This window comes from Centruroides sculpturatus, unplaced genomic scaffold, assembly GCF_000671375.1.
Source record: "Centruroides sculpturatus isolate CEXI.00-Female unplaced genomic scaffold, Cexi_2.0 scaffold675, whole genome shotgun sequence".
In the NCBI taxonomy this organism is placed as follows: Eukaryota; Metazoa; Arthropoda; class Arachnida; order Scorpiones; family Buthidae; genus Centruroides; species Centruroides sculpturatus.
The window spans coordinates 390,063-457,585 of record NW_019384955.1 but is presented as its reverse complement, the minus strand read 5'-3'; the positions used below and the strand labels follow the sequence as shown (position 1 = coordinate 457,585).

General features: G+C 29.9%; 4 protein-coding genes and 1 pseudogene across 4 annotated transcripts; 3 read left to right on the top strand and 2 right to left on the bottom strand.

Moving 5' to 3' along the window:
• Positions 1-10,997: 10,997 nt before the first annotated feature.
• LOC111632348 lies at positions 10,998-12,692 on the top strand. The gene is made up of 4 exons (XM_023376758.1): positions 10,998-11,390; positions 11,462-11,530; positions 11,601-11,687; positions 11,768-12,692. The coding sequence occupies exons 1-4, from the start codon at positions 10,998-11,000 to the stop codon at positions 11,894-11,896; spliced, it is 678 nt and encodes a 225-aa protein (XP_023232526.1). The 3' UTR covers positions 11,897-12,692.
• A 1,201-nt stretch (positions 12,693-13,893) lies between these two features.
• On the bottom strand, positions 13,894-15,183 carry LOC111632356 (annotated as a pseudogene).
• Positions 15,184-18,121: 2,938 nt separating this feature from the next.
• On the top strand, positions 18,122-20,231 carry LOC111632366 (dnaJ homolog subfamily C member 21-like). The gene has a single exon (XM_023376780.1). The coding sequence runs from the start codon at positions 18,355-18,357 to the stop codon at positions 19,918-19,920; it is 1,566 nt and encodes a 521-aa protein (XP_023232548.1). The 5' UTR covers positions 18,122-18,354; the 3' UTR covers positions 19,921-20,231.
• A 6,397-nt stretch (positions 20,232-26,628) lies between these two features.
• Positions 26,629-28,449, bottom strand: LOC111632355 (elongation factor Tu, mitochondrial-like). Its single transcript, XM_023376770.1, has one exon. The coding sequence runs from the start codon at positions 28,412-28,414 to the stop codon at positions 27,083-27,085; it is 1,332 nt and encodes a 443-aa protein (XP_023232538.1). The 5' UTR covers positions 28,415-28,449; the 3' UTR covers positions 26,629-27,082.
• Positions 28,450-29,403: 954 nt separating this feature from the next.
• On the top strand, positions 29,404-50,604 carry LOC111632365. Its single transcript, XM_023376778.1, has 12 exons — positions 29,404-29,783; positions 34,472-34,634; positions 39,990-40,135; positions 40,203-40,325; positions 40,542-40,762; positions 40,849-41,689; positions 44,223-44,369; positions 44,496-44,665; positions 44,757-44,951; positions 45,089-45,470; positions 50,098-50,199; positions 50,329-50,604. Exons 1-12 carry the CDS (start codon positions 29,772-29,774, stop codon positions 50,512-50,514), a joined length of 2,688 nt encoding a protein of 895 aa, XP_023232546.1. The 5' UTR covers positions 29,404-29,771; the 3' UTR covers positions 50,515-50,604.
• The last annotated feature ends 16,919 nt before the right edge of the window (positions 50,605-67,523 follow it).

Here is a 67,523-nt window from a genome sequence, read left to right as displayed (position 1 = left end):
CTCTATGCCAAATTTTATATTAATGAAATCCATTTTCTTGATTTCCATTTGGATCATCATAAAATGTTTGCCATGCGCAGAAAATCTTTCCCTCCTCCTTAAAATTGAGGCATTCCCACTCAATCTGACTTAGTAAATATCCAGAGCTTCCAGTGCTTTAGCATACTCTGCCTGAATGATGTGTCCAATAAAACTGGCACATTCCAAGTTTGGTTTCACTCCTGTTTCGGAAGCATATATAGCAGAGCAATAGTCTATTTCTTCTTTTTTATGTTATATTTGTGTTCTGCAATTCATTTAGTCAGTGATCTGTTTATTAAATCCTAAAGCTGGAACTATCTTATAAACATGAAAATTTACATCTTTCAAGCAATTTCCAGCATTCACTGTTTAAAAAATAAAGGTTTTCAGCTATATTCAGTGGCCTGCATCAGGTTAAGCAGCTACTATATCAAACATATATAGTAGATTCAAAGTTTGGAATAACTAGGTTATTCCAAACTTTGAATCTGTATTATTGCTTAACTACTCTAGTTTCAGAGAGTCCATATGAATTGTTGTTCATATAATGTTAATAGCTGTCAATGTCTGGTCTTACTTTCCAGATAATAATGATGTCATTCAAATATATTGTATATAATATGATGTCCATGAGAAATATCAGTAAAGTAATTTCACACAGATCCCCTGATAACGGACTGCCCATTGGTACTCTTCTTTGCAGGTAATTGTTGTTATCAAATTGGAAGCACAAGAGGTAGCATAAGATATGTGCTAGCTCTAATATATGGTTGTGGTGGAGTGGATTGTTTACTCTGTTAAACACAACAAATCCCTTAAAGCACAGAAGTAAGGCAGTACTAAAATGGATAGATACAAAGGTTAAAAATTGAGGAGTGTAATATGTTCATCCTTACGTAACATGATGTTTTGTAGGCTCTCCACTAGCTTTTGTATCTTTAACCCTGAATTCATAGTTGTTCATCAGATGTTCCATTAATAGGTTGTGTATCATTTTATCCAACATGCATGTGGACAACCTGGCTTTATCAACAATTGGTCTTAGTAAGGTACAGTACCTGGTTTATGCATTTTCACAAATGCTGGTGTGGTAACCATCGCTCTGTCTAATTGCAATTTTTTACTTAGTATGTGCAAATTTTATGATGTAACTTGATCTTAGAGGTTGTCCATGTACTGTTTCCTAATCTGTTCACATTCTGTGTCTTTAATGTATTTGTTCATTTGTGCCTTGTATGTAGATTTTTCATTAATACCAATGCCTTGTTTTTGTCTGCTTTCAATACATTGATTTGATTCCTATCCAATTATTTTCTGCTCTATGATAAGTCTTGTCAGAATTGTATGTTGTAGTTTCATCTTTACATTTCTCATTCAAAATGCTACCTTTCACTTAAAGAACCCTTTGTGGTTTTCTGGCATACTTGATATCAGTCTTTCAATGTTCGGGAGCACATGCTCTGGTTTGAAGTTGGTAATCCATGATGTATATGTGCAGTAGTAGATTTCCAAACAGGTGCACGAGGTGCATGCCTGGGACCTCATAAATCAAGGGGGCCTCAAAATTCAGCTTTCAAAATTAAAAAAAATAAATAATTTAGCAGTATTCCCTAAATTAAATTGACAAATGACTAACACCAGCTATAACATGTTTTGCATTAGCAACCCTAGAGGTTATATTTTGAACCATATGCACTGAGTGTTCCACAGATAATGGTGTACAGATCACAAACTATTACACATATAAATGCATGAACATTCACACATTTATAAACTCATTCAAGAACCATTACAAATATGTTTGATGGAATAAAACTTTTAACAGAATAAAGCATCCTAGTATATATACTGATACTGTTTGACAGAAAATAACAGTGTAATTCAATTTTGTGTTTGGTGTTTTTGTGAGGTCAGCCGATTAGGGGTGAGGTGTTTTCGACAGCCGAGCGGTTCGTTCTGTCTTGTGGGCGCAGAATGACTCTTTGAGACAGGTTTACCATTTTTAACCCGTTTATTAAATATATAAATTTTCTTACAATGTCTTATAACGAGGCGTAATGCCTATTCAAAGGTGGGAAACGAATCCTTTCCAAAGATAAAAGTCCAAATGTCCAGATAGTCGTTTAGGTTCGTCCAGCGTAAGTGAAGCGGAGAGCGATGGCCCCGGGGCGCACAGCACAACTCTCATCGATGATCTCCAATGACTCGGANGGTTGTATCAAATATGAAAATTGAAACTTACTGGTACAACAATTATTAGGTTTCATTAGGTAAAAGAGTTAAAAACAAAAAAAAATCTAGTAATCCATGAATATAAAAAATAATTTATTTTTAAATTTTAATACTGATTTGTATTTCATAAAGTAGGTATAAAAAGGGTGCAAATATTCTTAAATGATTTTATTTTTAACAAAAATTAATAATAATATTCAAGACATAATAACAATTTACAGAAGCAATAAACCAGATTTCTTTATTCACTTTATCAATCAGTGCATTCCCAGAAAACCAAAAGATAAAATTAAATACTTGGAATAAAATTAATTATAATAAATGTTCAAAATGTCCATTATTTATCAAACAATAGTGAAATCTATTTAATAATTTACAAATAAATTTTTATTATTTGTAGATTACTAGATTTTTGAAATACAAATCAGTACTAAATTTAAAAATAAATTATTTTTTATATCCATGGATTACCAGATTTTTTTTGTTTTTAACACCTATTGAACCATTTTGTTTTTAACACCTATTGAACCTATAACTTAATAATTCTTGTGCCAATCAGTTTCAATTTTCATAATTAATACAATCTGAACATCAGTAACCTTTTAAATACAGCCAGGCAGTTGTAATTTTATTTTGGTTAATTTTCAATGTTATTTTCCTATATCTCGCTTTTTTGGACCAATCGGTATAGTGCCTACCAGAGTAAAAAACATGCGCATAGAATGCACACTGTAGGGTGTAGGAGTAGTGGAAATATTTAGAGAGGGCCTCAAAATTGAATTGCACCTTGGGCCTCTCAAGTGCTAAATCCACCACTGCATGCATGGATCACTTTCTGATTGTTTCCATCAATATAATATAATCCAAAAGAGAGATGGGCATTTCCCTAATATATTGGAATGACATTTGTTTCAGGCTTCCTTATTTGCTTTATCAGAATCCATTTTAATTTCTTAGTGTATTAGAAACCTATTCCTGCAGGATTGCTACTTTCTCATTGATATCGCATAACAGATCCAGATCTTTGGTAAATAGCTAAGCTTTCAACTCCCAAAACTGAGATACCATCCTGAGAAAAGCCTGAGAAAAGCCATCAGAAGATTGATGTACTTTAAAGTTAAAAACTTGATTAGATATCAAAATTCTTCAAGTTCCAAAATAGAGTAAAAGGTTTAAGAACTGAAGTAGACCAATAATTAGGTTGAAAACATTTGTCCATATGAAAAATTAAACTCCTGCTGGTGTTAAAATAAGGTTTTTGATGAGTTAATCAAACAATCCAGCTTGTAGAAGTATTTGGTAAATTTTTTCAGAATTTTTATTCTCTTTTATTTCATGTAGTGATAAATGGAGTCAAATATATCTCAATAGTTGCATTTATTTACCATACAGTAATTGATAGTGGTTCAAATGTTCTGAAATGGTTTTGCCAAAATATCCTGTCCATTATTATTATTACTTATTTTATTTGAAATTGACTAGTAATATAAGTTTTTGATAAATTTAAGTTTAGATTCTCAATGATAACATCTTAAATTAAATGAATATCTTTAATACTTTTTAATGCAGGGGTTCCCAACTTGTGTTCCACAGAACCCTAGGGTTCCACCAATAAAAATTTGGGATTCCAAATAAAATCTGTTCAGTCTACTGATGTATGAATGTGCCAATGCAAATTTGGGATATGAGGTATTCTAGTCTCAGAATGAGTCTTTGTATGACGATGCAAGAACTCAATCCGAGATAATACAAGTACTAATGTTATTTATAACTTTATTTACAGTGGGAACTAATTTATAGGTAATGGAACAAACCAAAATCATGGTATAATGTTTGACAAGGTAATGGAAACCATAAAAACAGTAAAACATACTCTAAAGCTATAAAATCATTTAAAAATTCATAGTCTTAAAAAGGACCCAATATATAAATGATGTGAGATTCATAATTTTATTAGTTAATTAATTAGCATGAGAAATATATCTAGTTTTCCCAAGTTGTTTAAAAAATGGAAGACACAGTGTCACTTTTTATGAAAAGAAGGGAAATCAACTTCTCTTCCCAAAAGTTTATTTCTTATCCTAAATCAAAACATCTGGTTATCCACCCTCTGCACGTCCCACACATCCCATTAGCAACCATAAATCCTTTAACACTATTGGTCAGAAATTACGATAAAAGGGGATTTTCCTGCCATTCGGGGCATTCATTCAAAGAATAGATTGCCATACGAGACGCAGTTGACATTAGTCTGAATATGTGACATAGAAGACGGCGGTCATCGTATAAGGACACTGCCATAGAAACCAGTCAACGATCCTGAAGAACCTGCCATAATTCATGTAATTTCTCATTTGTGCTCCCACATCAAGAGTCCAATTTCCTCATCCATCCTCCACCTCCAAGCTCCATCAAGAAACTACACATCGTTCTGAAGAAGATTACCTTCCAGATCTACGATCAGGATAGTAAGTTAATTTTACTGTAAACTCTCTCAGTTCAGCAGTATACTCTCAGTTTAGAGGTGTAACTCCAGTTAGATTATGTTAATTTGTATTTGGAATAATGTACCTCGTCAGTTTATTTTATCTTAGTAAATCTCTTATTGTTAAGTTAACTCATTAACTCCCCTTTGATTGTTTAAGTACAAACAATACACTCTGCTACATCTCAGACTTACTCGTAACTCTCCTCACTCATCAACAAGGAAGCCCTCTTTTTAATTTGGTAATTTCATAGCGATATAGGGTGCAAAATCTTTCCCTATCTGGTGTCGGTTCTGACGGTCAAATGAATCGAAAGATTCAGGCAATATATCTATTTTTTTGGCCATCCTTAGATGAGAGTGAGCTGGACTCAACGTCCCAACGATTAGAAGGTATAATACCTTCAACCATGATCTCACAATAAAAATACAATCGTTAAATTTGTTTAATTTACAATTTGAAAATTTCAAAACATTTCAAAACAACTTTTGAAATTTTCCAACATTTTTTATTAAGGCCAGGGCTGTGGAGTCGGAGTCGTGGAGTTTTGGTGTTTTGGCGTGTCGGAGTCGTGGAGTTTTGGTGTTCTGGAGTCGGAGTCGTCAAAAAATCCACCGACTCCCACTCCCTTTTTTACTTACCAACTTGTTATGTATATGAAACGGAGTCGGACGGTAAGGAAAAGTCGGAGTCGGTAGATTTTTACGCAACTCCATAGCCCTGATTAAGGCGAAAAGGGTTCTGTGATAAAAATAAGTTGGAAACCTCTGTGTTAATGTAAGCACAAATATGTATATATAATTTATAATTATATAAAATAAATAAACTACATATAAAGAAATTACATAACATTAATNAAATGCATTTTTATGCATTTACAGAGCCATTTTATCGTGAAAATATCGAACAAATTTTTTTTTTGTTCTGTAAATCTGTAAATGCATTTTTATGTATTTACAGAGTGAAATTAGTGTGGTAAACAATTTAGCTGGCAAAAGACACGAAAAATCGTCGATTCTTTCATATTTGAAGCAATCTGGAAATCGAAGCGGAATAGAATTTAACATTAGTAAATAATATAAAATAAATATTGAAAATTGTAACGAGATAATTATGGGTAATAGATATATTATATCTAAATAAATAGATGTTATATGTTTTTATCAAAGCAAGAATTGGCATTTAGAGGGCATATGGAATATATTCATGGGCGTAGCCAGAGTTTTGTTATGGGGGCCTAGTGGAGGCCAACCTGACACAAAACTGAATTATTTCAAATTATTGTTCATTATTGGGCACCGAGCAAGCCGTTCACCTTTTTTTTAGTATTCAAAACTTTTATTTTAGCTTTAGGTGTTTACAAATCGACTCAACACTTTTTCGGCTGTGATTTCCTGGGGGGGCACCAGGTTCCCTGGGAGGGGCCGTGCCCACCCAGGCTCCCCCCTCGCTACGCCCATGAATATATTGGATCTAATAACAGAGATAATTATAATGAACTTGCTTATTAAGTACGTCAGATAAATAATCTATTAAAAATACATTTAAAAAAATAATTAACTGATTGCCCCTGGATGTCGGCTTCTTATAGAAACACAGCTTCCCTATCATCAAATGTCACGGCACGCCCCTGCAACACACACACAACACATCCACGGAACTTTTTTCCGTTTTTTGACTTTTAGGATTCAGGGGATCTCAAAACGAACAGATTTGTAAAAAAAAATCAGAGGGTTAAATTTGACATGATTCCATCACTTTCCCTTGTCATATATATATAACAGCCGGAAGAGTAAAATGGCGATGAGAACTCTTCTACCACTGGTTGGACATCAGCTACATGGCGTGTTCCGGAGATGACATTGTGATGGCGGCATCTGGTAATTGTAAATTTTTTGTATTCCGTAAGATGTTCGATGAAGGCCTCTTGACAGGTAATAAGTGGGGTTGTCGATGAGTGTCGAATGGTATGAAGTAGCGCCATCTGTCAACAATCAGATTTTGTATATTGTAATTAATGACATCAATAAATAATGTAAGAATATTACTATTAATATTAATAATAACATAATACTAAATTAATACTCAGCTAGAACCAAGGTTCTAAATTTTAAAAACCTGAAGATGGCCTGTTGAGTAAGTTGAAAACGTTCGTTGTAATTAATAAATAGTTCTCAGTGAGATACGGTATAGTTGTGAAAGTTAAAAAACAACATAATAATAAAAGTAATCATAAATGCAGTAATAGATATTACAATGTGTTATGAAGTACTGCCATCTATTGAGAAAGAAAAACAATAAATGAAGCTACAAAAAACAGACTTTGCTTATTATATTAATAATCTATAAATATAACTGCGTATAGTCCAACAGTTTAAACAGTTCAGAGGAACCGTTCCGCCGGATCAGTTCCAACAGTTCTAGTTCATGAATCAGAACTAGATTTTCCACTCTACTGCTTATAACTTCTTGACGTCATAAACATAAGCCAATTACGGACCTAGCGGTCAAAGTGGCAGTCTGCCGCTCTGGGGGACTCGGGATCGAATTCGGACGGGTCGAAAAATTCTCAGTAATTTTTCAGAGGATGGTCCATCTGGATATGTCGGGCCCTGTTTCTCACCACCCGGCTGCCCCATTGTGGGCCTGGCCGAACCCATAATGATCTTTCTAAAAGAGGCCCTTATAGTGCCCACAGGGCAGAAAGAGTAAAAAGAAAAACACCAAAATGTAATAGAATGTCCTACATATAGAAACAGTTCTGCCAAGTTTCGAAATTTTTGGTTTATCTAGTACTGACAAGTGATATATAATGCAAAATGGATATTGGCACACACTCATAGAATTTTGTAAGAGAATTTTTTTTTTAATTTTTGTGCTCATGGAGTGGAGTCGAAAAATGCAAAAACAACCAAACTAAAAAACTCCAGGTCAAAATTTGACCGATCATCATACCGTGTTACATTCTGTAACCGCTGAGAAAGTAAAGTTATAATTGAATTATTTTTAATTCCATTTTAACATCTCTATCGTTGTATAGAATAGAAAAAGCGATCATTTGGTATAAATTTCGAAGTTAATATGATATTTCAAAGACGAAATTGGAAACTACAATAATTAGATATTGTTTACGTACAATACTTTGGAAACCTTCAAATATGTCATAATTCGAAACAAAATACGAGAAATACAAAGTAAAATTTGGTATTAATTTATTTCTTGTTCCCCCCTTGTCTGTAGGCTTTTTTGCAGTCATCGTTCGGCCAAACCTCCATGAAGCGACTGATTGGTAAGGGATGGGTTCAACATATTCGGGATAACCGCCCCCGGAAAATTTTTTAGATTTTTTTCTTTCCTTTTGGATTCGATACCGTGTTTCCAGGGCTGTAAGCTGACGCTTCAACCGTTCAGCCGTCCGAATGTTATAGTTTCTAGAAAGCTTCTTAAAAGCTCAAGAGCATTTTTGGCTTCTCTACATGTAGAAGAAGCGGAACATTTATTCTTGACAAGATTTACTTCTTCTTCGTGTTCAACACTTACATTATGTGCCTGATTCTTTACTTCAACAATGATGATATTTTTCAGATAAGTGTCAGGAGACAGCTAAGTCATTGTCAACGCTGACAAAATCTTCGACTCTTTTTCGTCATGCATTGTAATGAGATCGGCCAGTTATCGATATAGTGGACGGTTTCTGATAGAAATTCCAATTTATTCGAAAAATAATAAGTTTTCGTCGATCGTGTGGATGTCTAACTTTTCCTGCCATTTAGATAAAAACTCAGACATTATCCATGCTATCTTATTTGCTGTATTTCTAATAAGTATTGCAGAAACACCAAAGCTTTAATGATTTTTTAATTAATTAATAATGATGCAGTTTTTCATTACCTGTCCTGTCTCTTCCAAAAGACGAGTTAGGTCTAAACGTTTTTTTTTTGTTGGTTTTTATTTTGATATTTCTATCTACTTCGCAGTTAAAATGATCAATTTATTGATCAACTTGATCATTATCAGCAACGAAAATGTTAACGTGCGATTCAAACTTTACCATGAAATTTATACAGGATGAATGTTTATTTCTAAATATAGACAAGCTCATAAATTTAATATAACTCAGTAAATTGTTAGCCTAAATCGCGGCCGTATTAGTCACATTTATAAATCGTTAAATGCTTAAATTTTTAAAAACCTAAAAAGTTTTAAAATGGCAATTTTAAAGCACTAGAATTTGATTACTCAATTTACATTTAAGAATAAGATCGTTACCTTAGGTTCAAAACATCAATAAAAATTTTGATTTTTATTTCCTGTTAATAAGACGTAATTCTATATGGTGCCAATCTTCAATTTCGTGATAATATAGTCTAACTCCTTGAAAACGCTCAAGAAAGCACACGAAATAATACGTGAAATAAAATCCCTGGATCTTAAATTTCGAGTTAATGAAATGCGATCTCAAACCTACTTTGATAAATAAAAATAGAGACTGGATTGACTTGATGGGAGTTAATTCGGAACGATAATAAAATTCGAGTAAGAAACTTCGACTTATTGAAAATCTACTGTATAAATATAATTGTCTACTGTAATTATAATGTTTACCATATGTGAATAATCATCAATATTTATATATTAAACCGTTTTGTCTTTCTGTAAAAATAAAAAAGTAAAATTCAAAATAAACTTTAAAAAGTTCATACTTTATTCATCTTGAATAGAAATTAATAATATTATTATTTTACGGTCTTATTATTTATGACTTATTCAAAAGTCATTTCGATAATAAATGATTCACTACTTTCTAATTATTCAAGTTTATAGGTACAGTACATAGATGCATGCCTTGTTTTTATTTAATTCGAAAATTCAAATAGGAAAAATTTTTGTATTATAGAAAAGATACAAAAGAACGATAAATTATATAAAACAAACGAACAAAAGAAAAAAAAAATACAGTATACGAGAATGAAAGGACGAAGCACGAATTTCGACATCATTAGAAAGTAATATATCGTTGAAATAAAATAATTTTATCCAACGATACGTTTACGTAACGATGCAAATAATATCAAAGTACTTCGGAAAGTTATTTAGCCAACAAAATTATTGAATTTATAAATCATTAAATAAAATTTATCGAGAAATTTATTCGACTTTTATCGAATATAATGCGGATGTAGTAGACAATAGTATAATGTTTCAAAATATGTTAAGAGAAATACTCGAAATGTTCGATTTAAAATGATAGTAAATTCTTTAAATTTTCTTGAATCGAAAAATTCATTGTTTAAAATATTTTTAGCGATTAACTAAATAAAACTGACATTTTATTTATTGTGTAGAGAATATATCTATAAAAGTTAATCCTTAAAATTTCTGAGATTCCTATCAAATGTTTATTCAATTATAATACAGTATTTGAAATATATCGTTTGATAAATCTACATACATTGCATGTTTCGAAAACATTTGCAAACAGTAATCGGCAAAATATATTATTTGAACAGTGCAGAGCTTAATGTTTAATAATTTTAACGATTAGATAGAGTATGTTAAAGGAACAGTTTACATCTCTCATTGGAAATGAGAGGCTATTTTCGAACAATTAGAATTTATATAAATTCTAATTTTATAAAAGTACATATACGCTAATTTTTTAATTACCGCATACTCCTAATTACCGTTCTAAATTGAAGAAACTTGAAGAAAGAAGAGAAAATGGAAGAATCAAATTTATGCATTTATTGTTTGTATTTTCCTTCGTTTAGCATTTTAAAAACGGTAGGATTGAGAATTTTCGAACCTTGTAATCATAGACAGCAAAATCTAAAACTAAAATCATATTTATGTGTTTATTCTTACTTTCTCGAAGGCATTTATATTTTTCACGCCTTTCTTACCGCTAGTCAGTATATATTTGGAATTAACGAAACTTTTCTTTGCAGTTCGATTCAGAAATCTGTCGGAGATTTCGATTTACCGTTTATCACAATCTTATTTACACTTTTTCCGGCAGTATTATTTTTATTATGCCACGTTTTGAGATTTGTAAATGTATCCATTTCCTCTCTTTCTCTATCTGGCTATGAAGAAGAAAAGAAGAAATTGTTGCGATTTCAAAATTATTGTTTAGCTTTTGCTGGTGTTATTTGTTTTGGGGCGTTACTTATAGAAACGATATCATTGTCGATTACTCTTTCTAATATAATCGAAAAATATGACAGCTTTTCAAGAGCTTTAGTATGTACCGTGTTTATGAACACAGCAGCCATATTCGAAACATCTACGATAATTTTTGTTGTTCTGATTTTGGTTTTAGTTGGATTCTTGATGAGAGAAAGATTTGAACATTTATCTGCTGAACTTTATTTGGCTGAAGTCAATTTTCGTAAGGGTAATATAGATAATTTCATATGTAAACATACTGAATTATACGATTTTATAGGACACTTAAACGATAATTTTTCTATCGTATTTCTTGTGGCATATAGTGGAACTGTTGCTATATTTGCAACTTTCTTATATAATTTGGTATATAAAACTGTTTCTCCCATTTATTTAACTTTTTATGCTCTAATACTCTTAATATTCGTTGCCTCTTTCGGATTATGTTCCGTTGCCTTTCTAATTTCTAGAATTTTGGTTTCTGTAAGTTTTAGCTCTATATATTTTTTTTATTTTTAATCAACATGATTGACAGAAACAATTTTATTTTTTAGGCCTATGACTCGTTTCAAGAAATAAGAAAATTCAAGATAAATTCTTTCAACTTAGAAGATAAATTAAAGGTAATTACCGAATACAATAAATATTAAATTTAAAAATTTTAGTAATTAAGTAACTTTTTATCATTCTGAGGTTTTAGATTTCATGAAAAGATTTGAAAGCATCATCGGTTTTAGTTGTGAAGATTTCTTTATTATATCCAGAGAATTTCCCATTGAGGTAATTTAAATTATAATTTTAAATATTTCGTTTAAGTATGATTTATACATCAAATCATAATAGTAAAAATGTCTTTACAGCTATATAATGCATTGTATAATGCCTATAACGTTTTGTTGCAAATGAGAGATATCAACCAAGGTACTCAAGGATGTAAACCTTCATCAAATCATATTAGTGCCAATATGACGACAATAGCTCCAAATTAAATTAATACTACGGAGTTTCTTTGAATATAAATATAGAATATATATTTAAATGTTATGTATAAATGTAAAACAATCGAGAACAGGATGAAGAAATATTTTAAAAATTACTGTATATGGAGTTAATTACTGATAATGTACTGATACTGATAACTTTCCCGGCTGTTATATAGAGGAAAAGTATAAATAATAATAATAAATAATCAGCTGATATTATGTATTTGTTATATAGAAGCTTAAATCTAACAGTAAGTAAAAAAAGTTGCAAGTCATTCAATTATTCACCAGTGTAAATAATGTTATTTAAATTTTATTGTTTTTTAAAGATTTAACGAATACCTTTGTACATAATTTAGATGTGACAATGTCATAAAGTAACTTTTCATTGAGTAGATACATCTGATAATGGATTCAATCGAATTTTAAAATGAAGTTATTGGAAATAATGATGCAACAATTTAATTTTAAAATTATATTTCATCCCTAATATCATTAAACTAGTCTTTCACTTTTTCAATCTTGCAATTAGAAAATATGTTATATGTATATTTAGTGTATGTGTAAAATACTTTCATTTTGAATATTTATTGTATATGTATTGTATATTGTATTATATATGTATTGTCTACATAAACAGGAAAAAGACAGAAAAATTTTAACATATTTCTCGGAAACATATGCCGAAAAGTGTGGAGCACAAATTAAAAATAATTGTAATTTCGATCATTTCTAGTGAAAATAAAAAATGTAATGATTTTATACCCTTTTACTCCTCCTTTTGGAATCATAGTGTAATTTGAATAATTTGTAACCAATTCAAAATAATCAGTTATTCATTTTCCATCTTTAACCATTTTAAAAAGCTAATGAAAAAATTAGATAACTAAGGTTTCAATTATCTTAGAATTCTAAAATAATTGAATAAAATTCTCCAAAAACAACAGGCAGCATTTGCCTTGATACTCCCAGAATCTGTCTTGAGTAGCACCCATATTATCAAAATCCTGGATACGCCACTGTCTGGTATAAATATGTTTTCAAAATTAACTGAAAAATGTAATGTTTGTTTAATGTACTGTTCCTCATATTTCATTAGAAAGTCGCAAAAATTAAAGACTAGTTTTCTACCTATGAAATGAACACGGAGAAAAAATATCTTTCTTTGCGTCATCCAAATTCGTATTGTGATTTCACCATTCTTGATATATCAGATTAACTATATGATTCACTTCAATAAAAGTATTTTATAAGTATCTATTGCTTTAATAATTAGTTTATCAATAGTAATTTTATGTGTAATATATGTTTTAATAATTGTAATTTTTATTTTAAAATTTAATGCTAATAAATTTACATAAAGTATTAAGTCTGTGTTGTAGTTATTTTTTTCTAATTTATTTCATTATTAAAAAGATTTGAAGTGTTTTTAAAATTTAAATTTTACTCCAAAATTTTCATTTAGTTAGCAGATGTTACTTAATCACAAGTTTTATTAGCAGCTGTATTCAAATACACCTGCTAATAAAATTTTGTGATTAGTTTAGAATTAATAAATACTGTTGGCCTATATTGACTTTTTTATAATGTGAATTGATGCCTTAATGTTAGGTTTTAATATTGGGTATAACTTTAATTCTATCGGATTCTAATCTAATAACTAATATTCCAAAACTTTTAAAATTAATATTTGATATAATTATATATATATATATAATTACTAATTATATTACTAGTTATTTGATCATATTACGAAAAACTAATATGATCAAATAACTACAATCGATTGCATTTCCAGTCCGAAAAAATGTATTATTTATTATTATTGTATTCAGAGACTGGCCTCTTGCAGCGCATTACTCATTCCGTGCTATTTTTTGATAAAAACAAATTTATGCTACAGATCCATAGCTACAACTAAACGTTGGCGAATCCATTAACTAACCTAATACTATCAATTTTATTTTTACACGATTATAGAAATTTGTTAGTTGGTTTAGGCAACGCGACAGGCGGACTAGTGATTCCTCCCGGGAGGTCTATGGGAAAATTCTATTTAGGCGGCACAAACGCGAAGAAAACTCGAAAAACTCCACTTTGCCAGCCCGTTGGCGAGGCGCGAACCCACCAGTGGCTTTATCCACTCGGCCATTGGTAGGTGAAATTTGTTAGCACCGCGTTTCGAAGTCTATGAACAAAATTTTAATAATTCTAAACATAATATTGAAATTGCGAACTTTTTATATTACAGTTGTTCCAGATATACATTGGATAATATACATAGTTCTTTAACGAAATAAAAAATGAAAATAAGAAACATAATCCTTGTTTAACGTCAAAATAATAAGAACAAAAATAAAACTTTAAATGGCTACAGGGTTTTTAGAGAATATCATTTATACGTTACACAAAATATTTATGATTTTATTAATGTTTTATAATTCAATGACATGAAATTAAATGATGATAAATGCTTTCAACGTTCGAAATGTTATAAACTTAACATGAAATAGTCCGTACCGATCTCATACTAATCCAGAAGTCCGGCGTCCGATTTTACAGGAAAACGCGAATGCGATCCCGATCTTGAGCGAAATGTAGGAGAATACGTAGGCGAGGTTCGGGTTCGACTAGGTGAATAACTTCTCGATCTGGAACGGCCGTCATATTCTTCTCTTATCCTCACGTATGACACTTCCCCTTCGTGAGAACGAAATCGCGAATCGTCTAAGTTTTTCACAGCGTATTTCATGTCTTCGTATCTTTCGAATTCGACTACTCCAGTTCCGTCTTTGTACACGTCGGCGTAACAAACGTCTCCGGCTTCTCTCATATGATCCTTTAAATCCTGCCAACTACCGGTTGGAGGCAATCCCGACACTAACACGCTATACTGGGATCTTCTAGCGGGTGGTCCTCTTCCCCTTCCTCTTGAACCTTGACCTCCGTACCTACCGGTAGAACTTCCTCTTCTGGGACTTCCTCTGGGAAATTCCACTCTTAATCTATAACCGTCGTAATCGTATCCGTCTCTGGCTTGAACAGCATCTTCGGCGTCGCGAGGATCTTCGAATTCTATAAAAGCGAACGGGGGTCCTCTTCTGTTTTTCAAGTCGATATAAGAAATTTTACCAAATTTATAAAACAAGTCTTCGACATCGCTAATGCGTATATCCGGCGGTAGATTTCCTACGTAAATTCTGCACTCTTTATTTCTGTATGACATTCTTTTATAACTTTCACACGTGTTAATTTACACACGCCTCTTTAAAATGGCGACCGCTCCTCTTAACACTGCTACACTCTATCGGTAAATAACTTATAACGACGTAAATTTTTATAATTTCTTAATTTAAAATTTTATTATATTTATAAAGAAAAATTATACTTAAACGAATTTTATTTTTTAATCATATGTTTATGTACAAGTTAAACGTTAAAAAATTATTTATATCACGCGAAATTTTGAATTTTATATAAACATAATCGTCGTTCGTCGTTACTTTTTAAAATCGCTCGAAGCGCCAAATGCATTTCAATTGTCATAATCTAATTTATATTTTTTTCTTCGTAAGTATTTATCAATATTAAATTATGTTTGATAATTTATGTTTGTAAATTATTCCTCAAATATTATTAAATATATTTTTATTTATTTAAGATGACAAAATTTTAAATTACTCAACGCCGCTTTAATTACTCAATTAAACTTTTTTTAATTTACCACTTTGATTTCCGTTGAAATTATTTATACTGATTCATTTATTATTTTATTAAAAAAAACTGTTGAAATAATATCACGATTTCAGAAAAAAATACATCTTCAGTAGCTTATGGTAATTGATTTTTCATAGTTGAGGAAATGAACGCAAAAAATAAATAAAAATAGGTTAATATATACTGTACTTTGTTTCAGTATGAAAATGTTACTACTTTTATGTACAAACAATAATTTTTCAAGAGCTTACTTTCTTCAGGTCAAGTAAAGTTTTACCAGATCTGATAATTTTATATTTAATCTGGTGATTTGGCGAAAGCTTTCAATCCCGTGAGCATAAAATGGGTTATTATGCGTTACAGCCCATTAGTTCTTAGGTCCTCAAAACGATAGGCTGACGCCTCGGCAAAATAGTAATTTTCGAATTCTTATATTTATTGGTAATAAGTTGGTTTGGCTTATAACCATCCTATCACCAATAACTCGACAGATAGAAAAGCTAAGTTCGTCCAAAAGTAACTGGAATCGGACTTACCTAAAGAAACGATAATATATTGGATTGAAGATTAACTTAGGAATCACGAAAAAAATTAAGAGGATCAGTATACATCAAATTATTTCCAGTACTGCAGTATGGTAATAATTTGACTATTTGACGGCTGATTGAAGACTGGCATGGAGACTGCGTTTAAAATTTTATCTATATTTTATTTTTTGCAATTCTCATTCTTCGCTCCCTTTATTTCGTGTTTTGTTCTCGTCGTTTCATTCAGACTGGTTAGTCTATTTATTTAGTTATGTTACTTGGGCTAAAAAGTGGAAAATTGACTCATCTATCAGAAATTACATCGGGAAGTAGAATTAGAGCAACGATTCCCAACCGGGGATACGCGCTTGGTGGTTTAGGGGTACGCGAAAAAAATGAATAATGGCGGATGTACTACAGTATAAGAATATTGGGATTCTGCGTTGACGCCTTTGGCGACGTCATGGCACTCCATGCTTAGTTTTAAATAAAAATATGATTATATATTTTTTGTATTTTTCTATCTCTTTCCTCCAACATTTTTCTATTTAAAAAAAAATAAACCTTTATACATGCAATTGTATAGAGCTGTATAATTGACCTAGGCGCCACTGTTTGAAGAAGACGCAAAATAAAACTTAGAAAAATGACCTGCCCTGCCAAGGGATACGCAAGTCATAAAAGGTTGGGAATCGCTGAATTAGAGGAATCGAGATTATCGAACTTAATTAATTCGCAGAAGTTGCACATATTCTTGTAGGCTTATTTCGTTTGCAACTCATAATTTTATTTTGCATGGAATAGCCAATTAGATCTCTTGATTATTATGAAATAGATCGTTTTAAGTATGAAGCTTATTGAAAATAATTTTTGCAAAAATTTATCCCTAAATTCTTCTTTAATTTGGAATCATTAAGAACGAAAACAGATAGGACAGGACTAATCTTTTCTCGCTTTTGACATTGAACAAATTACAATCATTAATTTACTTATAACATTGTGGATGGATTTGGTCTGCAGTTTAATTGTCAATTTGAATTAGCAATAGAAAATAAAACCGATTAAAACATTGCGTTAACTATTTCGTAGTGACTCTGTGATGTTGACTTGAGAACAAAGCGTATTCCTGCCAGAGTAAGAGAAGCTATCATCTAATTTTTTTTTAACTCTTTCCGCCTTGTGGACACTAAGAGGGCCTCTTTTTGCAAGCCCATTATGGGTTCGGCCAGGCCCACAATGGGGCTGCCGGGTGGTGAAGGACGGGGCCCGACGTATCTGAACGGACCACCACCCGAAAAATTCCTGGGGATTTTTCCACCCGTTCGGATTCGAGCCCGGGTCCCCCAGAGCAGTAGGCTGCCACCTTGACCGCTCGGCCATCCGGCCGCATATTTAGGATTTAATTATTTCAGTCGAAGCGGTAGGCTGCCACCTTGACCGCTCGGCCATCCGGCCGCAGCTATCATCTAATGATATAAAATTACGATTTCACAAAAAAAAAAGAGAAGTTATTAATTTATTTAATGATAACTTCGACTTTCTATTTCTCAGCATGCTGTCTGACATTGTGATGTGAGAAGCTCGCCAGTATTAGTTAAAATTGACGGGATTATATGCCTTCTGTTGGAATTACATCTATACTTAATAGCAATTTTTTTTCTTTTTTTGAATAAAATACATTTTTTTTTTCAAAACTTTTAGAAATAATCGCTAAAGAATAAAGCAAGAATTTTTTAATATTTCGAATTTTTATTTACTTCTTAGTCGTAAAGATAACATTTTTTCCCTGTTTAATTTTTAATTAATTAATTCGCTTCTTTCAAAAATACGAAAATATTATTTTTAAACTGAATATTACGTTAGAGTCTTAAAAATAAATATTCTGTAATTTAAGTAATTTATTTAATATAGAACATAAAAATAATTAAAACTTAGCGTTGAAATTTATAAACCCACATACTGTACAGTACTACATTCTTAATCGACCTAATTTCTTTTTCGACCACTAGGTGGTATTAAAAAAATGAATGATTTCTTGGTATGGTTTTAAAGTGATTTTTGTGTTAAATGTTACGCAGATTATTGTTAAAAAATAATTTTTTCTTGACATAATATAAAAGTTTTGATGAACCATAAAGCAACATCAGTTTCTCTAAATTTGTCGATTGCACATTCGATATGAAATCAGCTACAAACTTCCTCAATTAGAAGTTATAAGATATGAAGTGTCACTACGAGGTATTGGGAGTTCCCATTAATGCTACTCCTGAAGAATTAAAGAAGGCTTATCGTAAATTAGCACTAGAATGGCATCCAGATAAGAATTTGCATCAATTGGAAGATGCTACAGCGCAGTTTAAACTAATACAACAAGCCTATGAAATTTTAAGTGATCCTCATGAAAGGGCCTGGTATGATCGACACAGAACTGAAATATTATGTGGTGGCGATTACCAAGATGAAAGCCTTAATGTTTTTCAATATTTTAATACTTCTTGTTTCAGTGGCTACGGAGATGATGATAGATCCTTTTATACTGTCTATAGAAATGTATTTGATAAGATAGCAGAGGAAGACAAAGTCTTTTCAGATGTGATTGATGCACCAACCTTTGGATGTTCTGATAGTTCGTATGAAGATGTTGTTCATACATTTTATGCTTATTGGCAAAGTTATTGCACTGCCAAACCATATAGTTGGGTAGATAAGTATGATATCAGGGAGGCACCCAATAGAAGAGTTTTACGTTTAATGGAGAAAGAAAATAAGAAACTTAGAGATCAAGCAAAAAAATCACGCAGTGAAGATGTTCGACAGTTAGTTGCTTTTGTTCGCAAGAGAGATAAACGAGTACAAGCGTATAAAAAGGTATTAGAAGAAAAAACTGCTGAAAATACAAAGAAGATGGAAGAACAACGGAGGAGGCAAATTCTCGAGAGGCAGAAAAATTTTGAAAATTTTAGAGAGACAGAATGGACATCAATGTCTAAACTAGAAGGAAGTTTACAAGAAATAGAAGCACAGTTAGATAAAGAATTTGGTAAAGAAGAAAATGAAGAGGAAGATCAAGATGATGATGATGATAATAGTGAGCCATTGGAAGATCTTTATTGTGTAGCATGTGATAAGTCATTTAGATCTGAAAAAGCTTTTAGTAATCATGAAAAATCTAAGAGACATAAAGAAAATGTAACATTATTAAAATTGGTCATGAGAGAAAATGAAGAAACATGTGAAGAGAGTAAAAATTTGGATTTAGCAGATGATACTGAAAATGATGAAAGTGACTTGTCAGATATCTTAAAAAAGCAAGAAAATGAGTCTAAAAAAAGGAAAAATAAAAGAAAAAGGAATAATTTAAAGCAAGATTCAGATAATTGGGAAATAGAAACAGAAGATAATACAGAAATTAATGTTGAGAATAAGACTGACATAATATGTGAAAGTGAAGTAAGTAATATTGAAATTAGTAAGAATTTAAAATCTGAAAGTGAAACACACACAGTTAATGTATGTGAAGAAAATAAATTAAAATCAGAAAGTACAAGTAATACATATAATAAATCAAAAGGAAAAAAGAATAAAGCAAACAAGGCACAAAACAAAGCTGCGTCACAATCTACATCAGAAAATATTTGTCAAAAATGCCATTCTGAATTTAGTTCAAGAAATAAGTTATTTGAACATCTAAAATCTACAGGACATTCTATGTATGTTCCAGCTAATAAAAATGAAAATCGTGAAACTTTACAGCAAAAATCATGTAATAAAAAGAAATTACGATAAAAAACATTATTTTAGATTTGAATTTTGTAAAATTATTTATATAATAATAATTGTACAGTATTATTTTTAATCTAAAAAAGGAAATGGTAACTATTAAAAATAATGACTATTTTGACTACTTTGTCAAACATCTGGGAAGTTACTCTGTAAAGTAAATATAATGTTATTAAGAAATTTATTATTTATGAATGTGTACAAATATAATTTATATTTGATTTGAGCATACAACAAATTTAAACTAACCAAAGGAATTGTTATAGTTTTATATCCTGTAAATCCTACATATTTTAAAATGTTGAGTTTCACCAAATTCTTTGAAATAAAGAACTTAATGTTTTTTTTTGTTTGTGAATCACTGACTAATTAATAATTAGCATAGAAATAATTACAAAGATTAAAAGTGTTATAACTTAAATTTCTGTTAAATTATAATGATTTCAATATACATTATTTCCTTTATAGTCAATAAAGATTCATAAAAACTACATACAGTAGACTAAGTTAACTGGCATTCACAGGATTGGTAGGTGCCAAATAAATGTAGTTTCTGGTTGCTTGAGAGTTACTATTAAAATTATGCCTAATACTATATGTATGGTGACCATATGTAGTGTATTAGCTAAGACACTTCTTTTAGATTTATTATTTTCTAAAATGGCCATTTTTGTCCTTTATGAATCAAAATAGAAAATTGAACATTGGTGCCCACACACTGCCCAAATATTCAATTTAACTAATTTATTTTATGCAATTTATAAATTTTACCAAACCTGTATTGATTATTTAAATAGCTGGGACAACTCCTTTCTGGAAATGAAAGTATTTGATGGTCCTGCTGTGAGAAATCCCTCTGCAAGTAGGGAAGATCAAGGAAAACATTTTATTCATTTCAAGTCAGTGGAACTTAAATATAAATGACGGCAAACTATTTGATGAATATGTATTAAAAGTTATGCCACCAATGAAAACATCTAAGAATGTTGACAAAACAATAAATCCTGCCAATGTATATGGGTTAAAATATTTAAATATTTTTCAGATAAACATACATCTTTTAAAACCATTTTAAAAATTGTTGAATTTTGTTTTTGCCTCAAGCAAAATCCTGGATCTAACTCACTGAATAAATATTTTCATTAGTGAACAAATGTGGACCATTGAAAAAACCAATTAAACTGAAAATGTTAGAAGCAAGCAAGCATTTGTACCAAATGCAAAATTTTGTCATAAATTGTATACAGTTCTTAATGATTTTTTAAAACAAATACTGTTTATTAAAAGTATATCTTGTGAAAAGTATCAAAATTAAAACGTTTTAAAATAATATACTGTAAATGTTTAAAATGCAATGTATTTGCTTAAATTTTATAAAGCTGTTTAACTTCAGCAAAACAAATAAACATAGCCTGCTTTTTTAATTATGAAACAATTTGTTCTTTATTTTCTCCAAAAAAATATGGTCACTATACACCATATAAACATTTGATTTGATATTAATATTGAAATACAGTAATTAAAAGCAAATAAAGACAAACTTGATGTAACACTATTTTATTATTAAAATAAAGCTTTATGAATGCAGTGAGCAATTTTAGCTACATGGCAATATGAGACAAATGTGATGTGCAAAGCGTGGGCTTACTCAAGGCATGGCATGCCAAGTTTAAAAACTTATATTTCCACTAGAAATTAATTTTATTTTAATTTTTATTTAATGTTTTGTCAATTAATGAAAAGTCTAGTATGTATATATACATATAAACTATATAATCAATGTACATATAATGTATGTATAATCAATGTGTATATATAATGGCAGATGACTTGAAGAATAATAATATTTATTGAGTTGAATAAACAAATAATGTAAAACTGGTTAAATGCTTTTAAAATTCAAACAAAATTAATACAGTAGAGTTCCACTAGTCCGAACTAATTAGGATTGAGCCCTGTTTGGATTAGCTGAATAATTGAAATAATGCAGAAGCAAGCAGTAAAACAGGTCTGGTTTATATAGATCCAACACTATCAATGATGTCAGCACCCAACCCTTTATTTCATCTGACTTGTACTCAACAGAGGGTGCAAACAGTGAACAAAAACAAGTTTTGTAATTTTCAAATGGCAACCTGCCTTCATTGTTTGCCTTAAAATTATTTTAACTGTAAAAAACGTTTTTAATACACAGTCCAGGATTCCATTGCTAATACATTGCCAGGAGTCCACAGTTGATTGATGCTACTGTGTAAGTTAGCGTGCTTAATTGTGGATGTTGAACGTACTTTTCGCTCTACATTATTTTAATTTAGTCTGATGCTACAATAGCCACAAAACAGAAACACAATGTATATGTTGAAAGTTAAGCTGGACAAGGGTAAAAGTGCAGCAAAATTGGCAATAGAGTTTGGAGTGAGCAAGGTCACAATAACCAACTGGGAAAAAAATGCACAAAGATTGAACAGTTTTGTGCCTCTACTTCAGAAAAATTGGTTGAAAATTGACAAACAGCAAGGTCCTCAACATCTGACAAGCTTGATGAAGCCTTATTCACATGGTTCACTCAGGAAAAAGAAAGGGAAACACCCCTAAGTGGACATCTTGTTAGAGAAAATTTCCTCTCCGCCAACTGAAATATGTTCAGACTAGTGGGACTCTATAGCGGTTCAATTGTAACAGAAGAGCTGTAACAATTGAACAAAAACATTAAAATATTAGGATGATTTGGTCTGATTGGTTGAGTGCACTTCTGTACAGAAAGTCTACCTAGTGATAATGTATGTTTATGTAGAAACATTTAACACATTAAGCAAACTTAAACCAATAAATAAGCAATTACCTATAAACCAGCAGTTAATTCTCTTTTAACAATCTTTTTCAATGGCTTTCAAACTTAAACCACAATTCCATAAGGCTATAATCCTCTCTCATACTGACTTAGAGAATTTTCACTTCTTTGGAGCCATGACAACTGAAACTAGCCAAATTCCTGCTCCAATGGTCTTAGAACATGCCTTGAATATGCAGACCTATCATGTTCTGGCAATTTGCATATTGTAATAATATTTAACTATTGTGAAATGGTAGAACTGTGTGTGCAAATACATTTTTCACTTGCAAAAAATGCAAGTTTACTTTTGTAAATATATTTCCTCAGATAAGGTCAAAAATAAAACACATGTGGATATTAATTGTAAAAGAAATTCAATGGTTAAATTTATTGTCATATCTGCTTTGTAAGTTTACTTATGCAAAAAAATGCCTTATGCAACTTTTTTGTTCACTGTAGTTAATTTTGCTTTTAAATTATAATTCTTGTTTCATTGCCAGTAAATTCTTTATCATCTCAGATTCACTGTTTAAGTCAAATATATAAACATCCCTAGAACCTGATGTATTAATAATCATACAACCATCTACTGAATTGATTTGGCTGATAGTTAGATGATCATTAAGTCAAATTTTTTATAGTCACTATAATTAACAGAAAGTAATAACAAATTATTATTCACCATTACACTTTTTCCTAAAACAAATCTAAAATATTAGTTTAATTAAAATAATTTATTATTCTAAGATTTGAAAGTATTACTTTCTGAACCAAATTAAAAAATATATACAGTATATATAAATGTAGAATTTTCAATACAGGCTAAAAAAATTTTTTTTAAAAACTTTCTTCATATTTACATCAACAATTACATAAAATATAAATTTATAATTATATAGAAAACTTTTTAAAACTAATAGTCTACTCAAAATTATTGATGAAGTTTTCAAACTATCATCACCAGGGTGAATATCTGTGAATTAGGGATGAATTGTCTTCACATCATACTAGGATTACATGATTTCTATAACTAAATACAAAACATTTTAAAATAATTAATGCTACCATTTTCCAACTTCCACTCACCCCATCCCATTCCAATAAAATAAAACTGAATGATTTTTTAGTTAATAACTAAACATTCCTGTTTATTATTTTTAGAGTTTGATTTAAAATTTATAGTTTTCATATTAACTATAGATATTTGCAAAGTTCAGTTTAATTTAGAATTTAAAATATTTAATGATAAAATCATAGCTTGACCAAATGAAAAAACAAAATCACCAAAACTCCAGCAATGAAAAAGTATTTAATACATAAACAAATGTTTTCCATCATTTTTAACAGTCAACATCAGTTTAGATGAATTCTAAAATAGTTGTTATGTTCTATTTTATAATTCATCTAAACTGACGAAGACCATTAAAAAAGTGGAAAACATTTGTTTATTCATAAATATTTTTTAATTGCTGGAGTTTTGGTAATTTTTTTTTTGTTCAGTTAATTAATATATTATTCCAATGTTTTGCTTCAGTGGTTTTCATAAACCATAGCTTTCTATAAGGACAGATATGGATAGATATATAAGGATAGGCATATGCTTAGGAAGAAATCCACCACTGCTGTTATAAAACCTAAGCATTGAAAAATGAAAACAAAGGATAAATTGCACCATTTCTCATTTCAATAAAGGACAAGAACAATTTAACAAAAACAAAGGACTGTTCTTTGAAATAAAGGATATCAGACAACCCTATCACACCTATACTGTTCTATCACTGTCATAAAGCAGAAAACATATTTTCTTGATAAATACATCCTCCCATAACTATCTGATTTAAATAATCAGGTTTACAGATCCCAAATTTGTTTCTCATTTGGTTGGGTGTCAAGGTGAAGTAATTGGCAGGAGATTCTTGCTCTAAAACTATTATCTTCCAATAGGCCTATGTTTCTTATTGTTTGATCTCTTGAAAAACTCAAATTCAATTGTAATTTTTATTAAAATAAAATTATCATTATTTTTAGATACTAAACAATTACTTTAGACAAAATTGCCTAAAAGGACAAATTAATATCCACTTCAAACTGCCTCAAAAGTTAATATATCTGACTTCAAGCCAGATGTCTGGCCATCACCATACAATCCTAATTGTATGTTCTAATGTTCAGTTTTAAATATAAAAGATAGCTTCAATATATAGAACACAAAGCTTAACATTAAAAACTCCACAAGATTTGATAATTCAGCAAATGAGATGGCTTTATGTAATTATAATAAGTATCAAACACACAGTCCAAATTTTTAAGCCAGAAAATAATCTTTAGTAGGTAAATAGGTCATGTATGAAAGGATTTTTTCTGGCTTCCATGGGTTTTGCCTAAGACTGAATACAATAATTTTTTACTGATCATTTTAATTTTATTTAATACTCTGTAATGTTGAAAACAACCAGCAATATTAAAATATAATCTTCAAATTAATGATTTTTTGATGTAGTAAATACTTGTAAAGTCATACTTTTATAAGTATGAGGATTGGTTTTTCACAGTTGAAAAATAAAGATTCTTTTTTTTTTGAATAAGACTTCCTCTTTTTGCAAAACCAAACACCAGTATAAAAAGTCCCAATAATATGCTAAGTCCTAAGTAGACAACAATATAATAAAAATAGTATAAAATAAGGACATAGAGACAATTCAATTAAAAATTTTCTGTTTTCTTTCTTGCAAGCTATAACATTAACATTAGATATCTAGTTATTACTTCAAATATGTTTCTTTAAATTTAAAATGTTCTAAAACTCTCACACAACTATTCCAACAAATAAGTAAATGTTAATTTCTAATTAGCAATTACTTAAGATAAATTATGATCAGAAATTATTTAGAAAAGTAAACATTTTCTTCAATTAATGGGATGTAACTGTTCAACTATTTTAAAGAAATCAAGATTTTGACTCTTAAGCTGACTTTTATTCCTAAATATTTTGAAAATAAATCTTAAGTGATTCTACCTATATTTACTAATTCTCTAAGTATAAAATAATTACTATGTATATAATTCGTTTTAATTTTCCAAATACAGTGGTGCCTCGTATAATGTACACCTCAAATAACTGATGCTGCGAACAACGGACTTTCTGTGAACAAATGCGAATGATGTTTCCACTCTTTTGCCATTGCCAATGACAATTCTGCTATTTTTATAATATATTAGTATTATTAGAATATATTATTAGTATATCTGAAGTACAGAGCTTCTGTTGGGATTCGGCTTGCTCCCTTGTTTATTATGTATATCACCTCAGTGCAGGGTATTTACATTTATTCAAGTGTTGTGCAAATCATGGCTTCTAAAAAAACAGAAAAGTGATTTCAATTGAAACAAAGCAAGACATCATCAGAAGGAGTGAAAGTTGACAAAAACTTCCTTAGGTCAAATAGGGAGAGGTTCAGGAGTTTACCAAACAGAGCTCAGGCCAAGATCAATGATCTCTACAATGACACCCTTACTGTCGTTTCTGACAGGTGTTGAAGAAGAGAGAAACAGACCACCTTGGACATGTTTTTCAAGAAGCCAGCTGCCAAAAAACAAAGGATGGAACAAGAGGAGTTGACTCTGCAAGCTCCGGTAGCCTCTCCTGAATCTGACTTCGATTAAAAAACAATAAAAAGAGACCTATTGCAATGTGTAAAAAGTCTGTATCTGTATTAATGTGTGAAGAAAGTGTTCCTCCACCTCCTCACATCATCTGATTACCCGGCATAATTGATGACTGCTCCATTTTCATTTTTTTATGGTACAGTTATTTTATGCTGAGGAACGAATTATATGTTTTAACATGTATTTTATGGGAAAATGCGTTTCGTGTAATGGACTTTTCACTTAACGGACGTGCACCTGGAATGGATTAAGTATGTTATACGAGGCACCACTGTATAAAATAAATAATCTTTTTATTACCATACTATCCAGCGTATAAGACGACCCCCAACTTTTACAGTTAAAATATAGAGTTTGGGATATACTGGCCATATATGATGACACCTGGCATATAAGCTGACTCCTGACTTTTGAGAGGATTTTCCTGGGTTAAAAAGTTGTCTTATACACCGGAAAATACAGTAGTTCAAATCTCATTTAGAAATTTATTTTGGTGTTTAGTATTTTTACATATTATATAAAAATTTATTTATTTTAATTGCCAGTTAAAAATGACAATTAGAAAAGTAAAATACTAGTAATATAATTTTTTTTCTGTTTTTAACAGAAGACATCAGATTACATAGGCATAAATAATTAAAATACTTCTGTAAATATAAGTATTTTTAATTATTTTTTAAGATCAGTTACAGGGATACTTTCTAAAACATTTGTAATTATGCCCGATGCAACCGTAACATTATTCTCACGAATATTAAAGCTTTGTCCAGGCACCATTACCATTTTATTAAAAAGTGTTAAACAGACTTCTCCCTGATCTCCAGGCATTATCATGTCATTAGATGTCACATTTAAACGACATGTAATGTTCCATGTTTGAGTAAATAATCTTTGAAAATAATTTTTACTAATAGGTCTTTTCCTTCCACCTTCCTGTTCACTTAATAAATACAGATTTGCCAAATAGCAATTTGATAATTTATAAGTGTTTGGAAACGACATCACCATTCCTTTTATTAATTTTTCCTTTTTCATTCCTCGAAGTAATACACCAACATGATCTCCTGCTTTACATCCTTCAACTGACTTGTGAAATATATGTATATCAGTTACAGTTGAATTAAGTTTAGTATCCCATCCACTAAGTTCAACATTCTGTCCTTTTTTTAATTCTCCTTTCATAACTGTTCCTATTACAACAGTACCCCTGCCACGCACATTTACAATAGATTCTACAGGTAGAAGAAAACTAGAGTATATATCTCTTTCTGGTGTAGGCACATGTTTATCCAAAGCATCAAGCAAACGTCTTATGGAAGCCTCTCCAATCTCCGACTTGTCGCCTTTTAAAGCTAAAAGAGCAGAGCCATAGATTATTGGTGTATCATCACCACTGAAACCATATTTGTCAAGTAATTCCCTAATTTCTAACTCAACTAATTCTACCGTATCATTATCTACTAAATCAGTTTTGTTTATAAACACAACAATCTTAGACACTCCAACTTGTTTCGCAAGCAGCAAATGTTCTCTAGTTTGTGGCATTTCACCATCAGTTGCAGCAACCACTAATATTGCACTATCCATTTGGGATGTTCCACATATCATATTCTTAATATAATCAGCATGTCCAGGACAATCAGTGTGCGCGTAATGTCGAGATTTTGTGCTGTATTCAACGTGGCTAGCATTAATAGTAATACCACGTAATCTTTCTTCGGGTGCTTTATCGATATCCGAATAATTTCTGAATTTCGCTAATCCTTCTATAGATAATATTTTGGTAATTGCAGACGTTAAAGTTGTTTTTCCATGGTCCACGTGCCCAATAGTTCCAACATTAACATGCTGAATATTCTTCACAGCTTCTTCGCTAATAGTTTTAGTACTAATTTTTCTAAAATTTATTATCTCAAAATAATTTTTCTTACAAAATAACCGTCTCGTAATCAAAACAGCCTTCAGAAACATATCTTTAAACAATTTAAACATACAATTCATAAGAACAATCCTATCAAGAGATGGCAGCACTTTCTGCAAAATATTTTTAGATTCGTGTATATCTAAAAAGTCATTCCGTCAATGGCTTTAAAATAATTAATTTTCATAAAATATTTAACGTCGAATATTTTAGTTATTTTACATCCATTAAATTCCATGATAAAAATTTAAAAGACCTTGATACGATTAATGAAATTTTCCATTTTATAAATATGTCGCTCCTTCGAATAGCCACAACAGACTGTCGGATAGACAAGGCGATAAAGATACGAAGACCTAGTTCGAATCAAAGTTTCCCTGGATAAGTAGAAATTTCCACGGATAAGTTGATCCTTGACCAGCCCACTGATGCTATTGTGAGTGGCAGAACTCAAAAGGAAGGTGGCTTAGTGATGGGCGATAGTACATCTAACTATATATGTATATATTTTTTAACTCTCCGCCTTGTGGGTACTAAGAGTTCCTCTTTTAGCAAGCCCATTACAGGTCCAGCCAGGCTCATAATGGGGTAGCCGGGTGGTGAAGGACATATCCGGACGGACCACACCCGAAAAGATCCTGGAAATTTTGCGACCCGTCTGGATTCGATCCCTGGTCCCCCAGAGCAGTGGGCTGCCATCTTCACCGCTCGGTCATCCGGCCGTCACTACTATTGCTCAGTGGTTTTATCCAATCAACCATTGGTGGGCTTTCAATATTTCGGCAAAATAGTTTTCTCAATTTGTTCGTGTTAAAATAAATAATTTCCGTATGAATAATAATTTAGGAAGTATTGACAAGTATTAAAAGCTATTTGAAAATTGATGATAGTATTGAAGAATTAAGATATCGGTCGTTTTTAAGTGTTTTCATAATTTCAAACTTTATCTGATATACCGTTTAGCATGCTTTTTTTCCAGTTAATTTCGCTTACTTCGACGAATTAGAATATGATCGGTGTAATTACGGAAAGTATTACTGTACTTAGAAAATCATGTTAGTTTAAGTAGAAATAACTTTTAATACTAATTTTTTATTTGGAAACATTTTGTGGTATGTTTTACACTCAAGTATTCAAAAATATCTTTTTAAAATATATTTTCAAAAATTAAAATTTCTCATGCCTTTAATTTAAATATTACAGTATTTAGTTATGTATCATAAATACAGATCTCTATGACATCTATACAATATCTTAGATGGCGCTCATGAGCGAATGAAATTGATAGGTTTGTGAGATGTGCTTTTGACAGAAGAAAGCTTGTTTGTTTTGAAAATGAACTTATCATGATTTTTTAGAAATTTATTAAATTAATGATCTAAATATATATAAATATCGAGAGATATCTTATGATCATAAGTTATCTCATTATATATAATGAAAGTTGATGTAAGTATTAACTTCTGTACGTTTAATTCAATGGAGAAATTTAGTTCAAAATAAAATAAAAATAAACTAATAATATGATATTATGAATAGTTTTATATTCATATGCTATACCAACTAATTTACTGACTGATTAATAATATAATTTATTAAATACTAGTAAAGACACCTGTCATCATCTAAGAAAAATGTAGGAAAATATGTGATTGAACTGTCAATTTTGTTAGATCCTGCATGTTGGCAACAGTTTATTATTAATATGAAGCCTATATTTGAAGTTGATTAATTTTACATATAATCAATATACTCTAATAGTGTTTTTTAGCTTTTCTGTTGTTAATTTTATTTATTAACAACAGAAAATTGGGTACTTTTCTGTTAACTGGGCATCAGTCATTTTTATTACTATTTTTAGCAAAATGTTGTAATATTAAACATGTGTAAACAATGATGTATAAACATGTGTACAAATGGACCGTTTATTTTGAAAGTGGTGTAAGTCCATTTTTTCTTCTTTCGAGATATTTAAACATTTGCATTTTAGTTGATTCAAAAATATAAACAAAGTGTACTAAGTTTGACAATGTTTCTACGACTTTAGAAATATGTAAGTTGATTGCATAAAGACTTCTATGTGAATTTATCCAAACTAATATATTCTTTCTGGGCCATAAATGGACTTACACCACTTTCATAATTACTAAACTGTAAAATTCATTAAATTTCTATTATGTAAAACTCAATGTCACTTGAAACACATTGCGTTTTATTCTGATTTTGTTCATATATAATAACAAGAAATAAAATAGTATTGTTTATTCTGAACATTAAAAATATTTACTTATTGTTAAACTATTTTATGATAAATTTATCATTATTATGAGCTTACCATTAGACACTGCTTTTCATTTAGATTCATTACATGGATTTTTTTCTAGTCCATCAAATTGTACATTTGTTGGTAATATTTACAGTTTTACTCCTCTGTTGTAAGGGGCTGTCTTTAAATGATGTCCACACTGAAAGGGAGGGAGGGGTTAAGACAAGTTGGACAAGGAGGGTTGAGTATTAGTGGACATCCATTTATTTCATTAAATTTTATACAATATGCATTTTATTATATTTATTTCAAAGTTTCTTGTATGTTTCATTTCTACTTATGGTATCTATCATTCATAAAGTGATGAAGGTTTTAACAGGGATAGAGTTATGTTGGACATCCATAGAGGGAAAGGGGTTACAAAAACTTGGACAAACTGGGACAAGAGGGAAAAGTAAACATTTCAAGAAAAATGCACATGTAATTTATGGATAGCCCAAGACTGTAGAAAATGGACTTATACCACTTTCAAAATCAATGGTTATGCAATGTCATTTATCGATAAATTTTCAATTGATCAAAGCTTATGGTTATTTTAAAATGTTAAGTGTGAATTGTTTATAAATAAAAAGTTCACACTAAATTGTATGTATATTATGTGTTTTCTCAATTTTTTCCAAAAATGGACTTACACCACTTTCAAAATAAACGGTCCAAATATGTGTATAAAAATATTAATTGTAATATTAAACATGTGAATTATGAAATAAAATATTGATTTCGCTAAAAATAGTAGTAAAAATGACTGGCACCTAGTTAAAGGAAAAGTACCAAAAATTGTTTATTAACATGTATTTGAATGACATATGGATCTTTCAAATATAAATCTATGTAAGTATTAAGTAACAATGACATTTTTTAAAGTTGTTGACTCCTAATTCCAGCTGACCTGGAGATATAACAAAAAAAAAAAAAAAAGAAAGAAAAAAACACTATTTTCAAGTCATCTTTATTTAACAGAATTGCTTGAAAAATTATAAATGAACAATTTTAATCAGTACAACACTTGTTAATAAATATATCATGCATAACAAAAAATTTTGGCAATAAACAAAATTATAATATGATGATATCACAAGTTTATATATGTATATCATTAAGAAATCACAAGAAACTAATTTTTATTATTTTGTAGTTTTAAATTGTATGTTTTGTGTACAGACTTTCTTTATTAGATTAATTTGTTCAACTTGTTACAAGTCTAAAAAGAAAGCTTCAGGACATAACCACTATGGATTGCATACTAAATGATTCACTCTATTTGCCCTCTATCAGTAAAGTCAAAAATTATGGTTACAATTTTTGTAATAACTCAGGATTATTTCTTCAAAATTCGAAGTTTGGACTATTTACAAAAAGTCAAAATAACTTTTGAGGATTTTGAAGAAATAATCCTGAGTTATTACAAAAATTGTAACCATATGCAAATATTGGAGATACTCGTAACTACCACCAGAGGACCAGAAAGAGTTCTTCAAAGCAAAAATTTTTTTAAGACTGTTACTTCTGTGGTAGTGTTAGAAGGATAAAGATGGACTCAAAAGTTATTTTGACTTTTTGTAAATAGTCCAAACTTCGAATTTTCAAAAATTATGGTTTTGTACATGTGGCTAAGAGTGATTATTTTAATTGATTGAAGATAAAATATATTTAACTTTCATATCAAATTTCTTGTCAAATATTTCAAAATCAACAATAGAGAAAAATAATGTAGACCTTGACCCCCGAGTTATAAATTTAAATATAGATACTATATACGTAGTACGATCCAAAAGTTTAGGGACTTGGCTTAAAATTCCTTACCTTAAAAAGTTTATATTGCCGATGCATAACCACCTTTAAAGTAATCACCTTGGGCAACGATACACTTTTGCCAGCACTCGTATAACTTCTGGAAGCCATTTTTTGAAACCTCCCGTAAGGCCTCCTGCAATGCTACTCTCACCTCATCTGATGACACGAAACGGCATCCCTACAAATGCTTTTTCATTGATGGAAACAAATAAAAATCACACGGGGCTAAGTCCGGTGAATAGGCAGGGTGTGGAAGCACATTAATTTGAGTTTTGGCGAGAAACCGTGTGACCATTTGGGACCAATGTGCAGGTGCGTTGTCATGCAGAAGGTACCAGTCTTCACTTGGCCAGATCTGTGGCCGTTTACAAGGAATGGATTCCCTCAAATGACATAAAATATCTAGATAATGCTCCTTGTTTACTGTTCTGCATTCGAGAATAAATTGTGAATGAACAATTCCTTGAGAATCAAAAAACACCTTCATCATGACTTTTCCTTTGCTAGGTGCATGTTAAGATCTTCCGTTAAAATACGCTGGCAACTAGTCTTTGATAACTGAGTTTTTTCAAGGGTTTGGCGACGATCTGTGCGAACACGTTGATAGACCAACTCAACATTTTCCTCGTTCTGTGAAGCCGAAGATCAGCCAGAGTGTTCATCGTCTGCGATGGATTCTCGGCCTCTTTAAAACGTTGATGCCATTTGTACACCTTTGATTTCATCATGGTAAAATCACCATATACCTTTCTTAGCAATTTTAAAGTCTCCGTAGGTGTTTTACCTAAATGCTGACAAAATTTAATGTTACAGCACTGTTCTTGAAACTTCATTTTTATTACGTCGCAAAACAAAGGTAACTATCTCTGAAAGAAAACAACAGCGTTCGCGGTTTAATCACATGACATGGACGAAACCAACCTGAACACATAGGAAAGGTTTGATAGAATCAGTTTCATTCATTGTAACTTCAAATACATGCTTTTATTGTCATACATTAATGCAGTCCCTGAACTTTTGGATCGTACCACGTATATTGCCATATTACCCTGTATGCAGGTATGTATATGGGATTCAAAAGATTTACTGTATAGTTGACTATTGAACACAAGACTGTGTTACACTTGGCATTTTTCCTCTTTATTCAGTTGATACGGTACTTTTACACATTTTGGGCACTTAGCCCCTCATCAGTCAACTGATAAGAGAGAACATATACAATATTGGATTATTACATTTTTCAAATTAAATTATACAAACTCAATTCAAAAACATGTATATTTTAAAAACTTACCATTAAACACGCAATGTATGCAATGACACTTTTACAGCATAAGTTCTTGTTCTCCTTATTGGGAGGATAAGTTGACTACATCAATGCTATAAAATCTATGTACATCTAATTAAACAATAAAACACTATATAAATATACAAGCTTATACGGATATAGAACAAAACCATACTAAGTTTGATCTAGTGCTGTTTCTTACTGTTAAGTAGATGCAATACATCTTCCATCTTCTTACTAAAGTTGATGAATATATTGGCTAATTCCTTTCCAAGATTGATGGATATATTTGGCTGGCTTCTTTCAATTTTTCTTTGGCACATAACAGAATCAGATAAACTTCACTTAACTTACTATAACAAAATTTGTTTTCAGTTCATTACACAGTATTGAGCTTGGTTGCTAATTTGCATTTTTAACCATTTATGACAGTCGGAATTTACATAATATTTGGAATAGCCAAAACAGCCAAATAAACAGAATTCACTAAAATATCTTAAAAATTTTTCTTAAAAACATTCTAAAAAATTTTTATTTTTACAATATTTTTAACCAATCTTTGCTTATTTTTATGCTTAGATTCCTATTTATACAATTTTTGGAGTTTATAATAGCCACACTTTCTGTAAGAAATCAAATGATTTCTTACAGTTTAACTAAACTTTATTCTATTTTTTAAATGAACAAATTTATGCAAGTTTTCTAATAATTATTCATATTTATTTCTAGTGGATATGTTTAAGTCAAGATGATTTAAGGCCTATCAAACATCTTTGTCGAACTGGATATTGCTGTCCTTTATGTCCAGAAGATGTTGTTAAACCAGGAAAGCCTGCTCGTATTAAAATGCATCTTATGACAGTACATTGGAAGAGTAGAGTAGAATTTCAAGGTTAGTTTTTATCTTATATCTCACTAATATAACTCTCTACAACCAATAACCGGTGCAAAGTAAGGTTAAAAAACAAAAAACAAATGTTTTCTTAACTCCTTCAGAGTTATTCCTCAGGCATTTTAATTCAAAATTAGTAGGATCTTCTAAATTCATTCTAGAATATAATAATCAAATATAGAGTAGAACTGTAAGATGAACAATTTGAACAATGGATTTATGCGCATGCATACACCTGTGTTACCCTTAAATATGACCAACAATTAAACTGCACTGTCATGTAAAGCCTGCCAATCCATTGATAAATTCATCTCTTCCCTAAAATTAATGCAAGTGGACTTGCAATAAGCCTTAAAAATCTCCACTGCCTCTAACCACTTGAGATGTTCTGCACGAGTAGTAAGGATGAGTTGGACTCCTGATATTACAGCAGATGTCTCCACCTTACTGCTCTGCATATCTTTGTTTGTTCTTTAATAATTTGCAAAGCTCTGTCACCTCTACCAATCCTGCAATGTGCATGTGGCTACATGCATTTCTTCTGATGAGTGTATACTCCAGTATGATTGCATTTAGCTATTACATATCAGGAGTGAGATACAGCTTGGTGCAATGCTTGTGTCTATACTCTATATGTAGAGTATATTACATAGGTATTTAACTGAATTATTCCTGCAGAGAATTTCTTGTTGAGTAAACTACAGTTGCTATTGAACACAATATTAGAAAGTACAGAAATAAGTCAAAAATTGATAATAAATGACAATTTTTAATTTATCAATTGTAAGTGATAAATTCTGATTTTAAATGGCAATTTTTAATTTTTGATTTATTTCACTATCATAGGGAGTAATGAATTTTTCTATATAGGATCCATTTATACAGTAGTCACCACTGAACTTAGACTGGGCTGCAGTTAACATATCATCCAATAAATAGGTTTTAAAAAAAGTAGCTTTGATTCATTGCATGAATGGTTTACATAATTTAGAACATCCTTTCTCAAAGTGGGCGATAATGCCCCCTTGTAGACACTGGAAGCTTTCAGGGGGCGGTAGAAGGTTCAGTGATTAAATATGAGTTTTATTTCTTCTCATTGAAACATTCTTTTTTCTCAGAAATAGGATATGGGTTACACCTTATCTTTCCTATCGATATAATAATGCATGTTTAAACATTATATTTGCAATAACTGTTTTTAAGATACATAACAGATGATAATGTAAAAAGGTAAGTTAAAAAATATGGGTGCACTAGACTTTTTTTAATCTCAAAGTGGGCAATGGTCAAAATAAATTTGAGAACCTGTGATTTAAAACAAATATACAAGTCAACCCCCCTATAAGATAGTTGATTTTTCCGTTTTATCTGAATTACATGTTGTACGAGTCACTTAGATTTTACAAATATGTGAGCCATTCACAGCCCGGCACACGTATTTGTAAAATCTAAGTTACTCGTACAACATGGAATTCATATAAAACGGAAAAATCAACAATCTTATAGGGAGGTCGACTTGTACATTAATTAATCTTTATTTTTGCTGAATATCAACTTGATATCTTGCAAGTTTAACAAAATTGAGCCAGTCAAACTTGAATCACAGGCATCAAAAAACATAGACTGCACCATCACCTATGTCAATGAACGTAGACCAGCCGATAATTTGCATTTAAATAATGTTACAATTGCAGTATTTTTGAAACAACTGATTATTTTAGCCTCACTTTGGCCTGCAGTAATCCTGTGAATGGTATAAGATCCTTTTTTAGTTTTATTTACAAACCTTTGCATTTTGTCTACAATGACCAGTGGAAAAGCTGTTTCAGAAGATTTAAGGAATGTTATCATTACTAAACAAAGTTGTGGCATGTCAGAGAGCTATTAGAAAAGAGCTAATACTAAGCAAGACAGCAGTGCACCAGATTATTGTTTATTACACTAATCACAGCTATGTTATACCTAACAAAGCTGCTAGACATCAGCAAAAAACTTCAAAACTTGATGATAGGAGTTTTAAAAGAATTGTAAAAAAACAACTGCCATGCCACAATTACTGAATGTAACTATAATATGGAATGATAAACTGGAAAGAATGTATCTGTTTTGACAACATGCAGAAGACTGCAAGAAATACATTTTCAGTTCTATGTAGCATGTGAAAAACCTTTGCTAACAACACATCAAAAGAAGAAATAGGTACAGTGAGCCAAAGAACATCTTTCCTGGTCTCAACAAAAGTGGCATGAAATTCTGTAGTCTGATAAATCAAACTTTGAATTATCAGCAACAGACAAAAACAAATGTGTCATTCGATCTGCCAGTCAAGCTAATGAGCATCGTTGTTATACTGCTCAGTGAAGTTTCCTGCCAGCTTCATGGTTTGGGGCCAGTTGACATTTGTTGATGGAACACTTGCTTCAGAGCAATACATTAACATTCTACAACAGTATTTACTTCTGTCCATGGCAAAGCTATATTTAATTAAACAGAACCTGCATTTTGCAGCAGGATGGGGCCACATATCATACAAGCAGAAAAACAAAACTGTGGCTTGCAGAAAAGAACATAGAAGTTCTTCCTGGCTATCCAACAGCTCAGATCTTTTCCCAATTGAGAAAGTATGAAACATTATGAAGAGATGTCTGCAAAAAACACACTCTCAGACAGTTGAAGGACTAAAAGCTTCCATCTTAACTATCTGGAATTCCATAATGGCAGATGAATGTGAACACCTAGTCAACAGCATGCCAAAACATACGGAAGGTATTTTGGCCACAAAGGTGATGCAACAAAATATTAAACATACAGTGATCTATGTTTTTTGATGCCTGTGGCTCAAGTTTGACTGGCTCAATCTTGTTAAACCTGCAAGATATCAAGTTGATATTTGCAAAAAATAAAGATTAATTACTGTATATTTGTTCTAAATTATGTAAAACATTTATGCAATGAATCAAAACTACTTTTTTTTAAATCTATTTATTGGATGACATGTTAACTGTGGCCAGGTTTAACAAGTGGTGACTACTGTAGGTTGGTGAATCTTTTAATTCAGTTGCCCTAGCAACAGCACAGTGTTAACATTCTGCATTTGTCTAGACAAATTCCATTTTAATGTCAGTGGAATAAGGGTATGTAACATCTAATAAGTGATTTAGCTGTGCATGTGTGAAGTGTACAGTTGTCCATGTACTGTACATGAGATAATATGTATTTGTGTTACTTTGTTATGTTTTTGGAATATTATTATAAATAAGATTTAAATTTTAGAAATAAATATTTAAAATTAAATGCGTTTTAAACAAATAAAGACCGATTGGAATGGCTATTAAATGTTAAAGTTTATTGTTAGCAAATAAGTATGTAAATGGGGGGAGTGATCGCATTCAGAATTGTGATCACCTCACAGTATAAAGACTGAACCTCAAGTGAAGACAGACAAGGTGAGCTTCTGATAGCAATGAGCTTGGTGAGCTTCGTAGCAGTGAACAAGAGAGGTGTCCAATAGGATCAAATAGTTCCAAGGCGATTTTGAAGTTATTCGATTTGTGGATCGACGAATAGAGAAAGTCTTGAGAGTTGAGAAAATAGGTTCCTAGTATATTGAGGTGATGATTAGGATCTTTAATTCATAAGAATTATTGTACATAAATTAAGTCTTTGATTTTGTCATATTCCAAAGGGGAATAGAATTAAGTTAGAAATAGATTGATTTGAGTTTGTCGGGTTGATTCTTGTTGAATTTCATTGAATAAATTGTTATTTGAATTTTACTAGATTTTGTATATAGTTTATTACCAGAACTTTTATTAAATATTTGATTTGTTATTGACAAACTTTGTCATTATTTAATTCGGTGCATGCTTAAAGTCCAGGCCTGGCACGTTAACACGAATCCATGTAAAGTACCCATTAGGTAACGGCTATTTCCGGCACACAGTTGTGTCGATAATCGTCGTAGAGGGCGGAAAAATAATATAGTACTTTACAACATGACAATTTTCAAATTATCAAGAATTGAGTTTCTGGAATTCTACTGTACTACAATCAGTGAAAAATGGAGTCAACTTCATTTTCTTAAATGAGAATTACCATTTTTTATTTTGTATTATGATTCTATATAAAAAAGTTTTTTTATCTATATCTACCATGTCTTTTTAACAGTCACAATCAATGTCTTCTCTTTATCACAAACCTGATGGCTTTAACTTGCTGTAGCACTCGTTTTATATTAATACATTATTTGAAGAAAAGAATCATTTCAGCAAATAATAGCAGTGTCCTAATGATATTTTTAGTATTTTTCTTATTTTTTTAATGAACTTCACTGATATTCACAGATTCACATGTATTTGGTGTGGCTGCCATGTGAAACTTCAAATACTCATAACTTCTGATAAATTTCTTTCAAAAAAATGTTTAGATAAAAGTTTATTCTTTTATGTAGAATCATAATGTACAATAAAACATGAGTTACCACTTTAGAAAATGAATTGGGCCCCAGTTTCAGCAATTGTAGCGCTGTCATCTGTGACAAAACAGATAGTTCCACCTTGTGACCCCCCCAAAAGTTTAACACTTTTGATATAATGATTTTTTTTGTAGGATGTGTATTTTTTTTAATTCTTTCAATGAATTGATTAAAATGGACTACCCTATATACATGTGTTGATTTTTTTTGTATTCAAATTAATGATACACTTTTTAATTGCAATTCTTTTCTAACCTACCTAATAAGGAAACATAAAGTTGTATCAAAAGGATTCCTTTTGAATCATGCTATTAGTTTAAAAAAAAAAACAATGATTCATTGTTTTTTTTTTAAACATAAGAAGTGTTATCATCAGTTATCTTAGCTGTATTTTATATTATATGGACTTAAATTTTCGATGACATATTTAATTAAAGTATAATTTTTCTGAACTGAAATAATTTGTAATTGATGTGTGGTATTATTGGTTATATTATTTAATAATTTTAATAAATATTTGAAAAGAAAATGAAACATTTTGATAACCTATTGATTTTATTTGATAAAACTTGATTTTACAAGCCTTTTTTTTAGTTAATTATTTGTTTGAATAACATTTATTTAAAGAATATTAAAATAAATAGTTAATTTAGTGTAAATTATTTAAAGAAAAATAATAAATAATTATAACTACAGTTTAAAAAAATTTTTCTACTGTTTCTATTACTTTTATGCACATTATTAGATTTTCTTTAATATGTTGTTTTATAAAAAGAATAAGTAATTTTTATAATTATTATACATTATATTATTTTCTGACTTAATATTTGGAGAAAAGTTAATAAACATACTGTTATGGATATTATTTTTAATATTTGTAGGCTACTTTTTAGTGAGATGTGGTTATAAATGCGAACCAAATGCAACTGTTTCATCAAACAAACGATATTGGCATTATCACTGTCCTATATGCCCTTTTAGAGCAAAAATGAAAGAAAAATTTACTAAACATCTTGCAAAGAAACATGTAAGTAGCATTAAAAATTTCTGAAATGTAATCATAAAATTTTTATAAATGAATTTTATTTTTGTAGCCTGCTCCAATTAACATTAAATCTGATTATAAACATGATCAACCAAATGATTGGGTTAGTTTTCCTTCTAACAAAATGATTCTTCAAGATGTTGGTGTACAGACAGATAAGTATGATATGAATGTAAGTTCATTAGTATCATTTATATTTATCAAAACATTTTAACAACTACTAATCATTAGTTCAGTTGAAAAAGTTTCTGAAAAGCAGTTATTTAAATTTTCAATTAATTGTTGTATTTTTTAAATTTTTTAGTGATTGATGATATGCTAAATATAAATTTTTATTTAAGAAGTTATAATTCTTGAATTTATTTGAGAATAAATTTGATATTTTTAGTCAAACTGCTTAGAAGGAATACCAATTAAACTTCCAAGTGGATTCACTTATCTTACACTTGCTGAAGAACATGGTGATGGTGATAATTATACTCTACGATTACAAACAAATATTGCTAGCAAAGATGATATTTTTAATTGGATAAAACAATATAATGAAGAAACAAAAATAACTATGAAATTAGGACAAACATATCCTGGTTCTCAAAAATTAAGATTCAGGTAAATTTTTGTTAATTATTAGTTAGTTATCAGTAACTGAAGTATCTGAACTTGTGTATAAATTATTTTATTTATATATTGTACAGATGTCAACATAATACACGAAATAAGCAGAAGGAAGAGAAGAGAGCAACAAAAAATACTTCTTGTCCAGCATCTATTATTGCTGTAATATCAGATGACCCTGTGCTTCAATCACTAAATACTACTACAAGGTCAACAACAACAAATTCTTGTAGTCTTCTAATCAAATTTTGTCATAATCATCCTTTAGACGATAATATTCTAAAGTTTCGGCCTGTTTCCACAGATATTCTTAATAAGCTTAATAAAATGTTTGCAGATGGCTATAGACCATCATTTGCCTTACATCTTCATAGATTTGATTTGCAAATAGAATATGGTGAAAAATATCCCAAAATTCTAGCTGATAGATATTTTTGTCCAACTGTTGATAATTGTCAACATTTTCATAAAATGTTTTTTAAAAATCAAAAGGATTTGTCTGATAAAAATGCATTTAATAATTCTAGTGAAAATATAAATGATTCAAATGAAGTATATGAAAAGCAAATTAGAAATCACATTACTATGAACAATGAAAAAGAACATTTGAAAAGATTAGCTGCCTCTTACAATGCTGAACATGATGAAGAAGGAGGAAAAATTGTTGTTTATTACGAAGTGGAACAAGAAACTGTACATCCTTATGTAGCTATTTGTACACCTATTATGGCTCGCATTCATAGATTAGTAAGGGAATCAGGAGAGGTCTGCTTCTGTGATTCAACCAAAGGTATTGATAGATTTCACTGCCGTTTGATATTATTTCTTGTTCGTTCTGCAGTTGGAAGTTTACCACTTGCTCTTGGAATAACTAGCAACAAAAGTAAAACATCTTGGCTAACTCTCTTCAATCTTATTAAGGTAATTGAATTGAATTTTTATTTAATAGTTTTTAATTATTTTTATTTGATTTTTTGTGAAATGAAAACTTTTTTATTAAGTTATTATTTTAAATAATATAAAATTAATTTATAAAAAGAAATTTTTGTTATTACCAATAATGAGATTTAGTTCCTAATCATTGATTAATCTTCAATTAGCAACTCCATATCAAATAACATACAGTCACATTCAATGATACTTTTTTAATGCATATACTGTAGTATAGTTTTGTTTAATGTCTAAATTTAACAATTAACTTACTACATAAAATTTGTAAAACTAATGGCTTAAGATGATTGAATGTAATATTTTTGAAACTTCTGAGATTTGTATGATTTTATATAAGACTTTAATGATAGAGAATTTTAATGTAACTACAGTATAATTATTTTGAACATTTGCTGTTAATCCTGAGTTCAATATGTAAGTTTATAAACTCAATGTTGTCTATTGTATTTGAACTATAACTTGTTTTAAAAATACTACTATTTGAAGGAAATATTTTATTGCATTGTGTTTGTTTTATATTAATGCAATATCTCATTTATTAGTAAAGGATCAAATATCATCATACTTTTAAATTTTTTTTAGATTTGAATAATCTTATATATAAAAATTGATTTAACCAAAACAGTTTAAAACATTCTGTAATTTATAAAAAAGGCTGATGAATTTACAATTTAAAAAATGTAACAAACAAAAAAATGCAAAACAGTCTAAAAGTTCACAGGTGACAATCCCAGCACAATTAAAAACATAATATTTCATTTGTAAAAAAGGCTGACAAATTTTTTTTGTGGAGGCGTAGCCTCTAAAGAAATGTCGTCTCTGTTGTGGAAGACTGTTGTTCCTGGTGATTGGACATGGCGATCAGTGAAGACATTTTGTAATTTTATATTCAGGATATATTTTGTTATATAAGATTAAGGGGTATATTTATTATAAAGATTAAGATTGTTCACAGTATTAATTACATTTATCATCAATGAATTTTTTTTAATAACATTTTTCTGTAAAATTTTATGTAGATAATTTAGAAATATTTATGAAATTTAAAATCTAAGAAACATAATACTTAATCAAACCAACTTAACCAAATAATTTCCAAAACTTTTAATATTTTCTATGTAATGTTTTGTCTCTCTGTCTGAGGATGAAGTGGGTAAATTGCACTCTACAAGAACATTTTATTTAATATAAATTTATCCATTTGGATAAATTTAATAAAGTGATGATTGTTTTTTGCCATTTGTTTGTCTTGTTTTGGCTCATAGAATCCTCGAAGTTGGAAATAGAAAGAGTATAATTTTACTTGTTTTTTAACTAAAAATTTTTATTTTTAGTATATTAATATTACCACCGATCCCATTGGTTTTAATAATTGAATTTAACATTTTATTTGTGCAATTGAAAATGAATGTTGTTTGGAAATGACTTATTCTTCTAGTATTTTCTATCTGACATTTAAATTCTTTATATTTAGGCTCTTTTTTTTCAGTGAAGAAGAAATTAATTTTTATTGTTAAAAGATTAGATTTATTGGGATGAATATATATATATATATATATTAGTATTTATGTTTATCTTTGAAGATTGTCTGAATTGGATATGCTGTTAATATTTTTGTGTTATGTCTAAATTAAATGCCTGTATTAGTTTTGCCTTTGGTTTAAAAAGCATCTATTATTATAATCAACATTATTATTATCATAACAAGCAATTATTTATTATAAAATTGTCACAATGCCTGCAATTTTTAATCATTTTTTTTAAATTTATTTAATATAAAATATAAGGCACTCTCAAGATTAAGGCAGGACAGGTAGACAGACAGTGGGAATGTATACATTTATAATTTTTCTCTCTCAGCTGTTATATATAACAGAGGGAAAGTATAGTGATCTGTCAAAAAATGATTCCCCCAAGATGTTTACATTTTTAGACTTGGAACCTTGAAACATCGAGAAATACAAAAACATTCGGGTTTTTTTTATATGTATGGATGTTCATGTTGGGGGCATAATTTTGTTCACCATCTTTGAAGCTTAATAACTCCTATGTTTTTTATCAAAAATTTCTGAAATTTTGCACGGAGGTTTGTTTATTATGGGAATTGATACTATTAACTTTTGTTGATTAAAAGTCGAGGGGATGGAGAGATAAAGAGCGTCATGTTTATCTCCAGTAGGGTCAGACTTAATGATGATTTTACTCATTATTAGCATTTACAATTTTTTTGTAAAACTCATCCCTACTCTCAAAATGAATCTTTTTGTCATTTTATAAGTTTTTTAAATAAAATATCATAACAGATGGTGCCACCAAATGTTGCTGGAAAAGTTAAGCAATTTGTTGCTGGATTTTTCAAATTGCAGTACAATAAAAGATATTAAAAAAAAACAAAATTTATATTCCTGTTTACTTTAAAGAAATTATTTTATTTTTATAATCTTTATTTTTCTTAAATTTTTTAATTTGTTTTTTTTATGGCAAAATATTTTTATGCTTTTAGGAAACTTTACCAAATTGGGCATTTTATGGACGTGGTACACAAGGACCATGGTATTTTGTTAGTGATGATAATGATTCCTTACAAAGTGCTTTACATTCAGTTTGGTCTAATAGTGAATTATTTTTAAGTGATCTTCTGATCAGACAGGTAAAATTAATATGGATAAAATAATTAATTAAAAAAATTTTTTATTTTATATTCTAATGAGTATTAGTTTACTTTATATTTCTATTTTATTATTATTATTATAAATATATATATTTTTTAACTTAGTCAATGTGGAGATGGCTATGGTTAGATACAGATCGAATACACAAACAAGATAGACCAATGTTGATGAATTATCTCATTAGATTATTGTATGCTGAGAATGAACAAGCTTTAGATGTAACTTATTCTTATATTATTAATGATCCTTGTGTACAAAAGTACATTAATTTCAGGTAGTTATACAATAATAATAAATCATTTATTAATTAGATAGATGGATGTTTGCAAGGAAAATGTTATGATTGAATTTTATTCGATTTTCAGAAATTATTTAGAAGATTTATGGACCAGAAGACGTCAATGGGCATTATGTTACAGAAAGCATATACCATTACCTTCTCTTCAAGGCACAACAATAACTGATTTAGTGGAATCTGTTTCTAAAGATTTGAAAGGAAATATTTTGGGACCATTCAAAGCATTTAGTGTGATACATTTAGTTGATTTTGTAATAAATAGGTTAGAATATATTTTATTGCATTTTTTTGATTAAATTTGAATAATTGAATATTTTCCTCTCATATCATTAATTGAATTTTTATTTAATTTAGCTCATTGATATTGATATATAAAGAACTATGATAAATTTTTTACAGAATGGAAGACTATTTTCATAAGAAGTTGATAGATTCAGCTCATAATAGAATAACATCATTGATTGCTGCAAAAATATCAGAATTGAGAAATGTTGCATCTTTACATGATATAATTCAAATATCTCCATCTGTATTTGAAATACCAGATAATAGGAAAATGGGATATACATATGCTGTTGATACAGAATTATGGATTTGTAGCTGTAATGTTGGTCAGAATGGGGCTTTATGCAAACATCAGATTGCTGTTGCTCAGAAATATAATATTTTAGGTTTGCATGTGCCAATGCTTATGCCTGAACAGAGACATTTATTTTATACTATTGCAACTGGAGAAGAATTTTTCTTAGATATGTGGCTTCAGCCTGTTAACAATTGTGAGGTAAGTATAAAATGATCCACATTAACTTTAATTTTTAGTTCAAAACTTATAATAGAATCTGTTTATTGCAATGAAATTACTTAGGAATTTACTTGTACTGATGATGATAACTGACTGATAAATTATGTTTTATGACTGATATAATAATGTAATCAGTCCTACAACATAATTACAAATTTTTATAAAATCTTGTATAATTATAATCATTTTATTTGGGAAAACAAATAATAATTTTATTTTTTCATGGTTTTTTTATTTTAAATGAATGCTATATCTATAATCACAATGATTATTATAGCTGTTTAGTTTTATAGTTTAATTAAACAATGAGTAATTATTAAATTTTTACAAATTAGAAAATATTAAATTTATATACTGTACATTGAAACTTTGTTATTTCGATATAGGATCATTTGAAGTATTATGTAATTTGAAGTTAGTCCCCAGCCAATAGAATAGGATTTTGCATATACAGTGGTGCCTTGTATAATGGATGGTGCGAACAACGGACTTTCTGTTCTGCAGTTACGTGAGGTGAACAATGGACTTTCTGCGAACAAATGCAAATGTTGTTTCCACTCTTTTGCCGTTGCCAATGACAATCTGCTATTTTTATAATATATTAGTATTATTAGAATATATTATTAGTAGTGATGTAACGAATATTCGGTTACTATTTGGTATTTGGCCTATTCGGCCTATTTTTCGCTATTTGGCCGAATACCAAATATTTAATCACTATTCAGTCGAATATCGAATACCTAAAAACAAAAGTAAGAAATAACAAAAAAACAGTAAATTTATCATTTTGGTATTTAGATTTAATGTTATTGGGTTAGTGTTGTTTGTTTATATTTATTTATAACTTATAACATGTGCAAAATAAGAAAGAAAATAATATTAGTCACATGTATTCACAATTTATAATTACAAAGATCAGCAGACGTACACACCCATTCATTCGACAATCGTCGCACATCTGAGGGTCTGACTTTGCCTATCCTTCTTTTTAAGCACTTGTATTTGCGCTTCCCTTTCTCTTTCCTCTATTGCATAATATGCGCTCACGATACTTTCGATTCATCACTTTTCCGTCGTAGATTTCCCATTTTACAATTACGTGTCTCATAGCCTGGTGATAACAGAGAAAAGAGACAGATAGGACGTCGGTATAAGTCACAGTTATGATTTCACAGATTTGAGACAGCTTAGTAGCCCAAATGTCCCAGGCTTTCTCCCATGCATGCTAAGTGACTTTCATTACAACCATTTACCTTTCCGAAGTCTATGACAACAATTGTTTGGCATTGATAGCCACGAATTTCACGCCAATAAGCTGCCTCGACTTGTTCGATTATGTTATCAACTCAATTTCGTATTTATTTTCACATTTTCACTTCGCGGTCCTTCTCTGTTCTTTTTCCGTTATTTACATGTGTAGGTTATTTCATTGTTATCCACATTTGATATCATTATTTATCACATACTGCCATGACACTCTTGTCTGTCTGCTAAACTGTCAATAATTAATGCGATTGGCAAAGCATAGTGACAGCAGGCCAATAGAGAGCAGGGTCCTTGCCTTAATGCGGTTTGTAAGCCAATTTTCATACGTGCGTTAATCGAGTTGAATAGTTTGGCCGAATATTCAGCTATTTGGCCACGCTCCTGGCCGAATATTCAGTACTATTCGTTGCAACACTAATTATTAGTATATCTGAAGTACAGAGTTTCCGTTGGGAATCTGCTTGCTCCCTTATTTATTACGTACATCACCTCAGTTCAGGGTATTTACATTTATTCAAGTGTTGTGCAAATCATGGCTTCTAAAAAAACAGAAAGGTGATTTCAATTGAAACAAAGCAAGACATCATCAGAAGGAGTGAAAGTTGACAAAAACTTCCTTGTCAAATAGGGAGAGGTTCAGGAGTTTACCAACACTCGTTATCCAAACAGAGCTCAGGCCAAGATCAATGATCTCTACAATGACACCCTTACTGTTGTTTCTGACAGGTGTTGAAGAAGAGAGAAACAGACCACCTTGGACATGTTTTTCAAGAAGCCAGCTGCCAAAAAACAAAGGATGGAACAAGAGGAGTTGACTCTGCAAGCTCTGGTAGCCTCTCCTGAATCTGACTTTGATTAAAAAACAATAAAAAGAGACCTGCTGCAACATTTAAAAAGTCTGTATCTGTATGAATGTGTGAAGAAAGTGTTCCTCCACCTCCTCCTCACAACATCTGACTACCTGGCATAATTGGTGACTGCTCCATTTTCATTTTTTTATGGTACAGTATAGTTATTTTATGCTGCGGAACAAATTATATGTTTTAACATGTATTTCTATGGGAAAATGTGTTTCTTATAACAGACTTTTCACTTAACGGACGTGCATGTGGAACGGATTAAGTATGTCATACGAGGCACCACTGTATTTTAGTATGGATAATTCAAAATACATGTAAAATGAAATTCAGTCATTACCTGGTCCAGTGACCTGCAGAAGTATCGTTTAATTTGAAATCTTCCATCGTATTATGTGTATAAGGAAAGTTTTCATGCCCATGTGGCAGTTTTGTTTTCGGTTTTACCACCGAAAACAAAACTGCCATATGGGCATGAAAACTTTATATAAACTTTATATTCTGGTTTCTGGGTGCTGATTTATTGCACCTCCTTTCTAACTCATTTAAACATTGTACATGTTGCAAATGAAGAGAGAATTTTTTTTATTTTTATGAAAGAAATCTGTTTGACATGTAATTATTTTGGATATTTTTTGCAAAAATCTATTGTTTCAATAATTCCAAAGTTGATTAAATACATGTGCATATTCATGATAGAGTGCATACATAACTTTAGCAGTTAATCAAGCTCATTTTCATCAGATCACATGATTTTTGTATTCTCAAACTCAAGATGATGAATTCTTCATAGAACTAGTCATTCATTTGTCCTCTAGACAAAATTCCTGGGTAATTCTTATTAAAGTGCTTAAGCTTTTTTTGTACTTTATTTAAGTCTTGCTTTGAATGTAGTTTTGTTTTATTTTCATTAAATACAATGATGGTTTTTTCAAACGAGTTTAAATTACTAAATAATAACTTGTAATATTGACACATTTGTAAGTGAACAAGTGAAATTATATAAGGTAATGTCATAATTTTATTTGAGAAGTACTAAAAAATTTGATTTGGAAAAAGTTTGGATAATTTGAAGTAGTGTTTTGGTTGTTTGAGTTTTGAAATAACAAGATTTTACTGTATATATTATATATATAAAATTGAATTCACAACTGTCTGTTTACTGATGTTATATGATACTCAAACAAACAGTAATGTTTGTTTGAGTATCATATGATCACATGAGAATAGCTGAACTGATTCTATCAAACTTTATATGAAATACACTACTTTCCATTTCCAAAATCATTCAATTTTATAAGCTGCTAGCAGATGAGCCCTGCATTGCTCAGGAAAAAGTATTGATAGCAAAGATTAAGATTATTAGATTATAGCCAATCTTACCCGTTTTATCAAGTGCAAGAATGTCCCTTCTCTTCTGAGACTAATTAGAAAATTTTTAGATATTTGCTTACCACACTGGGATAAGGATAATTAAGACTCACTGCAACCACTAACCAGTGCATAGTACCACTAATTGATGAATAAACATTTTTGTAACTCTTTCTGGGTTCTTCTTCAGGTTTATTAAATTCGAAAAATAAGCTGGATCTTCCAGAATAATTCATAAATATAAATTCAAACATAAAATCGAACATTAAGACGAAGAGTTCAAATAAAACAAACTTATGCGCATGTGCTCTTCATGTCAACTTTATATATGAAATGCTTGTATACACGTGTGCCACCTATCATAGCATAAATGTTCTATGCCAGAAACCTTCTCAGAAGTGTATTAAACAACTTCCCAAAGTTTCATGGCAATCAGATAAATGGTGTAGTAATGCATGAAGGGACATACAGCAGACATACATTCATTTTTATATATATAGATGATTTGCAAGAGTAAGTAGTTCATACCTAGTTCTTATTGGATCTTTCACAAGAACAGAAAGTTTTGCCTGGTGTGAAGTGAAGTGGGTGTAAAGTGGGTATGGCTTACTTCACACCAGTGGGTGTGAAGTGAGCCATAAAATTTGAATGCAATAGGCTAGTTTTGTGGTCATTAACAAGCAAAAGTGGACATCAATGAAAGCTGATAAGACTTTTATTTCAGCAAAGTGTGTGTTGAGTATATTACCATTGCCATTTTCATCTGTGTCAGATTGTCAGTGAGTTCCTAGAATTCCATTTGATGTAAAATTGTTTTTGGTCAGATCTATTATATAATAAGTTTAGTATAAGTACATATTTTTTTTCCATGTATACATTTTTATATGAGTATATTACCTTTACCTAGTATATCATTTTCCTGAGTGAAGCTGGATACATCATCTAGTATTATTATAAAATCTTAAAACAGTGTGAATTTCAATTAGAAAATTGATAATTATTTGTATGTAGTATTCCTGTATAGTTGTTATTAAAATTTCAATTTTGCAATAAGATTAAAGTATTTATGCAATGTAATATTAATTTATTTTTTAAATAATCAATTATTATAGGAAATGGATCAATCAATAGATAACACAACTAACGATGATGGAGTTAGTGATAGCATTCATAGTCCTTACAATCCTCCTGTTGCTGTTACTGAAATGACAAGGGTAAGTTAGTCAAATTTTTCAAAGTAATATGCAGTTTACATTGCTTACAATAGGGCAATGAATCTTTAAGATAATAATTACTTTTTAAAAATATATTTATATCAAGTTGCACTTATAAATATTTTTCAGCATTATGAATATTTGAAACAGCAGCTTGATATAATGTATGGCAACATATGTGAGAAGATGAAAAAAGATGAAACTTATTTTCCTGCAGTAAAAGCTTTCCTAACTGCTTTTAATACAATGAAGACAGATTCTGAAATTCTTGGTGCTTTATATTCATTTGGGAAATGCAACTCTGTTCATCAATGAAAATCATTTTATGTAACTTAATTTTTTATTTTATTTATTTGTTGTTGCAAACTAATATAATGTAATTTTCATAGCTAGATAATAGTATTTAAGGAAAAAATTTATATTTTAAAACGTTCAAATTTTGAAAATATCACTTTTTGCATAAATTGATAATTATATTCTTTGACAATATGTTTTCCTCATATATTTTACATGTAATATTATTTTTATTTCTTGGTCTACTCAAAATTTCATATCATTATTATGCTGAAAAATATTGAATTTAAGCCATATTTGGAAATTTGCTAATGGAGAAATTGTTTTTCTAGTAAGATATCTAATTTCATTTCTTTTTGTTTTATGAAAAGTACATAAAATTATTGGTCTTATGGATGATCATGCAATAAGGAATTATCCTATTATACAAATAGATATAGATTCAAATCCAGTTTGCATTTTTATGATTTATTGTTTTTTAGTTGAGTTAAAACTTTATTTCTTATTTGTATATATATTATCCAGCTTTAATGTATATCAAACAAGCCATTAGTAGGCAGAAATGATGCTAATGGTGTGTACTAAAAATCTCATGGAAAAAGTCTAGTATTATAAATCTATTATGTTAGAAGAGACTGCTATTGATTGCATCTTTTATTGGGAATATTTCTTTATTGTATTCTTATTTAGCTGCTGTCTGGCAGTTTTTCTGAATGTTTTTGAATGTTCTGAATAGTTGCTGAAGAGAAAAATCCATTATATATTTTCAATATAGAATAAATGAAGAGTTTCAGTAAAATTTATAAAATTACTCCTACTCTTTTGTTTACTGAAGTTTTATTGAATTTACAGAATTTTGTTGAGTTTTTAATGATTGTGACTAGTGGAATTTTTATTTGCTACTTTTTATTTAACAATGTAGTAGTAATTTTATTAACATGATTATGCAATATTCAACTTTTTGTTTATTCTATATTAAATCAAATTTTAAATATGTCTTAAAGAATGAAAAATAAATGAAAATTTAAGAAACCATATTTAATTATAAAAATAATGTTCGAGTTTTTGATTTCAACTATATTACATTTTATTTCTATAAATTTCTTAAAATCCTTTTTTTTTTAATTTTGTAAAAATTCATATAGGAATATTTTTGTAATTGATAACCATTGTTTTTATGCTTGTTTAAAGTTAATAGTATTTATTAATAAATGTGTGCCCCAGATAAAACTAACCTCACTCACTGATTGAGTAAATCATTATAATATTCATATTTGAAAAAGGAACAAATGAGAGAAAATAAAATTAGATAAAGAAACTTTGAAAACTTAATTTATTTATAAAACATTATGCAAACTTGTGTAGCTAATGCTTTACTGTTTAAAGTAGTTCTTATTCAGTTGTGGAGTGTGGTTGATTTTACATGGGACACCCTGTACTTCACAACTAAAAATTATGAAATTTTGAAAACGTTTATATAAGATACAGTTGCAAAAAGAAAAATAAAACCACCAAAATTTTTTAATAGTCATTTCAAAACCAAAAATTCTGTTAATTTCAGACATCATTTTTTGTTTTTGAACAACAAATTTGTGTAATTGAGCTATTAAATGTTTTTAAGAAAAATCTTTGTAAAATCATTAATATTACTTTTCATAAATATCAATATAGAAATTTTTTACAAAATCAGTAGAATTAGCATGCTAATAATTTTTTGCTGTTAATATTCTTTCTTTAATGGCTTTATAATGTTATTTTTATATGAAGTCAGACATATTAGGCATATCAATTACATGAATTTGTTCTTCAGTAAGAAACAAAAAATTATTTAATATTCATAATATATGAAGCAAAATATATTGAAAAATTCTTTAATAATTATATGACATGTTGAAAGTGAAAGTGGTATAAATCAGTTTTTCTAAAAAAAAACTACATTGCTGCTGAGTTTCAGTTCCTGACAACATTATTTACATATTTGTTGTAAAGAAATATGAATATTATGTTACCCACAGGTAAAAACACTTAACAGTAAATCCATAGTAATTTATAAATCAGTATTTAACTTTAGGTCTAAATTTCTCAATAGAGATGAAAAAGTGATTTATAGCACTTTGATTTTGAACAACTCATCATGTTTATGTAAACTAAGATGTTAATATAAATAAAATTCTTAAAATCATATAAAGTTGAATTTTCATAAAAAATTGGCTTCATATTTTGTTGCCAAATTCAATATTCCTTAATTTATTCTGCCTGGAAAATTCCTAGTGGAAATAAGCAATTGAATGTTTTTTTAATCTGAACATCAGAAACCCAAAAATTTCCAATCATCAAAAATTGAAATTAAATTATTTCTTTTTGGAAATTAAATGAGTTTTCTGCTTTCTAGCATTGGCAGTATTTCATATTTTCTGTTTAGTTTTTATTTCTTGAATCACTTTTACAATTTTTAGCTAAAAGTAAATTTGTGTACATTCCATATTAAAGTGTCTTAGCCTTTGTAGAGAGGGCTAGTCAGATATGGCACTATCACGATGTAGTGGAGAATAAACGTGGGAAATTTTTTAAGAATTTTCCCACACGTTTTTCTTGTTTCTGTTTCGAAAAAATTTTTTAAACAGTTATGTCTAGTAAAGAAAAATCTTTCTTTATTGTCACATAATTTCTTTTTTATGCGATTTTTTTTTTTTTGCAGTAATTTTTGGCTAGTTTTTGGCAATATCCACAAAATTTTTTTGTGGATATAGATGTCGTTCACCAGTGCCATGTGATCGCCCTTGATGGGTATATCTGTCAATCAGTGCAGAGTGGTTAAGAACAACTTTATTTCATAATAAATGATAGTTCTGCCTCAGGAGTAAATGGAAAGTTAAACTTTACATATATTTTGAATTTCATGTTAATGTTAATACTGATACAGAAATACTGTTAGTAATAGGTCTGTCTGATAGAATATAAACATGATGCGAGAATTTCAGCTTAGTCTGTATTAGTTTTTTCTTAAATATTTCATCTACTTTTAGTATATTTACTGGATTATAGTGATTAAAAAAGTAAAACATATCTTTATAGGAGGCATGATACAATTAACAGCTAAATCTGATTAGTTTTTTCTTAAATATTACATCTACTTTTAGTATATTTACTGGATTATAGTGATTAAAAAAGTAAAACATATCTTTATAGGAGGCATGATACAATTAAGCTTACTTTAAATTGAATAANTGGCATTTTTTTTTTTTTGCAGTAATTTTTGGCTAGTTTTTGGCAATATCCACAAAATTTTTTTGTGGATATAGATGTCGTTCACCAGTGCCATGTGATCGCCCTTGATGGGTATATCTGTCAATCAGTGCAGAGTGGTTAAGAACAACTTTATTTCATAATAAATGATAGTTCTGCCTCAGGAGTAAATGGAAAGTTAAACTTTACATATATTTTGAATTTCATGTTAATGTTAATACTGATACAGAAATACTGTTAGTAATAGGTCTGTCTGATAGAATATAAACATGATGCGAGAATTTCAGCTTAGTCTGTATTAGTTTTTTCTTAAATATTTATAAATTTATTCTCTAGATTTTTGTGATTTTCTTTACAGTTGATTTGGAATCTTGTGCTGATCATTTTTATTTTAAATTAGTTTATTAATTTGAAAGTACTTTATGTAAAACATAAAATGAATATAGAAATTTTAACTTTCAAAAAATTTCAAGTTAAACATTCTGATCTAATCCATCCATCTCAAATTAAATAATAAATCCTGTTAGAAAGTTTTCTATTAAGCATTTTTGTTTTTGCATTGAAAATTATTATTTTCATTGAATAATAATTTTCTTCTATCAGTTTGTATTTTATAGTTTATGTTGAAGGTTTGCCCCATATTGCATTTGTTTGTTATATGAGTCTATTTGTGCACATTGGATATTATAAAGTAAAATTTTTTAGTAATGCAAATCTTTTAGGTAATTATAATAATATACTTTTTAAAATTTTCTACAATTGTAACTTGGGATATCAGTCAGTTCTATCACTCATTTATTATAGTTCTTAACTCTATGTCAACCTGTTCATCAATATATATTAGTAATAGCTCTTTGGTATACATAATTCTTGTTAACTGTTCTTGATATCAAACAATTATCATGGATCAAAACTAGTTTTTAGAAGCATATATGAAATATACTTCAAATTTTATATAGAGATAATATTTTTTGAAATATTCTATGATACAATACTCTTACTTTTTCTATATTTTAATATGATAAAATATTTGAAAATAGCTGTATTTTTTGGAAACTGAAACCTTATTGGTTTATACATTGTTAGAATATACACAGTTCATTGTCAGAAAGTTAGATTCATTGTTGTTGAAGATTTAACTTATAAAGANAAAGTTGAATCATCATTGTTACTGTGTACTTTTACATTTATTGTGTGTCATACTGTTAATTATGGCACAAAATAATACTTCATTTTTTAAAATTACCATATATTTTATTTTAAACTGATAAATTTTGATATTTGATAACTGACAAATGTGCACCTTGAACATTAATACAAAATTGGGCTCTTTTTATAGCATTTTCCATTATTTTGAAAAATTAAAGAATAATATTCAACATGAAATTGAAACAACACTATTTCTGGTATTATGTTTTAATTTCATGTCAAATATTGTTCTTTAATTTTGAAAACTGGCTTATTTAGATACATTTCCTTCAGTTACCTGATTTGACAGATTCAAGCTTTTTTCTAAAGTTTGGTGCTGTCAAATTGGGTAATCTTACTGGCCTTGGAAAATGACCATGTCTAGAAACTAAACCTGGAAAAAATCTTTAGGATCTGAAATGTTTCTTGCACCCTGGAAAAGTTCAGTGTTGTTCTTTGCAACTGAAAACAAACCATTGACAGAGAACTTCATTTACAAAAATGAGTGTGTATGTTACAGACCAAGTGATTAATAGGGCATTATGAATAATGACTAAAATTGGTGCAAAGTTTGATAAATATTGATTAATTTATTAAATTGACTAGACATTATGAATAAAGCTACATTTCCTTTGGACAATTTGATTTTCATAAAGAAAATCAACATTTTTCATTAAGAATCGTTTATTTTATGTGAATTGTTCCAAAGTATTTTAAAGACAACATGTGGTTTTTAAAAGTAAGTATTATTAACTGTATGAATTAAACTAATGTTAACAAACATCTTATTAACAAATTTATACTTCAATCAAAAATCAACTTAAAGGAAACTTCTGGAATGTCATTTTTTGTATAACGTATATAAAAAGTATTTCTTTACTTTATTTATTGAAGCACTTAAGACTTTTGCTGATATTAACTTGTTTAATTACTTATTGAAGAGATTATTCAAATCATTTAATGATGCTGCATGATCATTATTTTTTCAAAAAAGAAAACACTATTTTAAGAGATGAAATTAAAATGGTGCACAAGTTTACCTATTGGCCACATGGATTCAGAATTTGATAATAAATGTAATACATATGCGCAACTCAGACATAAGTGCTGATTGGCTAGCACATGTCAAATGGTTGCTCCTTAAAGTATTATCATCAATTTGCCCAACCAGGTGATAGCTGTATTCATAGTGACCGGTCATTCTGATAAATTATGATAAAAAACCTGAAATTTATTACAGTGCCCAATTTTATTTGTAATTATTCATAATGGCTGGGCATTATGAATAATGCCTATATTAATCACTTAGTCCACAACATATATATAATTTAAGTATCAAAATTTTATGAAATATAAAGACAATACATACAATATACATTCTATCCAGTTTTTGACTTATTTATTAATTTATAGTAAAACATTTTTAAAGACACACAGAAAATTACACTAATGTTAGTACTGTACTAGAATGAAAACTTTTTGAATATTTAAAAAAAAACTTTGTTAATTAAAATAACAAATGAATACTGTATTGTCTATTGAATTAACTACTTTTCATATACATTACAAAAATAAATTTCTATTAATATTACACACATTGATTGATTTCATTTCTCTTTAATATTTTATATAAAATATTTATTCACTTATTCACCTTTTTCTTAACTTATTAACTTTGCCTTTTTTAAACTTCTTTTTTCATGTTTTTGGTTCATTTTTTATCTTTTCATAAATACAATGGGTCATTTTAGCTTATCGTTCACCAACTTTACAAAAAGATGAAAATCGTTTAATATTATGTCAAAATATAGCTAAATGATAATTTTTATGATTATTTTAAGTTTTTTATATAGTAAAGGGCACAGAATTGAATTTATCCTTTTTAAACGAATTAATATTTAGAAATATGGTCTATATTTATAATGAATAAATTTATATGTTTTTAATTATTTGGAGCAAAAAAATATAATTACAGTACAGAATTTATAACAAATTAACTGCAACAAAGAATAGAAAAAATACTAAAATTGGATTAGAATGACAAAAAAGAAATTTAGAATTACTATTTACATGCTTGAGAAAGAGAGGTAACAGATTGGTAACAGCTGTTTATAGAAAAGATATTTTTGTATCAACATATATGCACACTAAATCTGCAGATATTTACTGATAAGGATTTTTAATGCTTTATTATGTACAATAAAGAATACCACAGGATTTTGTCTCAGATAGAGCAAAATATGTGTAACAATTTAGATCTTTGACCTAAATTGTGTATATTTTAAAATTATCAATCAATAAATTTACTAAAATCATGTTCCTTAAACAGATTTGTTTATATTTAACTATTTCATCTATCTTCATGAGAGTGAATAATAAATGTGTATGAAAAATGAAGTAAAAACTCTGTCATATAAAATGTGGAGTTTTCCAAACAGAACAGTCTTGCATATGCTTTAAAGTTGGTGTAAAAATAACATGCAAGAAATGAAATTTCTCCAGAAATAGAGATTGATATATGTAGAGAAGAGCAGAAGAATTAAAGACTATAACAACAATAAATGATATATTAAATATTAAAATGAAATGAAAGGATTTAAATTCCCAAAAATGGATGTTCAGAGAATAAAAATTCTTTTTTAAATTTGTAAATATTAGATAGGTATATATATAGTTTTTTTCAGAACATATTCATTGATAGAAAATGAACTGGTTTTTGTTTGATTTAATAAAGTTTGGGTTTTTAAAAATATTTGCAACAGTATAATTTGGTAAAATTTTATTGTAAATTAAGTTTAAAAGCTTGTACTTTGTATGCATTACTTTATTTACTTCTTTTTGCCTAAATAACTTATTTTTATACAATTGTAATTAAAATTGAAAATTAAAATCTCTAAAACATTTATGAAAAATAAATTTGAACTCCTAGATGAAGATTGCCTCTTTTGTTGACAATCAAAACAATAATTGAAATCTTAACAAAAGGGATTTTATTTTTTTTTAAATATTTAAAATGATCCCAACTATGATACAATATAAAATATGCAAAATTTATATTTTGAAAGAATGAAATATAAAGAAATTTTAAAATTATGTATTTATTTATTAATTAAAGTAAAATTAGTTTGCAAGTAGCATAGGTTATCAAATTGGTGAATATTTTACTTTGATTTAAAATAATCTTGTATTTTTGAATCATTTTGTATTACAGAAATACAAAAATCAGATTGATGATACTGTATTTGTTTTTAAATTTTATATTTTTCATGATACAAATAAATCTATGAATTAAGTAGATTAACTACATAAGTTAATTTTTGACTTTTTCTGTCCTATGGGCACTATGAGGATCTTCTTTCCAGGCTTTTTGTGAGTTCAGCCAGGGCCACAATTTAGTGGCTGGGTGCTGAGGGCTCAATATATCCTGGACAAACCATTCAGTTAAAAAATTTCTGGGTTGTTTTCTCAGATTTAATTTCAAGTCTTCTAGAACAATAGTCTGACAACCTAATTGCCTCGGTCATCTAGTTGGCGATATTTTATATATAAAAACTCGGTAGTGGCCAGTGTCAAGTATATTTTTGCCATTAACCTAACTGTAAACAGTACATTTATTTTGGTTACTACTTGGCATTTTATTGAAATGTTTTAGCTATCTTTTCTAAAATAATTATTATTTTATTTAATAATCCAAGTTATTCAATCAATTTTCTTAACTTTATTTCTGTTATCAATAACTTATGTTTCTAATATTATTTGAGAGGAATTTGGCCTTACAATTTGAAGTCGTTTTACATTTTCTTATTCCACATCTAATGCTTTTGGTTGCTAGAAAGGTCTCATTAATTATTTTTTTAAAATAAATTTAATTGTAGCAATTTATTATGCAGATGTATGTAAACAAATTGGATTTATTTATACTTTTAATTAAACTTCTAACAAATCTAACAAATTAATTAAACTTCTAACATCAGAATTTATCAAGTTTTAGATAAATTCTGTTGTTTTTAGTATGATAAATATTATTTAAATACTTTTAATAGTACTTAAGTTACAATTAGGGATTGCAATCCAGCAGTGTTTTTAATCCAGCTGGATTTTTGCTGGACCAACATCATCCCAGCTGGATCCAGTGCAGATGTATTTTTGGTGCAACAAAGTGTTATCTGTCTATCTATCCAGAAATTTATGGGTTTTTTAAAGAAATAAAACATTTTTTTTTTAAAAATACTTAAGAAACTTTAATTATTTAGACTGGTCACTATAAATCAGTAAACAGCGGCGGGGCAAGACCTGAATTTGATGTGGGCAAGGTACATTTCGCGAAGCCCTGGTGGTGCAAGAAGACTGATTTTATAAAATAAAAAGCAGTTGAAACTATCAAATTTTTATTCCTAAAAATGCAAACTATATTCTTTAATTAACATTAAAAAAAATTAAAGAAACAGAAATTTCCTGCTTTTAGCCTTACTGAACTCCTTAATAATTGTATCGTAATTCAGCTTATATGCTATATATGCTTCAATAGATAAAACTGTGAAAGGTGAAAGTCTTTCCTGACCCATTGTATTTTTTAAATAATTTTTTTATTAGTTTTAATTTTGAAAAGCCCCTTTTGGCATAGGCAGTACTTACCGGTATTGTTAACAAAATTCAAACGGCAATGTAAATATTTGGGTAAATTTTTTTCAAGTTATTTTCTGTTATGTATTGGAGCAGCTGTTTCACATCTTTAATGAAGTTGGGTAAATTTGGGATCATTGTTTGTAATTCTTCGTATAATTCGTAAGGTTATAAGTCACTGCTCTCACTCACTCGCAGGACTGAGTGTAAATCTTGACAGTTTTTTAATATTTGCTCTTTTGGAATATTTTTTAACTTGCTTAGATCATAGAGAAAACCAAAATTTTCAAAATGTTGATTTAAAGACATAAATCCCAAATCCGTATTGCTTAATATAGAATCAATCATGGTGTTAAAAAAATCTGTTTCATACCTGCTTTTGGGAGACTGTATAGGTTGATCACTGCCTTCATCATCGAACATCCTTCTCTTTTTGGCTACCCTTTCGTTTTTAAAGTCTTTTGGCAGTTCATAACTGCTATTCTCAATAAATTGACGAGCGTCAGACAAGCATTTTTTGAATCCAGTTTGTCGATATTCTTTGATCCAGTCATAAAATGTACACAAATGTTCAAGAGCATTGTTTAAATAGACTTGTAAAGATTGCCATAATTTGCTTATGATATTAAAAAACGATACTATCTCATACTATACATGTAATGATATGATAAATTCTAAACTGAGCATTTCGTTTAAAATCGAATCACAATCACCAAGTGTGTCTGATTGTTCCATTTGATTTTTTAAGCTTTCGATGCATTCAACATTAAATTGCAATAATACGGCCTTCACTGCCTCGATTCTGCTTTCTCACCTTGTGTCTGATAAAGGCTTCAAAGTAAGCTTTAATTTGCCTTTGATTAATTTCCAGCATTTGCTGGAACTTGAAAATAGCAAATAAATTTTCTGAATAAAACCAAAAAGTGTTTTTGCTGCCACAGAAGAATTAGCTGCGTCTACCAACAGCAGATTCTAGCTATGAAAACCGCAAAGTGTAAAAAATGCCCTGGGATTAATATTTAATATTCGAGTTTTAACTCCACTATTTACGGGATACTTTACTGCAATACTTTGATTGGCTTTCTAGCCATTGAGAATTGTGAAAGTAACATAAACAAACACAATGGGAAATCCCCAGCTCCGGCTGGCAAGGATTCCCCGCGATAGCAACCCAACGCCAGCAAATGTTGCTAGATAAATAAAAACAAATTTGGTATGTCAATACATTTATCGGTTTATGATGAGTAAAATTTTTTCATTGAGTTTACAGCTTTTACGTAATGCATAAACCTTCGAAGCGCGAGGCCCCTCAGATAGCAAGGCCATAAGCAGTGGCCCATGTCGCCCATGCCTTACGCCGCCTCTGTTAGTAAAACTTCTTACACATTTAGGTAGTAAACACTTGAGATAGAGATAAGTAACTTTAAATGTTTAGTTAGATTATAATTATAATGTAATCATTAAGTTAAATAATAGCAAAGGTAATTCTACTAATTAATTTATATTAATATATTATATTATAATAATGTAAGGACAGATAGTCAGTGGCTAAGTGGCTATCAGTCTTACCAGTTTTCTTATATAGGCTCTACATATCAGTCTGTCATTTATAAGTAATTTAATTATTAGTGTTAGTAAAGTAGTGAGTAAGTAATTAGTAGTAGTCTAGTAGTTAGCCGATTGAAGACTGGTGATTAACTCATTGATTAGTGACCACTCATCAACAGAGAATTTAGTGTCTGAGCCAGTGTCTATTAAAGCTTTATCGATGCAAACTTTTATACTGTAGAAACGTTCCAGCATGCTGAGGAGGCTGTTCCACCTAGTGCGGCAGTCAAGAATTCAAACTCAAATCTTTGTCCTTTGCTTCTTTTACGTATTTTTGCAAAAACATATCATCTTTGGTTGGTGATTTTTTAAAAGTCTTATTCTGTTGTCAAGTGTAGGCCTCAGGATGGAGAGAGAAGTGGGCCATGATGTTGCTTTTTGAGTCAACAAAAGCCACAGTCACGGTGTTGGTGGTTTTCGATCTGTCAGTGGCAACAATGGCATTTATATTTTGATGGGCTTCCCATTCCCATCTTAAAAGTGTAGTACTAGCCGACCGCGAGCAATAGCAAGCGTGTCGGCATCAATATCTGCTGGACTGCCTGTTAAACACATGATAGGCTTAGCGGAGAGAGCAACGTGACTCCCTATCATCATGCGATCACCGGAAAAAAGTATGAAAACTTTCTTATTTTTGTCTCTGGTAAAATATTGATTGAGCTGAAATAAAAGGTTTTCTATTAGCTAGTGATGGTCATCTTCTGGAGGGATAGGTTAGCTTTCGTGGACAAGCTGCGAGGCTGTAGCTCTCCATAGGCTTAAACTGCGATCGTTCTGTCATGTGATTCATTGACATCACAACTGACCGTAAATTACAATTATGCACCAGGACTAGGAGAAGAGTTACTTATTTTATTTAGAGTGAAGACACTTTATTTAGCGAGAGCGGAAATTCAACTGGCAATTAGATCAGCAGAGGTAAAAGGGCAGGCGGTGCGATGTAGCATGGGGGTGTAGCATGTACCACACTGAATGGCAATGTCGATCTCGCAGCCTAGCAATAGCACATATAGTAAAGTGGCAACGCTAACAATATAGACTTTTTCGCCATTATTTAGAAAGTTAATTAAGTATTTGCGGATCTGCCACACTGGATCCAATAGGCTAAAGAATGCGCTGGATCCAGCTGGATTGCTGGATGAAGGATCCAGCAATTGCAATCCCTAGTTACAATAGAGGATAACTTAAGTTTATGATTTTCTTAGTATTAGAATTGAAGAAAATTATACTCTACTATTCAATTTAATCAATAAACTTTATTGTCATATATTATTAAAATTTGCAACGTATGAACTGAAGAGAGATTGCTCAAAGATATTTTTTGACATGAAAAATATTAATAACTTTTTATTAAAGATGATGTAGAATTGTTAATTATTTCTCTAGTATTTTTCATTTTTCATAATGTTCCTTTTATCATAATTATTATTCAAGTACAGTGGTGCCTCGTATAACATACTTAATCCGTTCCAGGTGCACGTCCATTATATGAAATGCATTTTCCTATAGAAATACATGTTAAAACATATAATTCGTTCCGCAGCATAAAATAACTGTACTGTACCATAAAAAATGAAAATGGAGCAGACACCAATTATGCCGGGTAGTCAGATGTTGTGAGGAGGAGGTGGAAGAACACTTTCTTTACACATTCATACAGATACAGACTTTTTACACATTGCAGCGGGTCTTTTTTTATTGTTTTTTAATCGGAGTCAGATTCAGGAGAGGCTACCGGAACTTGCAGGGTCAACTTCTCTTGTTCCATCCTTTGTTTTTTGCCCGCTGGCTTCTTGAAAAACATGACCAAGGTGGTCTGTTTCTCTTTCTTCTTTAACACCTGTCGGAAATGACGGACAAAGGTGTCATCGTAGAGATCATTGATCCTGTTGGCCTCAGCTCTGTTTGGATAATGAGTGTTGGTAAACTCCTGAACCTCTCCCCATTCGACAAGAAAGTTTTTGTCAACTTTCACTCCTGATGATTTCTTGCTTTGTTTCAATTGAAATCACCTTTCTGTTTTTTTAGAAGCCATGATGCATTATAAATGACTTAACTTGCCAGATTATATGATACGAATAATTCTTTATTAATTAAGATCACTAAACACTTCTACGAGCTACTCTCGCTCCGTTTGTTTTTTACAACCTCTTTTAGTCCTGCCACCTCGGCATCTACACAATTACATTTCGTTTATTTGAATTGTCAACATATATTACATTACATTTCTACTTCAGATATACTAATAATACATTCTAATAATACTAATATATTATAAAAATAGCAGATTGACATTGGCAACGGCAAAAGAGTGGAAACATCATTCGCACTTGTTCAAGGAAGTCCATTGTTCGTCTCACATAACTGCCGAACGGAAAGTCCGTTGTTCGCAGCAAGTCCGTTGCTCGAGTCACGTAACGGTCAAACAGAAAGTCTGTTATTTGCAGCGTCCGTTATTCAAGGCGTATGTTATACGAGGCACCACTGTATAATTACTATAGATTTATTTCAATGAACTAATTTACTTGAGGTATACTCACTCAGCACTTGTATGTAAATCAAAAACACAACACCTTAATTTGCTGAGAAAGACTCTTTAGTCTTTCTCAGCAAAACAATCAATCTAGGGAAACAGTTTCAGAAAAGAGGAAAAGATTTAAGAGAGATAAACCTTAGAAAGACCCTTTCTCCAGGAAAAACCCTTGCTAATAGGCAAACTTGATAATAAACATACTTTCTTCAGAATACAGTACTGTATTTATTAATTTCTTAATTATTTACAATTTATTGCAAAAAATTGTAATAATTGGTGTGTGTGTTTTTTATCAATGGACAATTTTTTATCAAAAATGATTCAATTTTGTACAAAGTGTGAAATGCAGTCAAGCCATTATCATGAGATTCAAGGAACTTTTTCAATGTTTTCAAAGCCTCAAAGGCTTGGGCACTGATAGGCACAATAATAGTTTCATTTATTGCCTTTCATTGTTTTCTTCTATTGCTTGCATCTCTGCATATTGCAGATAGTTTCTTCCTTCTCAGCACATTTCAGATATGATAAGGTTTGTGTCAGTGTCTAGGTATTCATTAAATTCCATTTTAAATTCAACTGTCATCCACTGACTTATGTTATTATGCTGCTGCTGTTCATTCTGTATATCCAACACTTTTTGTTTGACAATGACATCAAATTCAACATGTCAAAAACAGTTCATTGTTTCCTTGGTGACTGTTCCCATGCTACCTAAAGTAAGTTTATCTCAAAAGGATGATTATATCTAAGATTAAACATAAAATCTCTATGTTTACCTTTCATATCTATTATATGCCTCACTTTCCTAATTGCCCCTTGCTGCAATCATCTCTCAAACAATGCTGACTTGTAGAAATGTTTGAAGTTGTAGATAACACCAACATCCATTGGTTAAGTATGTGAGATGGTGTTTGGGAGTGGGAAGAACAGTTTAGTGTTAGTCCTTCAATCAGAGACGCAATTATTGATTATGTATTATTATAATAATTGTTTATTGTACTAAAGGCAAGTCTCGTTACAGGAGAGAAATATGAATTTATATATATCCTGTCTAGAATCTAGAATCAATAGATGTGAAGATAGATGTTTCCAACTATCTAGTTGTTTATATGCATTTTTTAGTAAATTTAAATGATCTGGTGGAATATTTACTAACATTCCTATTATTAATTTATTAACCAAAAATTCCATTTCTTTTTAGTAATTTGTAATAATAATAGTATAAAGTTTTTACTTTTTTTGTATTTGTTTTATAATTCTAATATCTTTCTTAATTATTACATATAATCCTTCATAACAAAGACCAGGCCCTAAAACTTTCTGAGCTTTTGTTGATTGGGCTGCGATTTGAAAAAATTTTAGACCTACAAATTTCCACTGTCATCCATCTTCCTGTCTGCACTTCCTTAATCTCAAGAACAGAGTTAGATACATTGTAAGGTAGCCAACCCGGTGGAGATAGGGGACTTGAAACCCATTCCACGGCACCTGTGTAAAGTTGCCGTCTCCTAGGTGGGATCTATTAATCCCACGTCAGGATGAACCTAAGGGAAGGTTGTATGTGGGCTGTGATGGAGGAGGCAAATAATGACAAGTGTTTTACACAAGAAAGCCATTTATTTGTTAACCTTTATGTTCACATCGACAATTGACAGTCCTTCTCTAGGTTCTTCTCGTTGAAGATGCAAAGAGGCGAGAACTTCAGCGTTTGTCTGGCCCCGGGGCGGACGAGATGAGGTCGCTGAGCAAGGCAGACGATTGGAAGGAGGAAGCGGCGGAGTCCAAAGTTTTTGGCAACGGCACACCACAATATAAGTCACAACCTTTCGTGGACTACGGAGGAGAGTTTCTCCCCACCTTGAATTTCGGATTTTTATAGTTTTTTCTCTTACTATTCGGACTTCTGATTGTTCCCTCGTCCCCTTCCTCGTTTCCTGATTGGTCTCTCTTTTGTTTTGGGGAAAACCGAGACCAACTCGGGTCACGGGAAAGGTCCGATTTCAGGTGTCTGCTCAATGCCTTTCTGTCGATGGTTCTTGGGGATTGTTGACAAAATTGCAAGATTCATGCTCATAATTTAGCTCTGTAACTTGCAATTTCTGTCATTTGGGTACTCGAACGATCATATGCAATGATTTATCTCTCTTAAATCTTTTCCTCTTTTCCGAAATTGTTTCCCTAGATTGATTGTTTATGAGCACTGGGGTCAAAGTTCTACCTGCATATGACCACTTGTCTCTGACTTATAAGTTTTCATTCTGACATTGACTGTTCGTTTAACACGTGTTGAAGTCATCCAAGACTCGTTGTCTACATTTTGTGCTGTGTTATTTAAACTATGGGATTTTCCTCCCCCTCTCATATTTATCTATCGTTATTATTTAAACATAAGAATACCACGATTTACATGATTTTGGATCTTGGTTTGGTCCTCACACATGAAAATAAAGATCAGATATAGAAAGCTTAGGGGCAGGAGGCCCCAATTAACTGTATATGAACTTTTAAATACAAACTGGAAGTCACATTAGTTCAATTCAAACAATTTCCCCTGAAAGATGTTAGATAGATGACAGGCACAACTTTATTGTTAAAGGAAAAGTATGATGTACAGTACAGGGGCAAGACACTACTAATTTGTGGTGGAAAGCATATAAGTTAAATAAATTAAAAATATGATTAAAATTGCAGCCCAGCATTGTGATGACGTTACAATAAATAATTGCTTGTTCTATTATATGTTCTTCATTACTTTTTAAAAGTTCATTAACTGGTAGCATCATCCATATCTTTGTCAACCCCAGTATATCTGATTTATTAATCAGTTGAGTAAATTCTATACATGTTATTTTATTTTTTAGTCCTTGACAATTCTAATTTGTTATTTCTAAACTTAAAATTTTCAGAAAATTATTATAACTATTATACATCTTATTAGCACTTACATTTATGTTATTTGACTTTTCAAGGGAGAAATCTGTAAAAAGTCATAAGCATTCACCAGTTGTTTCTCCAAGACAATAAGTAATTTCTGTATGATTTATTATTAAGCAGTGACATATGGTGGCATTTGATGATAGGAAAGCTGTGCTGCTCTGGATAGAATCATTGGAAGCATTATATGATATTTTGGTGTGTAGCATCCACATGCTAAACCACAAGAGGTTGGTGCTCTGTAAAGTGTATGCATGAATGCATATAATCTGGCTGTTTTACACCATTTAAATATTTTTGCCATGGAAGCTATCCCATATTCGACACTACAGCGTTTCCATTGAAAATATGCATTTATGAATTTATATTCGAATATACAATGGCAATTTTATCATTGTTTTTCACATGTAGTATAGAAATTTGTAATAAGATACACAATGTGGTTATAATAAAATATTAATTTTAATTAAATCAAAGTATATTAAAATATGAAAATAATCACAGAGTATGTATTTATATTTTAGAAAATACAAGGGAAGTGGCATTCCACAGCTTCCATGGAGCACACCACTGTTATTAAGTAATCATTATGAAGTTTAATTTGAATACCTTGTCTTTTGAAATTGGTATAAAAAGGTAGAAGTAATTTTCTTCTTTATGAGAATTTTTAATTAAAACAACCAATTCACACCTAAATGCTAATTCTATCAAATGAACAACAAAAAAATTTTAATGTTCAAACGTTTTCGGCTGTCTTTCAGAGGCCCTCGTCAGGAAAAATTGCAGAGAATAGAAAAACAGTTCTATCTTTTTAACAGTTTTTGAACATAGCTGTGTTCTAATTTTTAACATTTAAACGATGTTGAATACAAAGATCGTTATGTATTACAACATATAA

Coding starts and splice junctions, on each gene's coding strand:
- LOC111632348 (XM_023376758.1), top strand. CDS start 10,998: ATGAACACAGCAGCCATATTCGAAACATCTACGATAATTTTTGTTGTT. Junction 11,391..11,461: donor TTTCTAGAATTTTGGTTTCT/GTAAGTTTTAGC, acceptor TTTATTTTTTAG/GCCTATGACTCGTTTCAAGA. Junction 11,688..11,767: donor CCAGAGAATTTCCCATTGAG/GTAATTTAAATT, acceptor ATGTCTTTACAG/CTATATAATGCATTGTATAA.
- LOC111632355 (XM_023376770.1), bottom strand. CDS start 28,414: ATGAATTGTATGTTTAAATTGTTTAAAGATATGTTTCTGAAGGCTGTT.
- LOC111632365 (XM_023376778.1), top strand. Junction 40,136..40,202: donor AACATCTTGCAAAGAAACAT/GTAAGTAGCATT, acceptor TTATTTTTGTAG/CCTGCTCCAATTAACATTAA. Junction 50,200..50,328: donor CTGTTACTGAAATGACAAGG/GTAAGTTAGTCA, acceptor AATATTTTTCAG/CATTATGAATATTTGAAACA.
- LOC111632366 (XM_023376780.1), top strand. CDS start 18,355: ATGAAGTGTCACTACGAGGTATTGGGAGTTCCCATTAATGCTACTCCT.